Source organism: Aulonocara stuartgranti (genome assembly GCF_965226115.1).
Source record: "Aulonocara stuartgranti genome assembly, chromosome: 7".
Lineage (NCBI taxonomy): Eukaryota > Metazoa > Chordata > Actinopteri > Cichliformes > Cichlidae > Aulonocara > Aulonocara stuartgranti.
Genome location: NC_138945.1, coordinates 15,242,159 through 15,313,220, shown reverse-complemented (window position 1 = coordinate 15,313,220; position 71,062 = coordinate 15,242,159). Strand labels below are relative to the sequence as shown.

Genomic DNA, 71,062 nt, shown 5'->3' with positions numbered 1-71,062 from the left:
GCTCACCTCAGCTATGGTGATGGGGCTCTGTGTGGGTTGAGTCAGCTCTGATGTGTTTGTGGGTTGGTCTGCCTCAATAACTTTAGCGATATGTTGAATAGTACCCAGGGCTGTTCTCTTCGGTAGAATTATTTCGTGTTTGGAGTGGTTAGAGATGGGGACCTTAACAAATGGCCTTTGAGGGTTGTTGATCTCAAGGAGCCCTTCCCCAACACTCAGGTGTCTCAAGGCAGTGTTCTCGTCGGGTTCGTACAGCACCAGGGGGTCACAAATGTCAAAACTTTGGGGTACTCTGCACCACACTTGGACTGCTTTTCCAGCAGGAATGGTCACATTGCTCTTCCCAATTCTCACTGTGGCTGGGTCACATTCTGCTCTTTGTGGTACTTGTATGAAGTTTACCATAGCCATCACTTGCTCTTCGTCTGTACCAAAAGCTTTGCGTAGGAGACTATACAATAAAGCACTGGCCTCTCGGTCTGACTCTTGTGTTTGGATAATGGCGCCAAGCACGTTCGCTCCCAGGAGGGGCTGAGGGAGTGACAGCTTACTGACAAGGAAAAGGGCTTGCACAGTAAGATTGGGATCTTCGTGACCAGCAAGAGTGACTGTAAGTTCAACCCACCCATCATAAGGAACTGCTTGTCCGTTAACCGCATAAACTTCAAGTCCATCATTTAACAGCTCTTGGAGGGGTCGCACCTGATAGTTAGGAACAAACCGCTGAACCCACTGTCTGTCCACTAAACTCACTTGTGAGCCAGAATCAAATAACACTGTCACTGGATAGCCACCAATCAAACACTTGAGGAGGCTTTTCTTTCCAACTAGGGGGACTTTACAGCTGTTTGGTGTTAAACTTTGGCAAGAGGTTACCTGTTGCTTTCTCTGGTCTCGCTTTGGCTGCCTTCTTTTTAGCTTACTGCGACGTCTTGCACACTCAGTAGTAAGCTGTGCAGAGGAAGACCTTACTGGCTGGGACTGTGACTGTTCTGATATCAAAAGTTTTTAAGGTAGACTGTTTTCTTGGATTTGGTAAATGTTTAAATATGCAATTGTAACTCTCTGGTGCCACCTTAAAACCTGTAGTCTGTAATAGGACATGATGTCGTTGGTAAACAGGAAGTAAGTCTGTGAATTAAGGAGAAGGCATGTGCAGCATGGTGGCCTTAGCCAGATAAATCCAGTGGCATCCACATACATCCTATGCCTTTGGTAGCATTGTGGGTATGTATAGACTTGTTTTATATTTTATGTGCATGTATAGACCACTTTCTTTCAAGTAAGTTCATTTTTTTGTAAGTTTAATGATAAAACCAATCTTATGCAGTTTAAGCTAGCAATCGCTTATGGAGCTAGTTAAAGGGGAATGACAAACGTATTGGAGGCATTCATTATAGTAAGACTTGTTAAAATCATAATTTGATGTTTGTATTTGACTTAAAAAGGGAAGTAATTCATATGAACATTGCATGTTGACATATTAAAAAACTGGGTTAATATATTTTCATCGTTATATATGTACATGGTGAATAAGTACAGTGATTATGCCTTGTACTGTTTGTTACAGTTTCACCTTTCCCTGTGTCAATAAACCTGTGAACCGGGAATCGTGTCATCAGAGTCTTGATGTGGGGAAGGAGTTTAGCTGACTGCCCAACCATAGCAGAGGCAGTACAGTGACTCTGCGCCGGCCTCTGGCTGTCCCTCGACAGAGACCGATTCCTGTTTCCCTGAGTTTTGGTCCGCTTTAAACATCCCACCGCTCGGTGTCCTGACTCGCAGCATACAAAGCAATGACTACAGTCCTGCAAGTTCTGTTCAGTACACTTTGGACAAAGGAACGCTTTCTTTTGAGGAGGTCTGTTGGGGTTGGCTGGGGTTTGGAAAAGCGGGTTGGGAGGTGGTTGTGGGGACAGCTGGCAAGGCTTTGCCTCCTGTTGTTTAATTAGGCTGGCGACCATGTTAGTTAGAGTCTCTACTTGGGCGGCAAGTTGTTTGATTGTTGGTGAGGATTGTTCTTTGGCTATCTTGTCGTTTGCTTCGATCCCAGCACTTTGGGCTTGTGCACTCTTTTGGCGGGCGACTTGGCCTAACCTTCGCTGGTGTTCATTTTCATCACTGATAATCTTTGTGACCTCACTAAGAATCTCTTCGTCAGTGACATTGTTGTTTGAGGTGAGAGGTCTTAGTCTTTGTCGCAAGTCTGCGTACTTAGCCCCCAGGCTTTGATAGATTGTGTGGAGGAAAACTTCCTGGACAGTTCTTGGGTCATAGGAGATCTCAGTGTTGGCCTGCTTCGACTGAAAAATAAGCTTCTGTTTAAGTCCAATCATGCGATACAGAAACTGCTGGGGCGTCTCTTTTTCACTTTGTCTAGCACACATTAACTCCTGGAGCATTTCAGTTGTCGCTTTTTCTCCGAGATGAGACCTCAGAAAGCCCTGAAGTTCATGGAGAGACAGGTCATCTTTGAGCATTAACATGTCCCGGAAAGTGCCAGGCTTCACAATTCTCAACACACCTCGAACAATTTCAGCCTCCACAAATCCTTCTTTAACTCCTTCATTAATCTGCTTGGTGAGACTGTTGTAGCTGATTTCGGAACTGTTGTCTCCAATCTGTCCTCCAAACACTTTGAATTCTCTGCGTGGCAAGTACGAAAGGTCTCTTACAGTAACTGGCTGCTTAGGGCTAATCTGTATGATTGGTTGTGGTTGCAAATTGCTCTGCTGGCGTGCTACAGCAGGTGACTGGGACCTTACAGTTCCACATAGTCTTAGCCTCTCACCCAGTATCTCATACGCTTTCCTCAACTCCTCTAACTGTTGTGTTTCTGCGTTTGCATAGGGGTTTGGTGATATATCTGGTGGATCTTCCGGCGGTTGTGGGTCTAGCACGGTATTAGATGGTTGTGGACTGGGCATGGCATGTACTTCATTCTCACCAGCTGTTTGCACGGCAGGATTACTTCCCTGGATGACCAGATTAATCAAATCATTCAGCGTCAACAAATGACTCATGCCCTCATCTTCAAGTTGCAATAGTGTATTTGACTGCATGTAGGAGGTGATATAGTCCATACAACCTTCTTTATCATCCTGACTGAGCTATGTAGTGTCTTTGTTTTCTGATGCGAGGCTCTTAGCGAGTTCGAAGAGGTCTTGACCTTGGAGTGAAAACAAGCATCTCCTGATATTCCAGGCGAGTTCCTTTCTCTCGGTCGACATGTTGTATGTATTTCTGATTATCCTTCAGCTCGATAGTGACCAGGATGCGTCACACTCCCCTCACTGCAGTACGGTTCCACGTCGAGGCAAAGGTCCCCTTTTCACCTCACTACCTGGACACCTACTCGCTGGCTTGGCTGGAGTAACGGCCTTGTCACGATTGTGTCGTGGTTCTGGTATCACTGGATCTGCCCTCGACGACTGTAGAGGAGAGATCCCGGACGAGCCCCCACAGTTTGTTACGGGTCCCAGATGTGAAGACCACAATAACAAAAAGAATACAAATCTGTAAAAATAAAGGTAGAGTCTCAGAGAAAGAATCACAGGAGCACTTGTGTCTTTTCCCGAATTGCATCTGAGAGGACAGGAAGTTGGTCCACTCTAGGCAACCGCGGGCGAACGACTACAGTGTCAACAGTTCCGCTTATTATTTCTCACTTTTACTCTCCTCAATTGTTATGGACTACACGTAATGAATGTAAAATAATAATTGTCTTAATTGCTGACATATGTTTTTCTTAAAAATAATAAAATTTACCAAAATGTGGTAGCACATTTGTGTTCACCACATAGACCTTACAAGAATACATACAGAGAAAAACCCAACAATCATATGATCCCCTATGAGCAAGCACTTTGGCGAGAGAGGGAAAAACTCCCTTTTAACAGGAAGAAACCTCTGACAGAACCAGGCTCAGGGAGGGGTGGGGCCATCTGCTGTGACAGGTTGGGGTGAGAGAAGGAAGACAGGATAAAAAACATGCTGTGGAAGAGAGACACAATGTAGCCATTTGATGCCCAGCACTGTCTGTATCAATTCCAACTGTATTAATTCATGGAAAAATTTGATCACATGCTAAAATGAAACTATTTAAAGTGCTTTGCGGGGTCCCTGGGTTCACTGGATTCAGGAAAGAATTCTTACCCCGAAGCACTGTTGCTCATCTTCAAACTTTCGTAGTTTTTTATATACAACCATCAGGGTCATACATCTGGATAAAATATGGCATACACGTTTCAAAAGCTCCACAGATTGAAATGAATGTTGGACACAATGAGTGTTGGACACAGTTTTAGTAGATATCCTCAAATGGAAATGGGGAAAAACTACAAAAAAATAAATCTAAACAGTCTCAGCTACTGAAGAACTTTTGGCTTTTTGATTGGGATGATGTAATAATGCTTCTCTAAATTTTGTAAAGTACCCTCTCATCAAACCTCTCTACATAAACAGTGTTTATAAAGTTGTTTATAAGTTGCTGTGAATTGATATGGCCAAGTTGACACTGATCAGATAAGCCAGCCTGCTAGATCAATTAAGTGGAGAAACACTCAAACTGATACCACTGCACAGTTTTCATAGGAGCATCCCACATTCTCAACTCTGCTGCTCAACCCACAAATGTGGTGCCATTTAAGGATAAATAAACAGGTTTTCCAACGGTATAAGGTTTATTGCCAAGAAGCCTCGTTACACAAAAAAATAATCAACCAAATTATTTTCTTTATGATTATTGTGAGAGATTATACAAAAGTATTGGGACCCCTATACAATACACTTACATGAGCTTTTATCACATCATTCTTAATCCACACATATTAATATGGAGTTGTTCTTGCATTGCATTTGCTTCCATAAGATCCTGGAGTGTGTTGTTGGAATTTTTTTGGGCTCTGTGTGAGCCGGTCAAAACTTATCCAACCATTTTTTTATGGACCTTGCTTTGTGAATTGGAACACATTCATGCTGGGACGGAAAAGGGTTTTCCCAAAAACTGTTACGGCAAAGTTGGAAGCATAGAATTGTCTAAAATGTCCTGGGAAGCTGACACATAAGATTTTCCTTTATTACCAACCTCAGGGAACAAAAAAAAACAACAAAAAACAACCCCATGGTGTTATCCCTCCTCCACCAAACTTTATTCTTTGCATGCAGTCAGACAGGTAACATTCTCCTTGCAGATCCAGTCAGTACCAGTGATACCACTTACAGTTGAAAATTGACCTCTAGGAGGCAAGAATTTCACAAACTGACTTTTTCAACCATGGTAAACAGCTTGATACTGTTACAGTATCAAACTTGGATGCAGTGTGCCCAATTCTTTTTATAAATATTTGCAAAAGTAGACTACAGATTGTATAAACATGTGGCAATGTCAATACCCTGTATACCTGAATTCGTTGTTTTCTTACAGGGTGATGAGCGCCACTAGGCGATGTTAAAAATCTTGAAAAGTGCAGTTTTTACAACAGACTCCTTTACGAACAAATCTTATAGCCACCCTGATACAGTTTATTTAATGCAACACCCGAGTAGAAGGTAGACCTCTGTTTACCAATATCTCTCTGTGTGAATGTCCCGTGGCAATCTCATTAATTGCGTAATGGATATAAAAGATCGAACCATAAATCTTCCCTCACTTAATTCCAGGAGTCTTTCCAAAAACAACAAAGCCCCAGGATCCCCCGGATGACCCTCAGAGTCAGGAAATTGTTGAACAACACAACTTGATCCAGCAACACCAATAAATGCAGTCCATTCCTGGAAGCTGCAGGAGCCCTCATGGATCTTAGTGAAAGACTGCTATTTTGGAAAGAGCAATATTCTAAACACGATAACATAACTTGTGTTTATGGAGACAAATCTCCATAAACACGAGTTATGTTATCCTGTTGTATTTCTACGTGCGAGAGACTGACTTTCGTGTCTTTTTCTCTTACCCAGCACACAGGCTCCATCTGGTTAAAAAAATACTCAGTGTTCAGAGGAAACCATAGACTCGCTGTAAAAGTGGGGTGCTTTTTTAAAAAAGTTATTATGCCACAGTGTGCCATTGTTAACCCAGTACTATGCAACAGCAATTCCTGACACACCACAGTGGTTCATTGTGCAGAGAGTGCACAAGAAGTGTGACTGTATCCTGTCTTTTTAATCATGTATTGATAAGACCCCAGGGAGTGACCCAATTTCAATCCCAACAAGCTTTTAGTCATTGTGGGACATGGTAATGTGCAAAAACATGTATGTTCCCTTTCTCAGAATTAAGTGAATTATTAAAGCCAAACAATCTGGATCTTCTGTGTTTGGGTTACTTTAGCTGCGGTCCAGTCCTCGAGGAACTCAGTCATCTTGTTTGACAGTGAACACAGAGGAAAGACAGGCTGTGATTTAACACAACTGATTATCCCATACTGAGAGGGGGAGATGGATGGAGTGGGGTGGACTGGGGGAGGTGGCTGTTACTACTCCGTGCAGCAGAAGCTCACAATGTTAGAGTCTGTAAATGTTCCTGAAACTAAAATGACCTAACGTGGCAGGATTGTTAGAATATCTCAAGAGCATTATAAACAGAACGGCAGAAACTACCTGGGTTTATGGCCTGTTCTGAAGAAGGTGATGGTGACAAAAAGCAAAAAAGAACAAAAATAAAATGTAGTTACACAGAAGCCCTGTTATAAAAAGGATTTGTTAGTAATTATCTGGTACCAGCTACCATTTGGCAGGGTTTTTTATTTCCTGAAAAATGTCATTACCACAATGTCATTTTATTGAGAACTTTTCACATTTAGCTGCTAGAATGCTTTACGTTCACCTACCACTGCTTGTTAATCCAAATATCTAATTCATTAAGACATGAAGACGTCATCAAGAAAACCTGCTGATGCTCAAACTGAGCATCAGGATGAGAAGGAAAGGTGATTTACGTGACTTTGAACAGGGTTTGGTGGCTGGGCTGGTCTGGGTAGATCAGTAACTGCTGATCTGCTGGATTTTCCCACATATCTCTAGGTTTGACAGAAAATGGACAGGAAAAAAAGAAGAGTGACTGTTTTCTGAGTGCCAGAGATCAGAGAACAGTGAAGCAAACTGCTTCAGTACGGCCATTGTGATAGTAATGCAAGAGTAAGTCAAATAACCACTCGATACAACCAAGGAATGTAGAAGACCATCTCTGAGTGCACAACATGTTCAAACCTTGCAACAGACCACACTGGGTATCACTCCTGTTTGCTAAGAAAAGGAAACAGACTACTCAGAACACTGATCAGATCAGAAAGTTAGACAATGGAAGACTGTAAACTCTTAACCTGGTCTGATGAGTCTCAATTTCTTCTGCGACATTCAGATGGTAGAATAACAAACAGCATGCTACCTGCCTTGTATCGATGGTTTGGGTATGGGAGATGTTTTCTTGGCACACTTTGAACATCATGTCAGTAAGCTGCATGGTAACACACCATGTCACAAAACTTCACAAAAAGTCTTTGGAAGAGGAGGTGAAGAGGAGGTGAAGAGGAGATTCACGTCATGGATGTGCATCCTAAAAATCTGCAGCAACTGCAGAAAGTGTGTTTTACTGTCATGTCAGTATCGATCAAAACATCTTCGATGTTTCCAGCACCTTACTAAATTGATGCCATGGAAAATTAAGGTGTACCTAATGAAGCGTCCATTGAATTTATGTGTAGATTATTTTTCTTAATGATCTTTAAATCCACAGATCATCTTCACAAAGAACATACAATGTGCTGTGTACAAGGTTTCTATTTTTTTGTTTTTGTTTTTTGCAACCAATTAAAGGTGATTTCCTACAGGGCAGAGATGTCTTGATTTCTCATTTTACATTGTGGGCCACATACAGCACACTTTGATTTTGAGTGGGCTCGACCAGTGAAACCGGTCAGACTGAAACAACTGCTTCAGCAAACATTTGTGAAAGAGTGGGTCACTCTCAGGAGCTCAGGGAATTCCAGCGTAGTACCATGATAGGAAGCCACCTGTGGAGTAAGTCTCTTTGTGAAATTTCCTCATTACTAAATATTATTTTGGCAGTTGTATTATAAAAAAAAGTGGAAGGGGTTGAAAATGACTGCAATTCAGTCATGAAGCAATAGCCCACCTAAAATCACAGAGCGGGGTCAGCAGATGCTGAGATGTTGTCGACATCTGCAGCATCTATCGCTACAGAGCTCCAAACTTCATGTGGACTTCAGATTAGTTGAAGAACAGTGCGTAGAGATTGTCATGGAATGGGTTTCCATGACCGAGCAGCTGCATCCAAGCCCTACATCCCCAAGCACAATCCAGTGGTTTAAAGCACACCACTATTGGACTCTGGAGCAGTGAAGACGAAGAAGATCACGCTTCGCCTGATTATCCGATGGCTGAGTCTGGGTTTTGTGGTTGCCAGGAGAACCATACTTGTCTGACTGCATTGTGCCATGCGTAAAGTTTGGTTGGGGGGGTTTCAGGAGATGGATTCTGCCCCTTAGTAAAAAGAACAAAGTAAAAGGAGACATTTTGGACAATGTCACGCTCCTACCTTTGTCTGAACAGCTTGGGGATGGGCCCCTTCCTGTTCCAACATGACTGTGAACCAGTGTACAAGGCAAGGTCCATAAAAGCATGTATGAGTGAGTTTGGTGTGGAAAAACTGGACTGGCCTGCGCATAGGCCTGACCTCAGCCCAACAGAACGCTTTTTGGATGAATCAGAGGAGCTTTCTTTTCCAACATCACTGTCTGACCTCACGAATGTGCTTTTTTGAATGCTCAAAAATTCCCACAAACTCACTAAACCTTGTGGAAAGTCTTCCAAGAAGAGTTGAAGCTGTTAGAGCTGCAAAGGCTGGGCCGACGTCATATTAAGCCCCATGGATTAAGTATGTGATGTCACTCAAGTTCATATGCTTGTGAAGGCAGATGAAGGAATACTTTTGGCAATATAGTGAATGAGAATGAAGAAATGTGTCAGCTTGACTGTTTTGGGCTTAAATATGCAATAAGTATTTAAAACTACATAGAAAATTCTGGAAGCTCATTACTCAGAGTGTGTGTAATTATAAAATAGAAACATAGTTCATCATAGACTTAACTTGTTCATGGTTTTTAACAGTAGAACTGTTGAAAAAATGATATGGCTATCTGTTACTGTACTACTTTGTTGTAGTAGTTAAACAGTTTTTTTAATGAACAAATAATAAACAACAAACAGTTAAAAGTCAAAATGTCCTCATGCCCTTTGTCACATTATGCAAAGCTGTTCGGATGGCCAGATTGGCATCTTTGCTGGGCCAATTTTGGCCCCCAGGCCTTATATTTGACACCCCTGATGTTTTTTTGTCTTGCTTATGTTGCTGATCATATTGCACACACATTACCATTTGACTTGGTTTGTGTCTGACTTGCTGGACGTCTCCAGCACATTAATGTGAGGACAATAATAGCACTTTTAGCCCATTCCAGTCTGTTTTCAGTTGAACGCAGTTGTTCCTGGCAGCTCCACTGTGTCCTTTGCTCTAACCGCATTGCTTTGAAATATGTCTTTCAAAAGTATGAATGCTAAATAAACAGAAGAACTGCAGGTGTTTCTTATAATCCCCATTAGACCGACTGCCAACAGACATCAGAGTCCAGGCATACCTATATGATGACTATTACGGAAATGTGTCTTCTTCTCAGTGTCGCAATGACTTCAACCATGACAGTTCAAGTAAATGTTCAAATTTTAAAGGGCAAACAATACAGGTCAAAAGGAATAGACTATTTTTTTCCCATAGGTTTGTCACTATTAGTTTCAGAAGAGGAATCCACAAGGGCGGCATATAAATTGCTACTAGTGCAAATGGTTGTCTGTCTCTCTGTGTTAGCGCTGTAACTGGGACTATTGAGGCTTTGTTGTTATTTGCACTGTTGGCCTCATATTACAAATGGTAAATGGCCTGTATTTATATAGCGCTTTACTAGTCCCTAAGGACCCCAAAGCGCTTTACATATCCAGTCATCCACCCATTCACGCACACATTCATACACTGGTGATGGCAAGCTACATTGTAGCCACAGCTGCCCTGGGGTGCACTGACAGAGGCGAGGCTGCCGGACACTGGCGCCACCGGGCCCTCTGACCACCACCAGTAGGCAACGGGTGAAGTGTCTTGCCCAAGGACACAACGACCGAGACTGTCCAAGCCGGGGCTCGAACCGGCAACCTTCCGATTACAAGGCGACCTCCCAACTCTTGAGCCACGACCGCCCCACAAAGGCAAAGAAGGTGACGTATATGACACAAAGCTTACCTTCTGTGCATCATCGAGGGAAATGTTGGGATCCACTTCCACATAAAACCAACCATACTACCAAACAAGCTGCCGAAGCTGAAATAAACAAAGGAGTGCCAAGTATTGCACATGATGTCAACTGAGCAGCTTTTTACATTCAATAGTTTCATTAATTATTTAACCCTTGAAAGCTGCCTAGGAGTAACTTTTGAAGCTCTTTTCTAAACTGAGCGCTTTGTGCCATATTTCAGGTCTGCTTATGGAACAAAATAACTTTTTTAATGGTTGCCAAACCACGTATTTCCTGATATGTATTGAAGTGTAAAAACTCGTCATTAACACACAGGCAAGGGCATTAAATGTTGTGCTTATCGTAGAAAAGTTAAGGTCATCAATAAGCCGCTATGATAGCTTCCATTTCAAGCATTCATTTTAAAAGCACTACATTAAAATTATATTTGTAGAACTGATGCATTTTTTTAAATTTAAAAATGTGAAAAAATGTCTCAAATGATCAAAACCTCCCAACATGTTTTCTGAGTGTTTCTTGGCTAAAAGTAACACAGTCCACTGAATGCATTGTTTTTAAAGTTAAAACAAATGAAATAAGTAATTATATAATTGCTTATTAGGAATTCAAATAAACTTTTGTATTGAATATATTGAATTTAAGAAGAATAGATTCTCTGCAAAGACTCACCTCTTAGACTCCACCTGTCATAGTCTTGAATTGTTATTCAGCAAGGGAGAACTGCTGTTAGTGGCAGCTCAAGTCAATCAAACTTTATTTATATAGTACCAAATCACAACAACAATCACCTCAAAGCACTTTGTGAATCCAAACTGGGAGCTGGCTCAACAGAAATGGGGCCTGAAACCTGAAGGCTCTGCCTCCAGTAGTAGCCTTAGTAATAATAGAAGTACTAGTAGTTATAAAGTAGAAAACACTAGGAACCACAAGTAAGCAGTCTGAAAGCACAGTGCTCCATTTGGGTCATATGGTACTATGAGGTCTTTAAAATAAGAATGGGCCTGATTATTTAACATGATCATGGATTTAACATGAAGCCAATGAAAACAAGCCAATGTGGGGGAAACATTACACTTTCCTACTGGCCTCACTAACTCCATAATTTAAACCAGAGATGCATCAGAAAATGGCTAGATTAACAGGTACATCAACTTATGCCTCAATGTGGCTCCAAAATGAGTCTTTTGCATGCAGATCATTTAAATAACTCAAATCAGAGGCAATATTTCAACTTCATTTGTATTTTGCGGTAACACCAAGTACTGCAACTGATCTTTTCATCTGAGTCATTTTGGTTCCTCCCTAACTATAGTTCACACTTAGCACAGTAGACTCAAGGAGAGCATGAGCGCTGTGGAATCCACCCTTTGCTGCATGTCTCCATCAATTACAGGCAAAAGCACAAAACACCTAACCGTATGTTTAGGCAAGAGAGAGAGAGCGCAGAATGATCAAAGGGACAAACATCAGTTCAGGCAAAGTAGTTAATTATATACCTTTTGGCTCATTTAAGTACTTCAGCTTAGCGTCACACTTTAATTTAGGCTAATATTTGCTGACATTTTTTCCCGCTGTTTGCCTGATTAAGTTACCATTACATAACTGGGTGGCCTGGCTACTCACTTTGCAAGGCATTTTAGTGAGGCTGGAGTCCAGCTTCTTTTAGGATGCAGTGGAAACTGATGGCAAAATTTGTCGCCTAAAGTATAGTCCTTGAAGAACGGACCTCTTGCAGACAAAAAGGGGTCTCTGATTCACTTAAATTTACTTTCAAAAGCAAGATTTTCTCACAGCTTCTACAGTGCAAACTTTTCAAACCAAAACCTAAGAGCTCATCTTTTAGATCAGGCCTCAAAACGAATATGAGAAATATGGTGCTCTCTACCCAACTTTTTTATATTTTCATGGACTTCTGTTGTACTTTCCTGCACTTGACCTGTAGTATCTTTTGATAATTTCCTTCCAGTTTTATTAATGTTCTTTTTTTTTGTTTTTGTTTTGCTTACTTCAGTTCCTGCATTTGGGTCCTCATTTGAATTAAATATAACACAGAGTCCTCCATGCCCCCACCATTTTTCTGACTACTCACTGTACCACTCTGTCACAGGCTGAAATACCAAAAACCTTTATTTTTTCAAGAGCTTTTTGTTTCAAAGATGAATTAATTCCAGTTTTGTTTGGAATTAACTGAGTTTCTTTGTCTCAGACAGTCTTTAATTAGCTTTCATGTTATAGATCAAGTGTGTGACCAGTTATTTTATCCAGTCAACATCCATGAAAATGACTGATGGAACACACAAAGAGAAGAAATGTGGACAATGCAAGTCAATAAAACTCTATACACAAAGTTTAATACTAACAGTCATTCCAACAATCGAGCCTGTGACCCCTCACAGGGGATCAGTGCATTCCATGAAACCAAATAACATATTTGTTACTCTGATTGTTTAGTCTGAAGCATGCTGCTGGCATCAGTGTTTAATGTCTGACCAAAGAAGCGTTCCAAAGTGGTGAGGTGTTTGAGCTTTTAATGTACTGCTTGATCTTGTGTTGTCTGGCTTTACCTTTAAACTGGATGATCTGTCTTGTCTGTTTTATTCAAGCCAAGTCTGAAACAGAACATGCGGATATCCATGTTTTAATTTAGGATAGTATTGTTATTTTAAAGATACAGGTTAGGTTCAGGTTCATCCCCATTTCTTTTTGACTTATGATGGTTTGTGAATTTCTGGGGAATTAAACTGCTGTAAACTAACTGGAGCAAGCTACAGCTGCTTTCGTTTAGCTTAGAAACACCTGTCGGTTAAAGGTCTCTGTTGCAACACTGCACTTATAAGCTAGGTTATTTTTCACTCATCATAAATTTCTGCACCATAAATTTCTGCACAAACCCATGTGACTTTTTCATGGTATTCGGCAACAGCATGAACAGCTGACATACTTTTTAAAAAACGCTGCATCTCTGTGACCCCAAAACATGTTACAACAAAAATTTCAGCCCGATCGTGTCACCCACCAGTAACAGAGCAATACAGTGTACGTATCTCAGTGCAAAGAGGATTTCTGTGACTTATACATCAGGGAAACCAAACCAAACTCTTGGTAAGAGAATGGCACAACACAGAAGAGCTACTTCAGGCCAGTACTCCACCATCTATTTACATCTACAAACCAGTGGCCACTCCTTCAGTGATGAGGATGTGCACATCCAGGACAGGAAGGACTGCTGGTTTACAAAAACCTAATTTCCAGCCTGTAACTGAGCACTGAAGATGGCTAACCTCTTAGACCTCAGACAGTCTCATCACACCAGGATTTCCAGGAACAGACCATGCTGTCCTCAAAGCTGAAAGACCTGAAATAAATTGCTAAAATTTGGTTTGGGTGCAGAGATTAAGATGCCAGATAGATAATCTGTGAGTATGGGAAATGAGTTTGGTAAAGGAAAACCCCAATGAAGAGGTAGGTTTCATATATCCAAATGTGGTTTATTTGAAGGAAAAATATAAGGCCATAAAATAAAAGATAAAAGCCGAGGAAAAATAATGAGAAGAAAAGATTTTACTAAAATGGAAAATCACCTGAAGACATTGTATGTGTAGAAATATGACACAACGCAGGGACAGAAAGAAATCTAAAGAAAAGGCTCAGAAGGACGAAGCAGATAAATCTTCTCAGAGAAACAATTGTCTGCGTCCTTCTTTAGAGCCTCAGTGTGTCACCACCGCCATCACCATCATACAATAATGGTGGCGCCACCAGACTCTTCCAGTGACTCATTAATGACCGCAGTCCACCATGGCCACCTCCACCATTTCTCCACTAGCCCACCACAACAGACAGCGACACGAAGAGCCTCCAACTACCCGTGGTTGAAATGGAGGACGCCCAGAGACAGCCCCCATTCATCTTTCAAACCTGATCAGAAGGAAGCAGTGACTCATTTGGCACACCCGAGAGAAGTTTGCAGGAGAGTTGGAGGTTTTCTGCTAAAATATTTAGCCCCACTATGGGAGAATTACAACACCTGCTCATGCACTAATTAGGAGCTGGCAAATGAGCAAAAATATCATACACGAGACATCTGCAGACATCATCATCCTGTACAAAAAGCCAGACAGGATACCTACTCTTATTACTAAAGCTAGTGTCCATTCTTACAGTTTCACCTTAGAGTAGAAGGAGAAGCGGGAGGAAAAGCAGATTTTATATGTCAACAATTCCTTGATTTTCCATCTGTGTTCCTGTCACCCACTGAGAAGTAAGGACAACTTATATCACAGGTTCACATACTGAGGAGATATTTCCACACTGTGTTATGTTAGCAGTCCCAACTCTACATGTGGCTACATCCTGGTTGTTTCACCATCAGAATGCTTGTGCAACTACACAACCACAAAATGTAATTACATTTAAAATAAAGGTGCAAAATGTTGAAACTTTTGGCAGCACGGTGGCACGGTGGTCACAGCAAGAAGGTCCTGAGTTCAATTCCACCATCAGGCCGGGGTCTTTCTGTGTGGAGTTTGCATGTTCTCCCCGTGTTTGCGTGGGTTCCCTCCAGGTACTCTGGCTTCCTCCCACCGTCCAAAGACATGCAGCTTGTGGGGATAGGTTAATTGGATAATCCAAATTACCACTAGGTGTGAATGTGCGAGTGAAAGTGAGTGCGAATGGTTGTCTGTCCCTGTGTGTTGGCCCTGTGACAGACTGACGACCTGTCACGGCGGGGTGCGCCGATGTGTGTGGAAACAGGACCCAAAAGCAGATGACGACGAGGAGTAGTAAGGTTTTAACAGAAAGGTGAGGCTTTATTAGATGACGGCAGAAGTAAACCAGGAAACCAAAGTAAACTGACAAGACACTAAGAAACTAAATACTAAAACGGTACTGAGACCAAAACCTAAACTATGACTGTGGTGGAAAATAACAAGCAAAGACCATGACTAAGACTAATAATACATAACAGACAAAAACCGAAACTAAGACTGAGGTCAAATAAACAGAACCAGGCTAGAACTAGGGCAGAATAAACAGACGACCCGACAATGGCATGCAGAAAACAAAGGGCTTAAATACAGGTGATCAGGGGAAGTGGAGACACATGGGGGAACAGCTGACTGACATAAACCTAATGACAGGACCAGGAGAGGAAAGCTAAATACAATGAACAAAGAACACATGACACTGTCAGAATAAAAACAGGAAATACTAAAACTAAACATGACAACACAACTTAACAGACCTAATACGTGATGAATAAATACAAAACCCCAAAACACAGAAAACCCAGGAACAATAACTGCCTAAACTAAAGGCAAATAGGAAATAACACAAACTAATAACATATTAAAAAATACAAAGAAAACTCAGAGTGCTGGGTCGGAGACCCAGCCTGTGACACGACCTGTCCAGGGTGTACCCTGCCTCTCACCCTATGACAGCTGGGATAGGCTCCAGCACCCCCCGCGACCCAGAAAAGGATAAGCGGAAGCGAATGGATGGAAAATGTTGAAACTATTTCAACAAAACCAGGAAATTAAATTATTCATGAGAGCAGTAATAGTTTCAATCAGACGTCAGATTTAAATGAACCAGCAATATGTTGTCAAAACCACAAACGCTTTTTGTGGGACCATCATTGCTGTCTCACCATAAACTGTATATAAAAGATGGACGTGGCAAATGCGAACTCATCTGATTGTGAATTCCCTTCCTGAAACCTCAGCTTCAGGATTTTGGTTATCACCATCTTTGTGTTTTGAAACCAGACCAGACATGAGGAGCTGTCATTACTGAGAAAAAACAATAATACTGTGGCTCATATTTGACAATTAACAACGCCTTAAAGGATACAATCATTAAATTATTGTCATGTTTTTCTCAGAAAAAAACACTTGAAATCCATAGACTTGTGCAAAAAGTCATAAACATATGCAGAATACAAACACAGTTTTGTAACTCTCCGTGTTGTAGCTATTTATCGTCACCAGGGGTTAAAAATATGTGGTACAACCTGTCTTTGGGCTACTCTAGTTTGTGCTGTTGTTCTGCTGCAAATACAAAGTGAGTTTTTAAAAATGATGGTTTTGGAGCCCTTCACACTGAAGAGTTGTGTAAGCAACCAATCAATGCAGAGTATCACTGCAAAGTCAAAATAAATGAACACACAACAGATAAACAGGTTGGATAGTAGCAGTCAAAGAAACAACAACTTTTAAAGGCCCTAAATCTGCCTATATATAGTAGTAGGAGGATATTTATACAAACAGAAAACAGATGACTTAGATTGACAAGGTGAACCAATAGGAATTGAGGATTCCATCAAATCTAAAAGGGACAAAACTGAGACATTTATATTACAGTGAAGGTGGCAGAAGCTAATTTTGCTAATTACTGCTGCTTCTAATGACTATACTAATGTCCTTGCGCTAATGGCCTACCCCCAAACTCACAGAGCATCGCAACACTGGAACTGCTGCACAAAAGCATGAATGATTGTTCTTTAAATTTCTGGCCATATTGCACAGTGAGCACAAACACCTCATATCTACTGTCAAGCATGTTGGAGGAGGGATGAAGCCATGGGCTTGTTTTAGGATACTTTGTAGTTACTGAGCAGGCCATGAACGTTTTTAACAGGCTTCTTTGCCATCCAAATAAAAACTAATTCCATATCACAGATGAAAATCCTAAACATAGCTAATTTGTTTTGTTGGAAAAACAAACCGACCGCTTTATATATATCACATAATGAATTATAATCACAGATTTATGTATGTGTTAAAATAAACAGATCTATATGCAGTGGGTTAAATTGCATTGGAGTTTGTAATATGATTTTAAAAAGACTGCAGAAAGTTTTTTTTACTTTCTGTGCTCAAGGTGTGAAGAAATAACTGAATGACTGTCCCCATCTTCACACACAGCCACATCCTGTCAAAGTAACCACTCTGCGTCAATTTACTTCCTTGACACCGTGTGACTCAGAGCTCATCAACCGCTTCAGATCACATTGATGACATAAGTAATATAACAAAAATAGATTTGTTCTCTTTTGCACGAAAGGTTACGCAAAAGGCACTCAGCTTTGCACAATGTACCGTGTGGGTCAAACTGTCCTGTGTACATAATTTACACCTAATGAAAATGTCCCAGGTGTTTACCTAAAGCAATGAAAGGCTTTATTCAAAGATAAGAGTCAGATCTAAATTACCCTGCCTGTTATAGTGCAATGATTGCTGCTAAGACTCTTATTCTTAAGGAGAGTGAAGAGCTCACATAGAGAAATTAACTGAAAGTCATATACTGCCCTCTAGTGAGCAGAGATCCACGTAACTTCTAGTACATTCAGGAACTTGCTTTTGGAGCAAGACATGATGAGTTTGCATTTAGGAAAACAATAATAATAAAAATTATTTTAAGATTAATTTAATAAATAATAATAAAAAATGACTCTGTTATTTCTGAGTGTGAATGAGGTTCTAGTTCTAGATGCATTGAGTTTTTCCTTTCCACTCACCTTTCTCACTCACTATGTGCTAGTAGACCTCTCTGCATTGAATCATATCTGTTATTAACCTCTGTCTCTCGTCCACAGCATGTCTTTATCCTGTCTTCCTTCTCTCACCCCAACCGGTTGCAGCAGATGTCTCCGCCCCTCCCTGAGCCTGGTTCTGCCGGAGGTTTCTTCCTGTTAAAAGGGAGTTTTTCCTTCCCACTGATGATTGTTGAGTTTTTCTCTGTATCTATGAAGCGCCTTGAGGCGACTTTTGTTGCGATTTGGCGCTATATAAATAAAATTGAATTGAACTGAATTGAATAGTGAACCACTATAACTTTACTTTATACTGGTATCTCATCTGTTCACTCAGTAACAATGTTATCTGCTTATTTACTCTCAGGGATGAAGGAACTATTTCAGTACATGAAAGGTATGATTATCAGTATTTATTTAAATAGACGTATTTGATCTTAAATTTCATTTAAAACTAAGTTTGTTTGATCATCTACTATAGCTTACATTGCATTACCATCCTTCGCAAGTTATGCACCACACTTTCCATACTGTTATACTGTTAAATACTTTTAAAGATACAGTAAAGATACAGTTAGTTGGCTGTCTAACAGAACACTTCTTCTGAGCTGAAAAATGAAGCCAGTGTTCCTCTAGTGGCCACTTGAGGCTGGCTCCCAAAGGGATCTGACTCATTTAACTTAAATAGTTGTTATAAAATCTGTTATGCTGCTGAGTCGTTGGCCCAGGGTTTTGTGTTTGTCATTATGTTTATTATTATTATTATTATCTGATTTGATATTAATTTCTTCATGTATGTAGGTTTCATTCTCAGGGTCTCCAGTCCTAAGGTTTATTTCCTGTGTCGTCCCCGGTGATTTGTTCATGTCCCTGAGTTTGTATTATGAATTTCCTGTTTTACTTTGAAGGTCTGTGTCTGTTATCACTGTGTTCAGCTTGTGAATAAGGATCAGCTGTGCTTCCCTCCTGTGTGTCATTGCCTGATTACCTTGTGTGTGTGTGTGTGTGTGTGTGTGTGTGTGTGTGTGTGTATAGTGGGTTTTATTATGATTTCAGGTTTGCGCTTTAGTTTTCCCAGTTTAGGTTTCTTCAGTAGCTTCTCGTGTCTCATTGCCTGTTTTTTGTCACTCTGCCACTTGTAAATAAACTCTCACTCATATCATTAGTCGTTGCCTGCATTTTGGGTCCTTTCCTCCGACACCACACGCATCGCCCCGGCAGCCTTGACAAAATCATTCCAAAATGCAACAACAACGTGCAAAATCCAATTTAAAAAATAATGAACAAATATTCTGATAGAGTAGATTCTAAATATCAGCCTAAGAAAGTCTGCATAGCACAGGGAATAAAGGAACCAGCTTCCTTTAGTTGGAGACTAGGATAAACATGCGAAAGTGACTCAGCTCATCATGTAGCACAGGTTGTAACAACATAGTGAATGAAAGTCTGTTTAGGATTAATATGTTCACATGGAAGTGTGACTGTCCCTCTCTATTGAACTTGCAAAGCCAAACCGTTATCACAACATTTCTTCAGAAAACCCTTTAAAGCAAGTCTTTCTGTTGCAGATGAGATGGAAGCCCCAGTGCTTAACTGTAATTCAACAAGATAAAAATAAGCTGAAGAGAATTCGGATGAGAGTTTCTCTTTTTCGAAATCATTTCTCTTTTATTAAGTTAACAGCAGTTTTCAGCTTGAAACAGCAGTGCTTAGTGGCATCAGACAACCACTCCACACAGAGTGATCTCTACTGACGTGCAAATCCCCCTCCAGCGAGTCATAGTTGCTGTGTCTTTTACAGCTACTTGGTGTCCACTAGGCCTCACCTCTGTTAATTGTAGTCAATGAGCTCTCCTCTGTGTTTGCGCTGTCGGTGCCTTTTGGAGCATTGCGATCGGATTATCTAATGTAATGGGCTGCAGTGTTATAAGGACTTTCCAGTAGATTGTGCTTTAGTTCTGGTGTGTGAAAAGCTAGCATTTGATTAGCCTGTTGCTTCTCACTAACAAGGCGAGTCTCAGTGTTCCACCCATAGCACTTTATCTAGAATATCTATCCCTAAAAAATGGCAAGGCTGATTATCAAAATGCTAACTGAAGATTCAAAATGCTCTTTTTTCTATACTTTCTATTAAAGATGCACTTTAAAAAATCAACACAGGCTGAAACCACCACGCTTTATTACATACTGCATGTCCTTTTTTCAGCATAATACATCAATTATCAACATCAGAATATATATGGCTCTGATTTCAAGGTACATAAATCGCTCAACAAAATACCCTGTCTGGACAAACAAACGATAGAAAGTGCACAAAAAAAGTTGGTTCAAGTCAACTGCATCACAAGACAGAACGGCTGTTGTGTGTTTTTTGAAAAGGAAAACCAACTTAATTAAAGCTTACATTCAGAAACCTCATCTGAGGACATTTTAAATGGGACAGTATTAATCAGCTCCTCTGGTGCTTACAGAAGTAATGACGCCTCATATTAAAATCTCACACACGCATCTTCATAGAAAAATTAAATAGAAACATATTTGGCACCATATTTTAGCATAGAACATAAAATTCAACTTGCAGTACAACAGTGTTCATACATGGAGGTAATATTTGAGTTTGGCACATTACGAGAACACTTTAAAAAGTCCATGTAATCCTATTTTATTACATGCTCAGCCTTCACTGAAAGGTTTCTAAGATAAGAGTATAAACTCACTGTATGGAACAAGAATTCCTCAGCAATAAAATGATCTTTCTAAAAGCCCACAGAGCCAGTAATCCTCACAGATAGCTACTGACTTGTGATTTTCATGTTACTGATAAAATAGCATATGATTTATGACAAGGAAAGCACCATATTTCCTCGGAGAATTGGGTTGCGGTTCTTCGGCGCCAGAATGGGTAATGAAAACAAATGAGTCGAGCGTGACCTCTGTATAGCCTAACAGACATGATCATATATTGCACTCTAGAAAGAATCACAAGTCACAAAGGGGTTGTCCTGGCCTGTTCAAACCATCAAACAAAAAGTTGGTATATAGATATAGAATTAATAAGGTATTCAGTAATACTATGTTTATTATAACCTCTTGTGTATATTAACATTGATATATAGATTATTTCAACATTATGATATGAAAGATACATATTTATACATTGCTATGAATATAGGCAGCTGCTTCTGTTGAACGGAAGCGGCGCCAGATATAACATAATAACTATTCTACGTATTTTCATCCAAACAAATACAAATAAATGCATTCACACGTGGCCCACGAGGAAAGCCGCTGTGAAACTCCATAGTGAGTATGAATCGAAGCCTCCCATGCACAGAGAGGTTTCAATACAGGTCGAGACTGGTTTCCAAACAGGCCAGCGTGAACCTTAAAACCTCAGGATGCGTGCCGAAAAAGTGCATCCCAGTTTAACCAGAGTTTTTGTTCGATGTGTGGTGCTGTGGGGAAAATGGGTGAAAGAGCACGAAAAGGGAAAACGAAAAATTCGGGGGCTGCGCTGAACATCAATCTGCAACAATACAACAATACAATCTCTTGTCTCCATCCTCTCTACCTCCACACACATAGCTCATTTATATTTGCAGCGATATATATATATATATATATATATATATATATATATATATATATATATATATATATATATATATATATATATATATATATATATATATATACACACATATATATATTTTCACATGAGTATTCTATCATATAGCAGCAGAAACACATACGCACTGTATACTGTAAGGACAGAAAACAAGGAACATACTATTCCTTCATTTCGTGGAATCTGCGTTGACCTCAGTCTGTGGTGGGGCACGGTACTATGTGTTGAGATGTGAGCTAGTGAGCATATCCTTGGGAAAAACTCCAGCGATGTATGTTTGTCAGAGACAAAACCACATGTAAGTTTTACACCTCAGGCTTGACTGGCAAGCTGCCCTGACTCCTTGGTAACTCCACTGTATCTTCCACAGATGTACCAAACCACCAATCAGAACCACGACCCCCTTATTAGGAACAAATACGCAACACTGACTTTACATGTAAATAGCCTGGCTTCATAGACATGCAGGCAATGTCCACCATCACAGATGGATAAATCACTAACAAGTTTAATATCAAATGATGAAACTTTGTGAAGCTCAGTTGAAGAAAAAACCAAAACAACCCCCCCCTCCCAAAAAAAGAGCATTTTTATACTTTATACTTAAAACTCCAGCAGCATGCATTTTGTTTAAAAGAAATGAAGAACTAAAAAGAAATGCCTGTAATCTTATTCATAACATAACTCCACGTTTGTCTATGCAAATTTACTCCACACTGGAACTGAGACGCTCACAATATCCACAATCTTTAAGAGGAAGCAAAATCTGCATCAAGCCACGCTCTAACTCTATTATAATTCTACCGCCAGCTTCACCAGAGTGATCACATAAAACACATCTACAGCCCTGCTCTAACACACTCTGCATGTTCTGCAACATCCCCCAGCCTTCGAAAGCAGGGGACGAAAAACAAAGATGCAGTTCTACCTTTTCACTCCCCTCTGCTTCTGCTCAACACCACTCTGACTACATCGCACTGCTGCCTGCTTCCTCTAACTGAAAACTCGCCTGCAGAACTGAAACGGCACTTTATCACCGTGGATGGTGATGCTGTGATGTCAAGAAAGTAAGTTTTGCACCCAAATGTACAGCAATGACGGAGGTGAGGGTTCTCACACAGAGACCACCAAGGTATAAGAATGCCTGCATCGTCTGGTCTGAGCAGCTACATGCAGCAGACTGTCGCAAGCATGTCTGTCTCCCCAAAGCTGCGGGGGACAGCAAGGTGCCCAAATGGCGCCCTGAAAGGGACCGCGACTGAGCCAAAATGAAGCCTTTAATGGTCAAAGAGCTGCCTGGTTGCCAAACTGTAACACCCAATGGAGGTCGTCTAGAGGCCGGTGAGGTCCACAATCGCCTTGATGAAGATGGTGTCGTCACGAATGTAAGTGTTCTTGCCATCGAGCTTAGAGAGCGGGCAGAAGAGTGGACAGCCGCTGGCGATGTTCATCTCGCTCACGGGTCTCTGGAAGGAGGAGGAAGTGACATCAGGTCGAAAGGCATCGATGATGTGCTCTCTGTTGCTCTGGTCCAGCAGCATCAGCGTAACCTGGAAGTCAAATAAGTAAGAGATTACTGTTGGGATAAAATAGGCAAGTTTCAGCAGAACAAACCTCATTGTGGTCCTTAAAGAAATAAGAACAACAAAAACAGTAGACTGGTCAACAACCAGAAGGGGATACTTGAATGCCTGCTTGTTTCTTAATCTTTTACCTTCTGGTTGAAGGGCCATTTAAGCAGGGCATCACTCAGCCCCCTCATCACCACAAAGAACAAGGACAAGTGGCTGCCACGCCCTGTCCCATCTCCATTAAGATAGATCCGTAGGCACATCTTATAGCCGTACTTGCTGGTATAGAAGGCTGGAAGAGAACAAGAAAGAGAACTAATTATTCGCACAAGACAACAACAGTTTCAACAATTTAGTAATAACTTTTTCAACGATTTTAATTTTGCAGGCATCTATTGCTGCTCTTCTCAAACCAGTTCACTGATCATGCTCCTGGTATTCTAGGCTGATGATTTTGGATCAACACCGTGATAATGCGCAGTGTTACCGGGCGAGAACATGGCAGGGGCTCGGCCTGCGATGGCATCTTGTCTCTTTTTGGCAAAATCTGAAATCCTCCAGATAAAGACGCCGTCAAAGGTGGTGGCGGACATTTCTCTCAGCCGTCCCTCCATCTCTGCGACCGTCAGGTCCTTCAGCCCCACAGTCCGCTCTAGCTGTCGCACCTGGAAAACAAACACATATTCATTAAATTGGATATTTTCCAGCAGTGACTGAACAGCAGCTGAGAGAATAACCAACTAAAAGTGCAGTAGTTTTGGTTGGTTTCACAAACATGCTCAGACATTACAAATGACTAATTCATATTAGCATCAATTCAAGGTGATCAACATCACTCTGCCTTTAAGGAAGAAACTACAAATATTTTGAAAAGACTGAGTTTGTTCAAAGTATCACTTTGAAGCATCTCCAAGCCTTTTCCTGTGTTTTCTAGGATTTTATAAATTGGCAGGCAACAAGTTTTCTCAAAGTAGCAGCCTTTACACACCGGAAGTGTAAAATCTGTGCAGGTATTTTGTGTGTGCTAAAAGTATTTTTTAGACTCGCCTATCCTTAAATCAGCCATTCACACCTTTTTTTGTATGCAAATAAACAGATTCAACCACAACCTAAGATCTCTCCAGGATTCTGGATTACATCGATACGGAAGAAAAAGTAATGGTGAATCTAAAAATGAACGGTCCATTGTTGTGTGTTCAGATTTGACTGAGTTAAAACTCAGAGAACAAGGAATGCTGCAGTCATGGCTCGAGCTTACCTTGTTGCTCAGAGCCTCGATCTTATCCTGGTCCAGTTTATGCTGACGGTTGCTGGCTTCCATGGTGGTGGCGAACCTCTCCACCTCTCTGTTCAGGACGCACACCACATTTTCAAACGTGCCAGCTTTGACTTCCAGTTCCGTGCACCTGCGCCCGAGCTCGGCCACCTTGGTTTTCTCACTGTGAAGCTGGAGCTCCAGCGCTGCGCCCACGGAGCTGGGCAGAGGCGTGAAGGATGTGGACACAGAGAGAGTGGGAGGCAGAGTGGGAGGTGGAGGTAGAGGAACTGAAGCAGGTGGACCAGGAGGTCCAGAGCTGGAAGATGATGAGGATGCGGCGGCGGCGGCTCCCTGCACGGGAGGCCCAGAGGAGGTGGTGCTGAGCTGGGAGACTCTGGCCTCGAGTTCCTTGAGGGATTGTTGGAGTTCCACCAGTTTGTGTCCGGCTACTTCCAGTCCCTGGGGCTGTAGGCCCTCCATGCTAACTTTCATGCCCATAATGTAATGCAGCAGAAGATTGAGGTGCTCATAGGCATATGCGCGCTCATGGTCATGAATCTTTTCCTTCTCCACCTGCAAAAGTGCAACAGAAACCAGAAACAATATATGAATGCACAGAGTAATTACTGAAGTAAAGGAGAACGGTAAATCTAACATAGTCTTAACTCATTTGATTCATTCATTCACATGATTCATTTCCACCAATGTATTGTAAACTCCTGTTTTTATTTTTTTAATTCAAAACATCTCTGACTAAGAATATATAATAGTCTACTGTCTACTATTAGCCGTTTGCTAGCTTGTCCCGTTGAGTATTAGCAGCATTTTTTTAAACTTCCACTGTGTTTTGTGTGTTTTTGTGGCGGTTTTCTATTTGCTGGTGTTTTCCTAAGTTGCAGTGACCTCTCAAGGCCACGATAGTTTTTCCAATAACAATTTCAATCCCAAACATTACAATGAATAACACTGCTAACCAAACTGGCTAACTAGCACTTGTGTTTTTAAAGAACTAAGCAGGATGGTCATCCTTAATGCTCAAACTTTCAAAACAATAGTCCACAAACCAAATTGTGACATCACAGTGGCTCTGTTCATCTTTTATATACAGTCACTGGAAAAAAGATACCTCCTCACTCCTCCTCATCTTGGTTCAGATGATGTTTTCTCTCCTATAGTCTCGAATCTGACTGTGTGCTCAAATACTGAATTTGTTATTGAGAAAACAATCGGGCTACTTACAGACATATCGCATCCCACCACATGAAATCGACATGGAGTTCTGAATTTGCTGCAGAATTTGATATGGTCCACATACTGGGAAACAAAAGAAATAAAATAGTCAATTTCTCACAATCGATATAAATGATTTTCCATCTGCTGTGTATTAACAGCGAGTGATGAATCAGTTGTGTCTTTTTCTTCTTATATTTGTTACTTTGTATCTTGTGACATTTTACATATTGCATCTTCAAATTTGTTTGATTAGTCTGAATATCTTCAGTTTCTTTTTTATTAAACATAAGTAAACATGACAAAGTACATTCATTATTTTCAGAAGCTCAGTTGCATACTCCCTGCCATCACATTTGATTAGTGAAAAAGAGAATGTACAGCAGCTACATGGCCTATGGTCAGTTTTACACCATAAAAGTTTTACAACCTTTTCTGCACGTTGGTCTCAGATTTACCTTTTCTCTGGGTATTTTCTTCTTGGCACAGCCTTCACAGATCATCGGGTACTTGGGGCAGATCTCATCATGAGCCTGAAAAAAACGAAAAGGCAGCAGCGTTTCTTTTAATGCCACACAAATAGCTGCTCTGATCTGCCGCACAGGCCCCGACGAGCATCTTTGGTCTAAATAAATCATTTCCAACCTTGATATTCTTAAAGTGGAACGGCTCCTTGCAGTACTTGCAGTTGAGCGTCCTCTCAGGGCACTCTCGCTCATTATGGCGCTCCTGTTCATTGAAGCGGATTCGTTCTTTGCAGGAGGGGCAGGGGATGATCATGAACTCGCACTTCCCCTCGTGGTTCATCTGTGGAAAGTGGGAGCTTATGCTGAGGTGCTGTGGCAGAATGGTAACCTCTGTTACCTGGGAGGCTTATTTGTCTACGTACAGAACAGCGCTGTAGCTTTAACAATGTTAGATGTTTAGAGTCTTATCCTTCACGCAACACTAGCATTCTGTAACAGGACAATGAGTCCAAAGGTAAAAACCACAGCTATAAAGAACCATCTTCAGCCACAAGAAGGAGAACAACAGCTGCAGATGTTACGGCCCCCAGAGACCAAAGAAAAACATGCAAACACAATTTCCCACAAAGAAACTGGTAGATATAAAGACAGGAAATGTGGCAGCAATATGTTTACATAATGTATGCATTTGTCTAAAGGCAGCTGCTGGACATGTGATACGGAGGAGACTAGATTTAAGTTGTTTAACTTGATTGTGCTTTTTCAAATCTAAACAACAAGCTGTACAAGTTTTATTTGCACCGTGGCCATTATTCCCATTGAACTTCATCCACAGCTGCGAGGTAGTCTACTGGAACCTGCCTGCAACACCCAAACAAACCAGAAATTTGGTGTCCCTGTATTGATGCAATGTCACAATTTGTGATACTATGCTTTATCGATTTTTCCTCCCACTTCTTGAAAGCAGTAGAAATATCTGCTCTGTTTGCACATTCCCACGTTATCCAAATGCCTCCTTTACACCGTTTCATAAATGCACCAGCCTCATTTCCACCTCCCACAGGCTGCTGTAGAAACTCTGTTAAACATCTGTTTGCAATCCAGATTATGGTTGCTCAAGAAGAGCGCCAAGGCTGCTTTGTCTCATGCACACAGTACTCTCCATGCAAGGCGGGGCTAGCGAGCGTTTCAAAGTGACAAAGACAAAACATTAGGCTACCTGGTTACTGAAAAACAAGTGAAGGAAAAAAAGCCGCCTCACCTCGTACTCCTTTATACTTCCTTTCCAAGTGCAGCTTTCATTGATACAAACAGCTGGCAGATTTTCAACTTCCCTTCGAACCGCATTGTCTGGAAAAGCCTGAAAAAAAACGAGAGAAAATAAAAAGGGATCTGCTGTTGAGCTGCATCTGTGAAACGCACGTCCAGCTGCTGTGTTCATCAGTGTCAGAAAAGCTGCACATTCAACACATGCACGCAGTTACTTTACTGTAAGTTTACATATGATTTAATTTGGTGACGATTATATTATCTAAGCATTAGCTGAAACTCATAATCACCAGCATCATCACGCTGCTGTTACTACTGCACAGACTGCACATGATGTAAACGGGGCAACACGCAGAGCTCACGTCAGACATATTTTAACTTCAGAAGCTTGTTTTCTGCTCTTTTTCTTTTAATCTTTCACCAATTCAAATCAAGGTGATTCGTTTCATTTTTTAAAAAGTAATCGAAAAAAGAGTACTCACACATCCTTGTTTTAAAATCGAGGTAGGGTCCTCAAAAATATCCTCTTTGATGCAAGCATTGCATTTCTGAGGTCCATTACTGCAATTAAACAACAACATAGCCAATAATTTATGCTACTGACATATGCTATGACAACTTAAATTATGAGTTAAAGATTTAGCTGCTGATTTATATGCACTTTAAAGATATTAATAATATTAGCAGCTCCCGATCATGTTTGTGCTTTTGGTGCATTTTTTAATGTACTTTATCAGAACAGTAATAGAGTCAGTTCATGGTTATTTATGCTAACATTCTGTCCACTGGGCTCATGAGTAAAAATCTAGCATTTTATGCCATGTTAGGCAGGATTCTGTCCTACAGCCGACCCATCCAGTCTATGGAAGAACACTGCAAATCGAGCTCGTTAGCTTCAGCTGATTACTTTCAGCTCCACGCCCTCATCCAAATATGATCAAGTCTCTGTCATCGAAGATATTTTACAGAGATGCATCAATGGTGTCAAAGCAAAGAGATCCACTCAAAAAATACTGAACCGCTGACAATGTGGTTTTACAGCTTTTGACAAAGAATAAGCAACACACAAAGAATCAGTGACACATCAGTCTCCCACTTCAGTGGGACACTAATAACACTAATCCAGTGTAAGCACTAATTTATTACCAGTTGAGCGCTAATTACTGCTGGAATTAAATAGTGCTGGATTAGAATCATTTAAGTAGTAATTAACTTTTTCATTTCTCTTAGCCCGATAGAAGCTCTAAAAGCAGCTCCCTGAAACTGAACAAAGGAGAATGAGCAACATTACTATATATTAAATGATTAAAGTTTTTTTTTTTTTTAATCTAAATATTTACAATCACTTCCAAAGCACTTATTTTAGCCTTTGGCCATTCCACTCCTCACCTCACAGTCCTGTTAAAGCAGTAGGAACAGAAGCGATGTCCACACTGGGCTTGGAAAGGCCGTCTGAGGATATTGTGGCAGCAGTTGCACAGGTGTTTGTCCTCCAGCTTGTTGCCCAGGATCTTCTTGGGGAAGCCGGGCTTATTGCTCTCCATGGATGAAGGAGGGGACGGTTCCTGTGTGGCCATGGTGTCTGTTCACACGTCACACCTAGGAAACAAGCGAAATGTCAAGCCTGGGAGGTGCAACAGTTTCACTTTCAGAGTCCATTTGGATTGTCATTGTTTTTTTTATCACACCCAAAAGGGAACCAATACTCTACATCTTTAAAACCAAGTTTCAATATTCATATGGCCATTAAAAGTCCAGGATTGCATTTTCTGGTTGGTATTTAACCCATGCCTTCATATTCACATTCATTATCCTTTTGATTAGCCACAAATTTAAAACCACCTGACAGGCCAAGTGACTAATAGAAGTTTTCTCATTGGAATACAATGGCATTTACATGGATGTTACTTTGTTACCTTTATACTGTGGGTGCTGTTGTTACTTTTAAGTAATAAAAGTGTCTTTCAGGGCAGCACAGTGGTTAGCACCATCACCTCATAAGGTCCTCTCTCTGTGTGGGTTCAGTGTGTTCAGTCAGTGGTGTACTGCCAAAGTCCAAATACAGGGTTAACCGGTGATCCTAAATCAGCAGTAAATGTAAGTGATTGTCTGCGTTCCCCCTGTGACAGACGGGCAACCTGTCCAGGGTGTATCCTACTTCTTGCTATATGATGGCTGAGGTAGACTTAAGCCCAACCAATCCAGCGGATGGATAAATAGGGGAATGAACAGGTGGACGGATGGAAACATTGTTTTATTTTTATTCCAAGCACAATAAGATATATATAAAATCTTAGGATTTTAACTCATTGACCTAAACGTTTGGTGGACGCATGGACTAGAATTACTGTAACCAAAAAATCTGAAGAGTTTTATGATGTGAGTGTATTTCAGTGGCTTTGCTATTAAACAATACAAATATAACTTTAATGCTGTACTTTTGAATTCAGATAAACTAATTAATACAGTGTTAACTATGGCTTACTGATGTTTGCACGGCTATTAAAGCTATTTAAAATGAAGGAAGCATTGCTGTTTGATCTATAAAATGTCAAAAATAGTGAAAATCGTTTTAGACTGTCCTGAAGTCCAAGGCAATGAAATTTAAAATAGCTTGCTCAACAATAGAAAAGCAATCCAGCACGGCAAATAAAAGCTGGCAGCTTGAAAACTATTGCAGAGACCCAGTATAATGTTTGGGACCCCTGGGTTTCTGGGGCTCTGGAGCAGCTGTGATCCAGAGCTGGCTGGCCTTCTTCTTGACATGACTACATGATGCTCATGTGTGTGGCAGAGCATCACAGGCCAGCTGGAAGGCCCACACCCTTTGTTTACATTTCCACTCCGCATCCACGGCTCCTTGCTGCTCACTTGGAACAAAGTGGCGAGGATCGTGTCTCTCTCTCTAGTCCAGCAAACACGCGCTCAGCTCAGCCTGCCCAGTAACGATGCTGACAAATGGCACATCCATTGTCTCTGCTCTCCTTCCCCGTCGCTGTTGCTAAGCTATCAGCATCCGTTAGTCAGAAGTAGTACCCAGCATACCGCCACGCCCCTTTGAAATCTCAGGCTTGCTGCCTGCAAGAGACCATTTACTGGAAAAGCCTTTTTCCCCCTTTGGCGAATGCTGTTGCAATCAGCAGAGTTTGGACTCACCAGCGATTTATTCTAAGCTGTCATCGCGTGCAGAGGCTGGGAGATCACCTTTCCTGGTCGCAGGTTGACGCTCGCGCTCTGTGCCGATATTATATGTGGTTTTGCAGCCGGCTGGAGGTGTTTTCTTGAACCTTAGCCACATAATATAGATGTGGACCCCAAGCGCGATGGCTGTTATTGTCCAATATCGCCATTGCACTTTCAGATTGGGCGTTACGTCATGCGAGGGGCTGAACGCGGGTTGAGAGGCAGACGAGATGTAGAGGCGTCCGAGTCATTGGTCCACAATCCAGAGGAGGCGGGCTGCTCTGCTGCCGGAGACTGTAATGTAATGGGCCCGTTTACACTGGCCGCAAACAGTGACGTCGGTACCATTTATTCCAGAGCTGAGGGCGCGAGTACTCCCTGCAGTATTCTCCTGAACGGCAGGTGTCGCTGTTTAGACACACCCGCCACAACAGCGCTGGTGTGCGTGTTTGCTCATATGACTGTTGTGTTTTTTCTCTTTATGTATTATTGTAGTCTACCTTATCATATAAAGCGCGTTGAGGCGCCTGTTGTCGTGATTTGACGCTGTATAAATAAAATTCAATTGAAATAGGAGGTGAAATCCGCAGTGGCGTGTCTAGAAAATTTTTGTTGGGGGGGCCAGGTAGGGGCACAGATTTGGAGAAGGGTGGCAGATGTAATTGGCAGATAATGTTAAAAACAATTCTACCAACCGTTCACCATAATTCAATAACCCTGTAAACCTAATAACCGTAACCTTATTAGAATGAGATTTTAACCACTACGGTGCAAAGTGTTTAGATACTGTGTTGATTAAGTACAAGAGATACAATCAGTCAGTGTTTATTCAGCATTCAAGGACATCAATATTTGCATAGTATTTTTACTGACATGTAGTGCACATGTGTTTTGGGCAAAAACATTTTTGAATATTAAAATACGAACATTTTTAACATACAATTGGCAAATTAGCCAATTCCAATGCAAAACCAATGCCTCTTAAAAAAAAAAAAGAAGATAATCTTCTCACAAACTGGTGTTTGATTTTGAAACAGGAAAAAAGTGGAGAAACAACTGAAAAGACTAACATTTGAATAAAACCTGAAAGCAAGTAAATACTTTATATGCTGCCTTACTTTGGTAATATTGAGAACAACACTGGCTGATGATGAAATGCAGTCAGCTGGCATGGTGACACTGCCAGTATTAACCTGCAGGGCTGGACTGGGACAAAAAATTGGGCATTTTCACTACAGATTGGCCCACCAGGTATTAAAGCCATAAAGCCTTTGAATGAAAACAAATGCTGTTGTGACAGTGATGTACAGTCTTTTTGGTATATGTATGATTTCTATACATTTTACGTCAGATAAAAACTTTCTTCGCAAGATTCAGATAATTATTTAATAAAAGCTAGATATTTTAAATGAGAATAAAAAAGAAAAGTATTTCTTTATGCCCTCCTCTCCCTGTTAATGCCCTACCTGGCCCCCTGGCAACACTTTGCTAGACCCGCCCCTGCACAGTTACCAGCTGTCAGCTACATAAAAAAGGATCCTGGTGTTATTTATCTCTCAGAAACAGTTCATAACTTCAACTCATTCCTGTCACCTAAAAGGTAAACCTGTTTCTCCATCACCTGTTCAGCTCTGATGATTCAGTAAGGACATCTCCTGGTTTCATCTTCATGTTTCCCTCTCACCACATATCCAAACCGACATCATGACCAGCAGCTTTACAGCTTTACAGCTGTGGCTCCAGCAAACATTCTAACTAAATAAATTCTAACAACAGCTGATCAAGCTTAAACGTGCTGCTGCTGTTTAGCGCGACATCTGCTGGTTTCCTCTTTCTGGCGCAAAGTGGGTGATAAACAAACAAGAGAGACGATCAGCTGATCATTGATCAGTTTCATGATTGAAGTAGCAACAGGAGAGAGAGGAGAGATAATGAGAGGAGAAGAGGCAGCTGTGCAGCGTAAAGACAGAATAACTCCAGTTTTGTGTCTTTTTCCATCCTAGCTGAAGTCCGGGACAAACTGCGTCTCTTCTCAGCTCAATACCAAACCCGTAATATTTTCTATGAATGAGGGACCATTCCATTTTTTAAGGAGCTGTTGGCAACTCTACTAACTAACCTTATGAATAAAATAAAGTTCACTATCAGTAACATCATAGCAACCGAACATCTGTATAAACTTGTCATGCTAGCTCACACAGTATGAGGTATTGTAACTGACTGTAAAAAGTCAGCAACATGAAAATAAACTCCACCTAAACTTGGTTTATATCTGACCCAGATAGACTGCAGGTCATAACTTCTTACCTGAAGTTCAGTTCACCTGACACTCGGACTGGTGGCCGCCTCGGGGCTCTCCTCCTGCTTCCCCTTCCCTCATCCACCTGCTGGCCTCTGTGGAAGCCCCGCCATAGCCACCACCAAACAACTGAGTTATTTTTACACATCGACCTGCATCTTATAACTCATAACTCTTATGTTAAGTGGGGGAACTTGCACAATCGGTGGCTAACTAAATACTTTTTTGCCCCACTGTACACTCACTGGCCAAATTTTTGTTAGATACACCTGTTGAGCTGCTCATTAGGTCAAATACCTAATCAGCCTATCACATAGCAGCAGCTCAGTGCATTTAGGCATGTATACATTAATAAGATGACCTGCTGAAGGTCAAAGGGGATTTAAATGACTTTGAACATGCATTGTTGTTTGTGTCGGACAGGCTTGTCTGAGTATTTCAGAAACTGTACAACCATCTAACCGGTTTATAGAAAATGGTCTGAAATGGAGGAAATCTCCTGTGAGCAGCACTTCTCTGGGAAAAAATCACTTGTTGGTGCCAAAGATCAAAAGCGGAATGAGCAGATTACTTACAGCTGTAAGGAAAGCAACATGAACTCAAATACCCACTTACTTCAACCAAGTTATCAAGAAGAGCGCCGCTGAAAGCACAATACGTTGAACCTCGAAGCTGATGGCCTAGTGTCACCTGCTGGATAGAGGTGAAAACACAAAGCAAACAATGTCTCTTTCATCTGTTTCACAGCATGCACGGGAACTGGAAACTCGCCGAAGGGAGGCAGAGGAGAGAGAGCGGAGGAAGCAGAGGGAGGTGCAGCTGGAACTGGAAAGACAGCTGAAAGAGGCTGTGATGGTAAAAAAAAAAAGTTTTCCACTTGACACCAATTATGTACAGAGTCTTTTCTCCTTGACTTTGATCTTTGAGAACTCCAGCAAAATGTTGACTGTCATTATAAAATTCACACCTAGTCTTTAATGATTTGGAAAAATGGTTATGACAGTCCAGGAAAAGGTAATTCAGGAATAGGTCAGTTTATACCGCTCTGTTGGTGCATCTGTTTATGTAGCTGTGTGTGTGTGTGTGCATAGATAAAAGACAGCATGCAGGCTGAGATGCAGGTGAAGGAAAAGGAGGCTGAACAACAGAAGAAGAGGATCAGGGAGCTGGAGCTGACACAGCAGCAGCTGGAAGTTGCCCTTAATATGGAGATCCAGGCTCGGCTGGAGGAGGAGAGGGCCAGACTGGAGCTTGAGCGGTAACAATGGATTTCTAACTCTTATTATGGCCCTTTATTATTTTATTTGTGATGGAGATCTGAGATATCCATGAGAAGTATTAACATTTTCAGTTGCTTCTTCCCTTTTTCCCCTCCTTCAGGTTGCTGCAGGCTGAAGATGAAAAGAGGAAACATTTCCAGCTCCTCCAGGAGCAGCAACGTACAATGCAAAACCTCAGCCCCATACAGGAGCTGTCAGATGGCAGTCCCGATGAGGACACCCCCTCAGCCCTCAACTCTGCCTCTCAGGAGCTCCAGGATCTGCAGGCATCTCGCCAAAGAAGTCACCAGCGTCTGGAGGTGAACAAGTTTGTTTTGACTGGCTTTGTGAGCAGCATCTTATTTAGTGCTCTTCTAAAACAACACTGATGAAGATGCCTGCATGATTTTTGTTTCCAGGAGGTTCAGGAGAGGCTGAGGAATGCCAGTCAACAGGTACGGCACTGGAACATCCAGCTGAACCGACTGATGACCCCCATTACTCCTGCAGGTGCGGTATTCACTTTGCCTCTTTGCAGCACAGACTTCTGGAACAGAGTGTTAGTATAGTTAATAACAGTGTAGACCAGGGGTGTCAAACTCAAATACACAGTGGGCCAAAATTCAAAACTGGATCAAAGTCGCGGGCTAACTTTAATATTTATTGAAATATATTTATTCCTCCAGATATAAGAATGAATCTTTTCTTATGGACTCAAACACATTTTGCTGAAAAACTGAATATGGAACAAGCAAAGCTTAATACTAAACAATATATATATTAGCTGTATAATACCAGTAGGCCAGCTCTAATAGTAATTTGGTATGGCTTCGCGGGCCAAATGTAATTAGGTTGCGGGCCAAATTTGGCCAGAGTTTGACACCTATGGTGTAGACCATATAATCTGTCAGATAATTGCATTAAAATGCTATAAAAGGCACCTACCCCCAAACATGTCAAGAGATTCATTCAGTGACTTGAATGAAAGAATCTGACTCACCTCAAGTTAATTAAAATTAAAAATAAATCTTATTATGATTTAAACACGGAAATCTTAAAACGAAAAATAACCGCATGCACAGTTGTTACAGGCTGCAAACATGTTTTATACTGCTTTGAAGTCTGGGACAGCATCATAAGAGGCATAACTGATCTCACCATAGTCCCATGAAGACTCAAGATGAGTGTTTTCACGACTGCCATCTTGGTGTTTTGAAATCAGGCATGATGAATGAAGGGAAGAACTGTCTGTTAAGGTTCTCAGTCGTTCAGGTCATCGTAGTCTAAGGAGCTTGGAAAGAAAAGCATCTGGACTTCTTTAAGTTTCTTGAAGAGCATTTCACCTCTCATTCAAGAAGCTTCTTCAGTTCTCTGAAGAAATTCTGAACTGAAGAAGCTTCTCAGATGAGAAGTGAAACATCTTCAAGAAACTTAAAGAAGTCCAGATGCTTTTCTTTCCAAGCTCCTTAGACTGTAGTTAAACTTCACACACTGGACTTGTCAGTCACACATCCTTCGCCAGTAGGCATTCCCAGAATGATCTTTCCCCTTCTGACGCTTAGAATGACCAAATATGTGCAAAATGGACAATTCCACATGCCACCATGTCAGTCTTTTATTAAATATGACATGAAACAAATGACTGAGCCATTAAATTTGTCACAAAGGTGTTCACCTAATTCCAGGCAAATGGAATAGACTTCTATGGGACCATAAGTCTTTTTGCACTTTGACATTTGTTTTACTTTTCAGATCTGTAACCTATAACTTTTATACTGTATGTGTTTTGACCATAGGAGTCTACAGGGACTTACTTACTTTTAGCACGTTTAGCAGTTGATGTTGGCTTCTTTTTTCAGTACTGGAGCTTCCTGCTCATTGAAGACTTTTCTAAAAGGAAATGCTTAATCCAAAATGGCGTTTTAAGGGCTTGGATTAATGTCAATTTCAGCAAATATTCTTTCTTATGTTAAAAGAACATGGATCTCTGTCAGTGATAACTTCTGACTTTATAACTCAAATTTTAAGAGAGAGCTTCACTGCTAAGCTCTCATCTGTGTGGGTGTCACGGTTCGCTTGAGGACTCACACGCAGGACTCAGAGGCACAGTCTGTATTTATTACAGTTCCACCAGGTGTATATACAAACAGTGCAGGGGATAGTGCTATATACAAAGCGGTGACAGGGAAAAGGCTCTGGGGAAATCCAGGTAGGGAAAAGACACTTGCTCCTCTTCTGACTCTCTCTCCAAACACCGCTCGGGGGATGCAGAGTCGGGTCCAGGGGATCTATGTACAGAAGGAAACACACGTTAGAGGTTTTGCACAGGGAAGCAAAAGAGAACTTGCTCAGAGCTGGGCTGCACTGACGCGAGTTACACACAACGATCCAGTGATGAGTAGAAGCCACTCCCTGGCTTAAATGCTGGCTGCACTGATGAGGCCCAGGTGTTTCCTCCTCAGAGGGGCGTGGGCCGAGGGCGTGAACCCACCATGAGTTCCGCCCTGGCGAGAGAGAGAGAGAGAACACTACTAGTCAGTGGCCTGCTGATCCCCTGGCCGTGACAGTGGGGTTCAAATCCCTTATTCAGATTAAGATTTTATGTGACATTACATTGGCAAAAATTAAATTTACTTGAATAATGTGAGTATTGGAGTAAGTACTTGAGTAGTTTTTGAATAACTTTAATTTTGTAATGTGCATATTTTATGAATAATGATGTTTCAACACTTTAATCTACTGAATAAGTAAGAATTAGACTTAATAATCTTTTTACTTTAAAAAGGGAAATTGTGTACAATCTTTTATTCTCCAAAATGCACATAATAAAAATGTTTTGGGGAATGTATATGCTTTTTAAAAACCAATTGCTTCTTACTTGATGCATGCTATAACTTTCAGCAAAACTGAACTAAAATTTGTTAACAAGCTTACCAAATAAGAAATGTTTTGTGAATTTTCTTTGGAGAGCGACTGGAAAGCCGGCTGTTATCAAAGCCCACATGCCCTAAAAAGGAGGACGCGCTGGCCAGTAATGAGTTCATCACTAAGTTTAAGATAAGAGTTGATCAGAATAGAGGCGATGATGAAAGTCTGGAGCATCAGTTGGAGGCTGCCAACCTGTCTGATGAATCGTTCGAGGCCCAGACAGAAGTCAACGGACAAATATGATCACAGACATTTTAAAAACGCGAGTTGAGAGTTAAGGGGGAAAAATATTGTAATAAGTATATATTTGAATTGCACACTAAGATATAAAGTGATGGCAGCGAGCACAGTGTTGCAGGATTTAATTAAAAACACATCTGACTAAGACCAACTGAAATTTAGAGTTGTGTATAATAAAGTTTATTCATGATTAATAAAACAAATCTGTAATAATTTTCTTTCTCTTTTGTCCATCTGAATCTCGCTACAGCTTAAATAAAAGAAAAGAATGTGTTTTGAATATATTAAACTATTCTCTCTTTTTCTTTCTTTCTTTTTTTCTTGGTGGGTTTTCTTTTGCAATCAAACGCAACATTATACAATTATATAGTATTGTAAGAAATATCCTTTAACTTAATTTAGTATTTGTTTTTTCATTTTTGTTTTTATTGTTTCCCCTTCAGTTTTGTGCTTATAACATGTTCTAATCTGACATATTATGCAGTAAATTATTTTTGCAATAACTTAACAGGCCATTGTGGGAGCCAACATTCACTTATCAAAGACATATTTGTATATTCTGTGGGCTGCTTTATGGTTGTGTCATTTAGAAACATAAGCCACAACAGACTTCCACTGGAGAGTACTTAAAAATGTATTTTTATGTAAAGATCTTTTAATAACTACTATATTAAGAGAGAACCTATTGTTACATGGATTAATTGTACAAACTGTAGAGAAATAAGTTTAAGCGTGCAACTTTTTATTCATTTTTAACTGTATTAATGTTTTTATGTTAATACAGCCGCCTCATATCTGTTTCCTCAGTGTTTTTTAAACCATGTACTCCATCTATGAGTAAGAACATGAATAAATTCCTTTCCAAATTTGTAGTTCTTTTTTCCAACACACAGATGCAGGTATTCTTTTGCACCAAGGCGTTAAAGAAATGCTAAGAAAAAATGAAAATACTACGTTGCAACCTGTGTGTGTGTGTGTTTATATATCTGTATCTATATAGATATAGATATATATGTGTATTCGTACCCTTTTTTCATCATCTAGTTTCCTGTGCCAGATCTTCTACTGATCCACTGAGGCAGACATGTAAAAAACATGAACTAAAGCATATTTCTGTATATAAACAGGACTTTAAATCTTTATCAACAGCTACTTTAGAGGAAATTCTTCAATAAACTGCAACCAAAGGCTCAACTCAGAGGACAAAACCCAACCTGTTATAAATAGTGTGACACCAAACTTTCTCTTGTGTAAAGTTACAAATAGGAGTAATTATCCACAGAAGCTTTTATACATAATGAAGTTATAATTCGTCCTGTAGAAATTGTACATTTAAGCTATATAGTTCCCTCTGTGATAACTCTGCTATGAATGCCTCTTATTAACTTTTATGCTTTTACAACCCACTATGAGCAAACACTCAGCAACAGTGGGAAGGAAGAACTCCCTTCTTGAAGGAAAAAACCTCTGGTAGAACCTGGAAATCTGTCTAAACTAGTTGGGGGTTAGAGCAACAGATGCAAGTCTTCAGATCATTTGCAGTGTGACTGTCTTTGTGCACACTTTAACCCGATTCAGTTTTCTTATTTGTCAAAATTCACCATGGGTAAAAAAAACAAAACAAAACAAAATAGTAATGAAGGAGAATCCTCAGCAAAGATGAATTAAACAAGTTTTATTTTGATCCAATTTTACTTTAAGTAAAACACATCTTTATTTGATGACTTTAATGTCATCAAATAAAGACAGTTTTGATGGAGCTCCTGACCCAGCCCAAGCTCTCTATGAAGACGAGGAAAAACTCCCCAGGGGGCCAGATCGATGGGAAGAAACCTCGGGAAAGCCCATTCAAAGAGAGATCCCCTTTCCTGGGATGGCTGGGGGGGTTACAGGAAGTCCGAAAAAGCTAATTTTTTATTTATTTATTTTTTAAGATTGACCCATTCCTGTCCAACAGAAAAAAGAAAGGAGGTTACCACAATGTATCACACTTATATGATAAGGTGTGAATTGTGTGTTTGTGTGTGTTATCTTAGCCAGGGGTGAAGCTGGAGCTCCTCCAGTGTTGGGCGCTTCTCCGGGGCTATAGTTAAACATGCCTCCAAGAAATTCTGGCATTCTTGAAAGAAAGAAAAGATCCAAAAGATGAAGATGATAGTTCTAGTGATCCAAGGCATCAGTGAATCTGGAAGTGTGAAGTTTTCTTACCTGTGGACAGACGCTTTTTGATGCTCAGTTTCTTTGCGAGGAACCTCTCGGTACTAAAGTGCCGTGCATGAAGCGCTTCATACAACACCACTCCCATTTGCCACACCGTGGTGGGTCCACACCTGTAGCAGCTCCTCCTGTACCACTCGGGAGGGGTGTGAAGAGGAGTGCCTAACAAACAGACACAATTACAATTTCTTCTAAAACAAAAGACACAAATTGTTACATCTGTGAAAAGCAGGAGCAGAATATGTTACCATAGAAGACGCGATACAGAGATCGCTGTTTAACAAAGCAGCTCAGTCCAAAGTCAATGATGCGAACTCGAGGCACATCGGAGCCGGTCTCAATCAGAATGTTTTCTCCCTTGATGTCCCGATGAAAGATGTGTTTATCCTCAAGTTCCTTTACAGCATCAACTAGTTGCTTCAGAATGACCTGGAAAAGATGAAAAACACAATAATGAGTTAATGCTTTTCTGCCTTGATTGAATGCTGTACAGTCTAAGGCTCTCCCAGTCAACCTACCTTGGCCTTGTCCTCTGGTAAAGTTCTTCCATTTTCTGCTTTGTATTTTTGCAGGTCCACAGCGGGGACAGGTCTCTCCAGCACCAGGATCAGCTCTTTGCCAAGGTCGAACCACTCCAGCAAGGACACAGGTGCTGATATTCCCACTGACCCTTCTGCTTCACCTGCAAGTTTAACCATAATGGCCACTTCCACCGAGAGCATCTTCCCGCTTTCATCCTGAAATATTACAACAAAGTGGATGATGAGGAACGCCGCATTCAATCCAGTAATGTAAAACTAATTCAAGTGTTGGACGCTTACCGCCACTTTGCAGTAGACTTTATTTTTGGGAATGTGTTTGATGGCAACCTAGAAGACACAGAGCATTGGTGAGCATTTCCTCAGTATGACATAATGAAAGGTGGAAACACAGCAGACGTCTCAGTTTACGATATTATCCATTATCTGCGTTACTGCCTGTCTTACTACCATCATCTGAACACTTACTGGAAAACGATCTTCTATCCGGTAGCCAGAAAACACTGCTCCGCAGCCTCCTTCTCCGAGCTGGTGCTCCTCCACATATCTGGCTTGGAATTCACCTGAACAGACAAAACAGCAAATCTTGTTTTATCACAGCTGTGACACAAATTACTCTCCTCTGTAGCCTAAATGTTCCTTTTGCCCTTCCCCTGAATATAAAACCCAAGCTGCTTGCTACTTACGTTTTTGGTCTGCCACTGATTTTTTGTCCTGGTCCACATTCCTTTTTTTTTTCTTGGGTGACTCTCTGTCGTCTCCCGTGGCCTTTCTTTTGCCATTTTTTGCGCACTCCTGTTTGTTGTTCAAGTCTGGAGATGTGGAAAACACCAAAAGCATATCAGCTCACTGGATGATAGACACAAACACTAAACACCAATATCTTAAACCTAGCAACCACACTTAATCTACCCCCTTATTCAACTAATTAGCCTACCTTTACCAGAGTCCAACGAGGAGGATGCTTGCTCCTTGTCACCGCTCATATGGTCAAGAAGTTTAGCCCTCTTTGCTTTCTTTGTTGTGTCCTCTTCATCTTGCACAACCTTGCGCTTCACTCCTTTGACCACATCTGAGCTGGTGGAAGGACCAGCCTGCTCAGCGACCCTCCTCCTTTTCATTGGGGTCTTCTTTTCAGGACTGGCCTTTCTTTTAGCAGTCCTGCTCTTACGATCTATAAACGACAACAACACAGTGGTGAAAAAGAGTCCCCGACATCAAGACTGGAAGCAGTTTGATGGCAAAGAATTTGAAATTGCTTTTGCTTAAATGATCACAAGTTTAATCTTGGGATGAAAAAAAAAACTGATCAGTGCGAGTTGATACTAGGTTTACTAAGTCTTAGATCTTGATGGCACTTGTTGGTCTGTTTTTACTGTTGAGTCCAAGAATAAACTTATTACATTATTTTACCAAAAGACCGGTAACCTTTCTTTGATTAGACATCTTGTATTAAAGCTATTTTCAATTAAACATATGATTCAATTGCTCCAAAAATGATTCACACAGTGTCAACATTTCTAGGATTTGGATTTTACCAGGATTTGATTTTATTATTTTACTTACCTTGATCTCCTGAATCTTTCTTATCGGCTGGAGTGGCAATTTTTCTTGTTTCCTTTTTCATTGTAATTTCGGAGACCCTTTAAAATCGAAAATGTAAACTGTAATGAGCTAAGATTGAGTTAATATTCCTTCAAATGTGCACCCTTCAAATGCTTGACTTTTCTAACTGAATTCTGTAAGTGAGCTTTATAAGTAAACTCTGGAAACTACGGCAACACAACATAGAATCTTGCCTTTCAGTGACTTCACTGACTGCCAGTAGTTCAAAGTAGTTTACAGAAAAACACTGGCAGACAAAGCCATAATATTTCATATAATTCAATCATTTCATATCAATTAAACAGTTTCTTTCATTATCTTTCATCATTTGTATAAAGACCTCATCTATGGATGACAGTATGAAGATTTGTGGTTGACCACACACATTATAATAAACACAGTGTCAGCTACATTGTCATCTGATTTAAAGTATTTATTATGTACATTTAACTGTCATGGTAGTGAGTCTGTGACCCAGTGTTTTGTGTTTGTTCATTTATATTCATTGATTATTCTTATGTATGTTTTTGGTTCTCTTTATTGTTTTCTTCTTGTGTTATATTCTTAGGCTTTAGGTTTCTGTTACTTTGCCTTGCCCCTGTGTCCCACGTGTCATGTCTAGTCACTCTTGTTTCCATGTTCCCCAATTTCTCCCCAGTCAGTCATGTCTCTGTGTCAACTCTGTGTCTTTGTAAAAGTCTCTTGTTTGCTGTTTTACTTTGATAGTCATGTGTGCTGTGTTAGTGTTTTCATGTCTGTGAAGGTTCTCAGTCATCTAGGTCATCGTAGTCTAAGGAGTTTGGAAAGAAAGCGTCTGGACTTGAAGTTGCTTGAAGATGTTTCACCTTCTCGGATGAAAAGAACTTAAACTTTGCTTGAACGTCTTCAAGCAACTTAAAGAAGTCCAGACGTTTTCTTTCTAAGCTCCTTAGACTATGTTAGTGTTTTCAGTTTTCCTTCCCCATGGTCTTGTTGTTTGTGATTTCTCGCAGCTGTGCTCTCATCCTGTGTCTTATTCCCTCATTTATCCCTCTGTGTATTTAAGCCCATTGTTTTCCTCTGTTTGCTGTTGGGTTATCTGTGTATCATCCATGACAATTAAATGAAATAGCAAATGCAACTACAATTTCAATGAGATTCATTCCTGGCATTCTACTGCGGTGGCTGAAAGTAGACACCAAGCATTATCACTGTAACTGATGTAAATATTGGACTTGGAGGGGATTCGTCTGATAGACTGATGCAAACATTACTGTGAGGAAATTTTTGAATCTCCCAATTTTCTTTTTTTCTGAAAGAAAGAAAGTTGGTTACTGTATCACATTTGTATGGCAAGATGTGAATTCAGTATGCGTGTGTGTTTGTGTCAGAGAGGAGTTTATCTGAGCCAGGGGTAAAGCAGGAGGTCCTCCAGCATTGGGCACTTCTCCAGGACTTTGTTAAAACTTGTTTTCAAGACGTCTGAAATGAAAGAAGGACAAGAGATATCGAGATGATAATTCCAGTGATCCAAGCGATCACATTGATTTTCTGCAAAATTTTCTTTTTGAGAGTCATTCGGCTGGGCAGGGGGTATAACACATCTGCAATGCAGCAACATCTGCTCTCTGGGCCTGTGTGAGAGTGTTATCTCAATGGCGGGAATGAGGATGTTGGAATTTGGCATCTCAGGCACCAACTCATCTCTTTCCTTAACCGGGCTCACCAGAGATTGGTTTCAGCCTCTCTCCATGCTTTAAGGAGGTTGAGTTGATAAATCTGACTGGCCCCTCCCCTGTCTGACCCTATCTCTTCATAGTCAACACCAATGTTCTCACCGTGTGACCATGAACGGTCCTTACCACTTGGCAAGTAATTTCGAGCTAGAAGAAGGGAGTAAGACAAGCACTTTATGTCCCTGTGAAAATACAACTACATTTTATCAAATATCACTAAGCAGTCCTTACCTTTAAATACAGCCTGGTTTCTTTCTCTTTCTTTCTATATCTCTGAGTGAAGTTAGCTCTCATTCTTTCTCTTCCTGTGAAATACAGCAAGTAGAGTTTTAGATAGCAACACACTGTGACACAGTTAGTGTTTGTTGAGGTGATAGAAATGCTGCATTTGAAATTACCTGACACAACATTTTACTCCCTTTTATGTTCACTCCTTTTTTTCTGAAGTACCGCAAATTATGGGCACGTGGGGTTGTTCTGGTGTTGTGCTAAAAATAAATAAATCAAAACTACAGTACATGGTTTGTTCTTTCATCTCTTTTTATGCGACATCCTCTACTGATTAAAACGCGACTGCCTTTCACTGTTTAGGCTCAAATCTCATTGTTTGAAGGCCTGCAGTGACGTGAAATATTAACTTCCCCCAAATGCGTTAAACCCAAAGTAACGAGTTTGTTTTGAAAATATACGGAGTGGAAACTACAGATATTTGTAGTTTTGCACGTCTTTCTTCCTCCACCAGAGGCCATAGGCGCTGTCGATCTTGTATGTCCTCCTGCAGCAACATCTCTGTGAAGCTGATGCCTTCTTGCTTGCAGGTTGAAGAATCTTTGGTGCGCCTCCACAATTCTTCTTTAATTCGCCTCTGTGTGAATAGAATAATGATGTTTCTGTTTCTGCCATCAACTTGTTTCCCTAAGCGGTGGACAATATCAACAGCCTCTTCTAAGTTCAAGTCAGGGGCAATCTTCTGAAGCGTTTGCAAAACCTTCACTCTAATGTTTTCGTCTTTGTCTTCCTTCACCCCTTTCAGTTTTAGGCACCACCTCATTCGGTAGCGCTCTTGTTCTCTCACTCTTCTTTTCAAGTCTTCGTTTTCTTTAAGCAGCAGTTCATTCGCATTTGCCAGTTTAACAACTTTCAGTTTGCAATCAGCTATCTCTGCAGCGTTAAACTCTACAGCCTTAGCCAAGCTGGCAACCATAGCTGCACTTTGTCTGTTTTGTTCCTTGATATCCTCCAGTTGTGCTTCAAATTTTTTGTCAAGTCCCATAATGGCTTCAAAAATAGTTTTATTGGAGATATCATCTTCCTTCGCTGAAGATTTTGTTCTTTTCTCCTCTGGCGGTTGTTTTCGTCTCCCTGTGAGGTGTCATGCCGAGCAGATATCAGAATTGAGTTCAAGCAAAGTTGACTCTTTTGGTGATTACAGTTTGTCCAGGCGGGCTGTGCGTCTTATTTCATCTGCAGACACGTCGTTGGATGAGGAACAGCTCATGTTGGCATCAGTGGCAGTCAGGATGGCGGCATCTTCCAGAGGGAAGGTCAGGTCGCTGGTCTCTCTGAGCAGGACGCTGTCCACCAACAAGCCCGGTTCCACGGCTGGAGATTACCCTCCTCCGGCTGAAGCCCCCGCTTTTCCCCCGAACAGCGAGCCAGCAGCGGCGCCTCAGCGGAGACCCAAAAGCAGCGGCTGCTCCGTGCTCCTCTTCCCCAGTCAGGGCAGCCAGTTTGTGGGCATGGGCAGAGGACTTTTGAAATACCCCAACATTAAAGAAATGTTCACCACCCCGTCAGGGTTGTTGCCTCTCACCTCTTCTCTTCACTCTATATATTGAACCCCTGGCACAGGCCATCCGACAAAGTGAGGAGGTGAGAGGAATAAGTATTAAAGGGGAAGACCACATCATCAGCTTATTTGCAGATGATATCATACTCTACCTAGAAAATCCAAACCAAACTTTAATTCCAATGTTTAATGTAATTAATATCTTTGCTGAACATTCGGGGTACAAAATTAATGTGACCAAAACTCAGATACTGGCTTTCAACTATTTGCCATCTGAAGAGGTTAAAAATAAGTTTAGACTGAACTGGACTGCAAAACAAATGAAATACTTGGGTGTAACCGTGACTAAACAATTGAGTGACCTTTTTAAAACAAATTATGATAGGCTGACCACTCAGATTAAACACGATCTAAACCGATGGTCAACTCTTACACTAGACTTTAGTGCAAGAATCACAACAATAAAAATGAGTGTCCTCCCACGGTTATTGTACCTTTTCCAATCTCTGCCAGTTAAGATCCCAGTGGAAAAATTCAAGGACTGGGATAGGCTCATCTCTAGATTTGTATGGAATGGTAAAAGGCCTAGAATAAAATACACAACATTACAACTATCTAGGAAGCAGGGTGGTGTGGGACTCCCTAATCTAAAAGATTACTATCATGCGGCCCAAACCAGACCGGCGATAAAGTGGTGTGATCAGAACTTTAATGCTAAATGGAAAGATATTGAAATAAAAGTACGGGATGTCCCAGTCCAGACTTTTCTTGGAAATGAGCAACTTAAGAAAACCTTACAGCATTTCCTTGATCCTATAACATCCCACACTCTAGAGATATGGTTTGGCCTAGTTAAACAAAGTAAGTTGGAAAGGGAGGTTAAGATGTTAAACTGGGCTGCCTATGTTGTTGGTGATATACTGAGTGCTCACGACCCAGGATTCAGGAAGTGGGAACAAAAAGGAATAACAGCGATTTGTACAGTAATGAAAGATGGCCATTTGATGAGTTTTCAAGATTTAAAAGATCGGTATAGTCTAGAGAAAACCAATTTTTACCGGTACCTGCAACTCAGAGACTACTTTTCAAAGGAAATACGAAGTTCGCGTACGTCTTATGGCATCCTGAATTGTATAATTAAATCATACAGGGGCCTCCAATTCAAGGAGATTTCTGTACTATATAAAAATCTAAGAGAGAACACGGCAACATCAACTGAATACATAAAAAAGAAATGGGAGCAGGAAATAAAAACTGATATCTCAACTGAGGAATGGTTAGGTATGTGTGAAACCCAGAACACAACGACTAACTCAAGATGCTGGAGAGAATTTGGGTGGAAACACCTTACTCGATTCTTTATTACACCAAAAATCAAAAGTAAACAGACTCAAGACAGTTTGCCATGCTGGAGAAGATGTGGTAACATGGAAGCACATCATACGCACGTGTTTTGGGAGTGCCTGAAACTGCATAATTTTTGGAAGAACGTGAGTCTTGTAATAGGCAATATCTTGGGCTACCAATTACCACACAATTTTAAAACTGTATATCTTGGGAATATTAGAGAGTATGTTCTGTACGACGACTTGTATTTGACAAAAATCCTATTGATAGCTGCAAAGAAAGCTATAACAAGAAACTGGTACAAACTGGCTCCGCCTTCATCACAAGACTGGTTAAATATTGTTGGAGAAATCTATGCAATGGAAAAAATGACTTACATTCTCAGATTAAAGGAAGATATTTTCGTTGCTAAGTGGGAGAAGTGGACATTGTATGGCACCAAGGAAAATTAATGAACGAACAAAACATTTAAGGTCTATGACTCTGTATATCTATTGATGCATGCCTGTATAAAAGTACATATATAAGCTGGAGTATGTATGCTGCTGAGCAAAGGCAGGCATGCATACGGTAGTTGATTAGAATTGGCACCCACACCTTCTGTTCGCTTTAGTTCTGTTTTGTTTTGACTGTGTGCTTGCATGGTTATTTCTCCTGTAATGCAAAACATGTCTATGTTTAAACTGTAACAAAACTATCAATAAAAATTACAGTGTCAAAAAAAAAAAAAAAGAAATGTTCACCATAGCCCAGAAGATCCTGGGTTACGACCTGCTGTCTCTGTGTCTGGAGGGCCCCGAGGACGAGCTGCAGAAAACCCCAAAGTAAGTGCCAGATAAATGTCTGGAAAAGGACAATAACTGCAGGTCCTGCCTTCTTAAATGTGGCCATTTTATCTTTTTTTTAAAAAAAAAAATACTGCTACAGTAATATTAATTTATATTTAAAATGTGCGCACATTATGTATGAAGGTGTGGATGAATGATGCTTGTTGTAAGAAAGCATTTTGAGTGCCCAGTAGAAGAGCATCTTTCAAATGCAAAGTTTCTCATTTCAACTTTAATTACTGCACATGATTAAGGCGATAAGAGTAAATAAGGCTTCCAACAGTGGTTATTTCTTATTATCATATCTTATTTTTATTGGTTTTATCAGTAGATTGTTGTTTCACTCCCACCAAAAACATCACCGTAAATAATCTTCTGATTCTGAATGACCATTTAAAAAAATAAACAAATTGTTCTGAGTTAATTTCAGTTACGGATGTATCAGTGACGTAAATGATATATCGGTCATAATCGGGAGGCTGTTACATTTTTTTTTTTTTTTACTTGTTTTGACTTGTCTTTTCTGGGGCGATGAACTTTGCAGAAGGTAGAAAGATTTCTTTTTTGGGGTCTTTTTGTGCATTTGTACAGTGGCGTGTCTAGAAAATTTTTGTTGGGGGGGCCAGGTAGGGGCACAGATTTGGAGAAGGGTGGCAGATGTAATTGGCAGATAATGTTAAAAACAATTCTACCAACCGTTAACCATAATTCAATAACCCTGTAAACCTAATAACCGTAACCTTATTAGAATGAGATTTTAACCACTACGGTGCAAAGTGTTTAGATACTGTGTTGATTAAGTACAAGAGATACAATCAGTCAGTGTTTATTCAGCATTCAAGGACATCAATATTTGCATAGTATTTTTACTGACATGTAGTGCACATATGTTTTGGGCAAAAACATTTTTGAATATTAAAATACGAACATTTTTAACATACAATTGGCAAATTAGCCAATTCCAATGCAAAACCAATGCCTGTTAAAAAAAAGAAAGAAGATAATCTTCTCACAAACTGGTGTTTGATTTTGAAACAGGAAAAAAGTGGAGAAACAACTGAAAAGACTAACATTTGAATAAAACCTGAAAGCAAGTAAATACTTTATATGCTGCCTTACTTTGGTAATATTGAGAACAACACTGGCTGATGATGAAATGCAGTCAGCTGGCATGGTGACACTGCCAGTATTAACCTGCAGGGCTGGACTGGGACAAAAAATTGGGCATTTTCACTACAGATTGGCCCACCAGGTATTAAAGCCATAAAGCCTTTGAATGAAAACAAATGCTGTTGTGACAGTGATGTACAGTCTTTTTGGTATATGTATGATTTCTATACATTTTACGTCAGATAAAAACTTTCTTCGCAAGATTCAGATAATTATTTAATAAAAGCTAGATATTTTAAATGAGAATAAAAAAGAAAAGTATTTCTTTATGCCCTCCTCTCCCTGTTAATGCCCTACCTGGCCCCCTGGCAACACTTTGCTAGACCCGCCCCTGCACAGTTACCAGCTGTCAGCTACATAAAAAAAGGATCCTGGTGTTATTTATCTCTCAGAAACAGTTCATAACTTCAACTCATTCATGTCACCTAAAAGGTAAACCTGTTTCTCCATCACCTGTTCAGCTCTGATGATTCAGTAAGGACATCTCCTGGTTTCATCTTCATGTTTCCCTCTCACCACATATCCAAACCGACATCATGACCAGCAGCTTTACAGCTTTACAGCTGTGGCTCCAGCAAACATTCTAACTAAATAAATTCTAACAACAGCTGATCAAGCTTAAACGTGCTGCTGCTGTTTAGCGCGACATCTGCTGGTTTCCTCTTTCTGGCGCAAAGTGGGTGATAAACAAACAAGAGAGACGATCAGCTGATCATTGATCAGTTTCATGATTGAAGTAGCAACAGGAGAGAGAGGAGAGATAATGAGAGGAGAAGAGGCAGCTGTGCAGCGTAAAGACAGAATAACTCCAGTTTTGTGTCTTTTTCCATCCTAGCTGAAGTCCGGGACAAACTGCGTCTCTTCTCAGCTCAATACCAAACCCGTAATATTTTCTCTGAATGAGGGACCATTCCATTTTTAAGGAGCTGTTGGCAACTCTACTAACTAACCTTATGAATAAAATAAAGTTCACTATCAGTAACATCATAGCAACCGAACAGCTGTATAAACTTGTCATGCTAGCTCACGCAGTATGAGGTATTGTAACTGACTGTAAAAAGTCAGCACAACGAAAATAAACTCCACCTAAACTTGGTTTATATCTGACCCAGATAGACTGCAGGTCATAACTTCTTACCTGAAGTTCAGTTCACCTGACACTCGGACTGGTGGCCGCCTCGGGTCTCTCCTCCTGCCTCCCCTTCCCTCATCCACCTGCTGGCCTCTGTGGAAGCCCCGCCATAGCCACCACCAAACCACTGAGTTATTTTTACACATCGACCTGCATCTTATAACTCATAACTCTTATGTTAGCTGCCCTCAGTAGCATACTGTCTGAAATATTCGATGGTTGCAAAAATTCTTTAAGTGTTATTTTTTTCCTTGGTATTCTAATTTCACCGAAGTTTACTAAACTCAACAAACTTAATATTACTTACCGGGACATTTATTCTGTCCTCATTTTCTTTCACCGAAAAATTGTTTCCTGCAGTGTTGTCCTTCGTGCTTGGCTCTCCTACCTTTGCTAACGTGATGCGCATAGCGCAGAAGCCGATGCTGCATTCACTTACACTCGGATATCTGAGCTTCAATTCAATTCAATTCAATTCAATTTTATTTATATAGCGCCAAATCACAACAAAAGTCGCCTCAAGGCGCTTCATAGATACAGAGAAAAACCCAACAATCATATGACCCCCTATGAGCAAGCACTTTGGCGACAGTGGGAAGGAAAAACTCCCTTTTAACAGGAAGAAACCTCCGGCAGAACCAGGCTCAGGGAGGGGCGGCCATCTGCTGCGACCGGTTGGGGTGAGAGAAGGAAGACAGGATAAAGACATGCTGTGGAAGAGAGACAGAGGTTAATAACAGATATGATTCAATGCAGAGAGGTCTATTAATACATAGTGAGTGAGAAAGGTGACTGGAAAGGAAAAACTCAATGCATCATGGGAATCCCCCGGCAGCCTACATCTATTGCAGCATAACAAAGGGAGGATTCAGGGTCACCTGGTCCAGCCCTAACTATATGCTTTAGAAAAAAGGAAAGTTTTAAGCCTAATCTTAAAAGTAGAGATAGTGTCTGTCTCCCGAATCCAAACTGGAAGCTGGTTCCACAGAAGAGGGGCCTGAAAACTGAAGGCTCTCCCTCCCATTCTACTTTTAAATACTCTAGGAACAACAAGTAGGCCTGCAGAGCGAGAGCGGAGCGCTCTAATAGGGTGATATGGTACTACAAGGTCATTAAGATAAGATGGGGCCTGATTATTTAAGACCTTGAAGAAGAAGAAGGTTATTTGCTACTTCAGTACGAATTTTGTTCATTTTCACAGAGTAAAAAACAAAAACAAAACAAAAACCTACAGCTTCACCGTGAAAACATAATCGTACATTTGATATTTGATTGAATTTTATTGTTTTACCTTTGGGGTGGCACCTGGGGTGGCCAGTCTGGTTGGGGGGGTGGCCTGTGCCCCCCCAGGCCACCCCGCTGGACACGCCATTGGAAATCCGGAAGCAAAAAAATCGCAAATTTTATAAGACAGTTTTTTTTCCTGACAACCAATTTTTTTCAGTCTGTTTCAACATATGTATTTCTATCATTTGTAAATTTCTGAGCATCTGTACTGATATATCATTAAATGTACTTTAAAAACCATTCACTGCGCTTTTCATGGCCTCATATTGGGCCCAATATGTAGTACAGTACAGTACAGTAGTTGAATGACTAAATACATGTATTAGTGTGATTAGCATGTTGAGCTGCTCAAGGTTTTTTTTTCTTTCTAGAAAGTACAATGCAAAGTAGGGAATGAAGTACAAATACTGAAAGTCACCCATTTTGTAACTGAATACTGCACTGTAAATACTCTTTTTAAAGTAATGTTTTGTTCATTTACATGATGACTTTTTCACATTTTACTTAACTGCAACTACACCCTCCATGTATTTATACACCACTTTGCATTTAATCATTAGTTATTAATATAACTCTGGCTCTCATCCAGAGAGCCCTCACACCCAACCAGTCACGACAGATGGTAGCCACCTCTGAGCCCGAGGTTTCTTCCTTTGAAATGGGAGTTTTCCCTTCCCACTGTTGCCAAGTGCTCACAGAGGGTCATCTGATTCTTGGGGTTTTATCTCTAATGTTGTAGGGTCTTTACCTTATAATATACCATGTCATGAGGTCACTGTTGTTGGGATTCGGTGCTATATAAATAAAACTGAATGGAACTGAATTTGTACTTTATTGTTGTAACTGAGTAAACTTACCTTAAGGACAATTTTAATTTCAATCACACAATAAAGATCCCTTAAATGTCACACATTTTAAAGAGGCATACAATAGGCCTATATATATAATTTTTGGTGAATTTGACCACATGTCCACTCTTACCTGTTTCTTTTTGCTCTCTCTTTGCTGTGTTCATCCTACTCTCTCCCTCTCTATCCACCTCTCTCAGTCTTTGTGCCGTCACCCAAAACTTAAACATAACAGTGAATAAAAGGCGTACACTGATCCATTTCAGTTTATAGCAATATTAAAGCTTAATGCAGGCTGCTGCTGGACAGGTAACATAATTTTGACTTGCTGTCACCTGGAATGTTAAAATGAACTGATAATCTCTAGTGATTTGGGGTAGCTAATGTTGGTGACACTATTTAGAGAACAAATAAAAATAAGGGGACACTTTATAAGTCACAGCAGCATCCTCATCATCGGAACAGTTTGAACTATGTTTCAGTTTTAAATGTCCATCACTTATTTCTCAACATAAAATTACAAATAATGTGGTATTATCAACGATTATGGTGCATAATGTTCTGAATTGAAATCAGAGAAAACTACACAAGGACAATGCTGAGCACCATTACTGAACTGTACTGAAGTGTGACTGAACAGCAGTTCACAAATGCAAGATAACATTCAATGCAAAGATTAAAAAAACAAGATCAATATGTTTTCTGAGGCCGAGCTTGTTTAAGATGGGAATTTTGGAGTAACACGTTGCCATCCAGATGACGTCTTTTTCAGGTAAGGTGTGGCTTATGTCAAGAAGCCAGTTCCAAATCACTTTCTCCATGTATTACTCCATGCCAAACTGGTCTACCTTTACCTGTCACCCAATAAAAACACTGTAGGGGAAAAATTACAACAAAAACAAACTCCCACTGCAGAATTTTAAAAAGCGCACACATTAGTCTTTTATTTGTGGTAAAGTGTTATTGTACACTGTAGTAAAGAGAGTTCTTCTTTCACTGCTGTGAGCAGGCCAGTCATCATGTTCTTGGGTTACATCGGTGCTGTTTGCATTCATTTGTCTGTGGCCTGCAGGCGCGTCACCTGGCTGAGTGATCAGCCTTATGTAACCTGGTGCTCCTAAGTAAAAAAGCTGTTAACGCCAGTTTCAAGAAACACTTCATGAAAAACCGTTTATTTTAGAGCTGTGATACAATCACAAAGGCACAAGCTGTGATCTGAAGGGTCACAACTAAAGTTAAACACAATTTTTTTTTGTTTTTCATACACACAAACAAAGTGAAAACAGAATGGGAACAGGGTAAATGCAGTACACGCTGCTAGGTTTGAGAAACTATACAATTGCATCTGAATGAAACAGCAGTTGGTTCGTATGAAAATTAAAAATTCCACACTTACAATAAAAAATATATTTTAAACTCTGATTTGCTCTTACTGTTGTGTGATTTCACAAAGCAAAGTGTATATTTATACATATCTGTTGACATCACACCATAAGAACAAGCTGAGTGTTGTACAATCTTTTGATGAGTGAGTCATAAGCATGATAAAAATATAACTTACTGACATTTTAATGCTGACAAAAACATTGACCTTGACATGAAATAGAACCTTTGGACCTGACAACTTATTAACAATCTTACTACTGTGAAATGTAACATGAAAGCTAAATAAATAAAACATAGTCACTTCGCTAACACTACCACTAGCAAACTAGCACACTGCTTCAGCACAGCTTTCTGTTAAAAAAAAGTGATCAAATAGTCCTGAGTGCAAAAGGGAAAGAAGTCATTATTGCACAATTTCACTTCACACAGTCTAAAGAATGCTTTGTGTATGAGCTGTCCATGCTTTGGCAAGAAAGTTATGACCAAATCTGATCACGGCTGATCTGCACAGCTCAAGCACGATCTCTTCTACACAGCACTCGCTCTTCTCTGTGGACACTACAACAGACCACAGTCTTCTTTTAAGTCTCCTCCAGGAGTTTCTGGAGGTTTTTCTGAATCTGTGGTGTGGAAAAAACAAACGCAAGTGAGGGATACTTTATAATTCACAATTATGTTAAACATGTTGATTAGCTTAGCTTAGCATAAAGACTGGGTCCTTGAAGGCAACAGCTGGCTTTGTACAACTGTGGTTAGATTTAAAATGTGACACCATCAATCATCATTTCATTCCCAGGAAAATATTTCTGAAGCCAAGACTTCTGAAATTTCTTTTTTCTAAAATGTGCATCTTAATAAAAGTCACCTTCACCTTAGTCTTACTGAATCTCTGTTTTTCTGTTTTTTGTACCTTTCTGTTTCTATCAGAATGAATGTAATGTAAATAAAAAAAATACTATAAACAAAAAAACCAAAATGTTGTGGTTTTACAAGGAGTCACATTTCTGGGTGTGATGTCATTAAAATGGGGGCAAAAAAGATGATCCTACACTCGCATCTTCAATCCAGCTGCGCCAGGTTACAAAGGTCAAGAGGTGCACACACGCGTACAAGGATTGTCACACGGTGAGCGCTTTGGCCCCAATAATTAAATCCATGTGCACAAATAAATATTTAAGTAGTAAATAAATATAGTATAGTCGTTTTTGGGGTTTTTTGCACTTTATTATGACAGCGCCATAGTAAAGTGCATACTGCATCCAGGACAGAAACAATTGCATTATGCTGTTAACACAACTTCAGCTCTTTGCAGGCACCTGCACAGATAGCATGCTAATGCTAAGCTATCCAAGAACCCAGAGTGATGTTAGCTGAATGAATCCTGACCCCAGCCTAGCAGCCAGACTCTGAACTTCAACAGGTACTGTCTGATGACAGACTGATGAGCAGTCAGTCTGCAGCCTCCTGTTTGTGATCGCTTTAAAGCTTCTTCATGCTGGTTTTGATCTTTGCTTTGTGTTCATATCTAAGAGAAAGATCATATTTGTGTCCTTACTGATGGCGATGGTGGTGACTGTCAGGCAGGGTCAATGAGAATCAATAACTGATATTGAAAGTGGAATCAGTTAAATTCTTATCAATTCCCAGTCGTGCTTTCTTTCATTTACTACATTAGCATTTCTATGTCGTTTAGAAAAATGACTTCTTTCTCATTAGGGTTAAAAGTGTAGTTAAACTTCTGTACAGTAACAAAAAGAAGAGTTTCACTGGTTTGGCTCGCTTAAGATTAAAGTGGGCTGTATGTGGCCCACAATGTAAAATGAGTTTGCTATCCCTGGTCTGTCACCCTTATACATGTTTTTAGTATTTTCACCTGTTTCAGTATTAAAGGGAATCCTGACTTTGCGATCAGGAGAGAACAGCACAGTCAGTGTCAGTCAGAGTGACAGTAAAGCAAAGAAGGTACAATTTATTAGACTGGATTCCCTGGATTTGTTTTAGCATTACTGGTTTATGTTACATTTTTCTATCACACTGCTAAAAGTCTCCTGTCAACAGTGCATTGCGCAGTACTGACTGTCTGTGTTGATTGCATTTACAGCTGCTTGGAATGAGGCAAAGTGCACTAGCTGCAGAGGGACATCAATATTAAGATGATGTCAGATGAGGAGGACAGCACCTCTGAGGGCACATCCAGGCACAGCTGCTTACAGCTTTCCGGTGTGATTGGCTACTTTAAAATGCACTAGTTTGGCCAGAAGTTATAACCCGACCAATATATTGGCCCCGCAGCTATTTGCTGATATATCAGTATCAGCATTTGTAATGGCCAGTAAATACAAATTTAAAGAGTAAAGAAGCAACAGGAAAAAAAAAACCTGCAGCTACCTTAAAGCTGTTTGCACAGTTTGTCCACCAGGGGGCACTCTGCAACACAACAATAAACAGCTGATCCGAGCAGAATCGGCCAGAAGGTAAATGAGCGACTTGATAGCACAATAACGGAAGAATATTTTTAAACTGTATTGTCATATAATCTTAGAAATAACTCGTAAGTTACTTTAAATAAGAAATGCTATGAATATCTATTTTGTTTCGGATATCTGAGAAAATATCAGCCAATACTCCAGATTTCTTAATCACATAAATATCAGTATCAGTCTTAAAAATCCTATGTTGTTCAGGCTCTAATTATTGCTTTGCTGACTCTATTATAATGACAAATCAGCCAGATCTAGTTTGCAATATTTTAAGTTCAAATATTATATCTAACAATACAATTTTTATTAGCACCTATAACTGCTGTTTAGCTCACAAAATCTGACAAACCTTCTCCAGCTTGAACAGGTTGGTCGACAGTTCCCCGTAGATCTCAGCATTCACTTCATCCTGTGACCTTTGGCTCGCAGTGTTGCTGCATTAAGATTTACACCAAATTATTAACCAAATAATGAGAAAGTTGCGCTACCTAAGAAAAACCATGCATTTGGAAATGTGGTGAATATGTGTATTTCACAATCCTTAAAGTTTCTAAAGAAGTTTAAATCCTTACTTACTCACTGTACATATGTTCTCCTGTTGAAACCAAAGAGTTCAAACGTTGCTCGAGAGCCACAATCTTGAACGCCATGTAACAGGAGGACAAGACAAGAACGCCGACTCTGTTAAATACACAGAAACACAGTGAAACACGAGGATTCAAATCATAGCCAAAAAGAACAGTCACTAAGCCAAATGATTTAAATGATTTTGACATCCTAACAAGTGTCTGTCAGACTGCTCGGGCTTCTCAAATTCCACATAATGAGAGGCTGCTCACAGAAACAGATAGATGAGGAGGATGGCTTGTAATGACATCGGCTGTGAGGACTTGTCTTTTGGAGAAGCTCCCCGCGTTGGCTTGCTTGGGTCTACATGTGAAAGCAACAAAGGAAAAAAATGAGTATCTCTGGTAATGTTCATCAACAAGGCAAGGAACTATTTAGAAAGAAATAAAGAAATGTTACAAATACTTTATGATACAATGTCAAATTTCTAATTTCTGTGTTCTGCATCTGTTTCCACAAGACACGTGTGCCTCTAACTGTAGCATATACAACAGTATGAGTATGTCAGCTGTCTTTAAACTTGGTCTTTAAACTATTGGTTATCAAACAAAGAAGATATGACATGCTGACTGGTAAGCTGGGGTGTGATAGCGGCAGGCTGGGATATTGAGCTGTTCTCAGGCCTTCTTTTGTAGTTTGCAGATATAATGTACAAATATAATTCTTCTAATTTTGTCAAAATAGGTTTTTTAATAAAGGTCAGTGGCAAAAGCGTGGATTATCCTGATATCCAACTGAAACTTTTCCGTTTATCAACATTCAATAGCTCCTGCTAAACAGTGAAATCGAAGACTACAGAAGCATTAACAACAAAGCATCTTTTCTTTTTTAGAAAGCCATTATCAAAGTACCGCTCTTGAGGGCGGGTCCGTGCTTTTGGCTGGGAGTCTGGAGGTGAATATCTGCGTGGACTGAAACTTCTCCGCTCTTCGCTGTGTTCATAAATGTGCCTGGGAGGCCGCTGAAGTCTGCTCAAAGCAACAGAGAAAAACGCTGTGACTCCAGTGGCTGGCGACTTTGAATAAATGTTAAGAGGCTAACAAGCTCGCAAATGTGACAAGTCCTTTTAGTCTGTAAAATAGAAAAAAAAAAAAACTAATTGTGTCAGTGCTGATGGCTGTCATTGAGAATAAAATGGAGATTACGTTAATTATTTAATGAGATTTCTTTCTGTGAAAAGTGTCTTCACTATAATAAAAACAAAGTCCCAGAGGCTCACTTGGCTTGACTCCAGCTAAATACTAAAGGCTGTCTAAGCCACAGTGACACCTGACACCCCTTACAGAGACAAACAATGACTCTACAAACTGTGTACAGTAGATTAGAGCGAGTACACAGTAGCTATATAATTACACAGGAGGAAAGAAGATGGGTGACACACCAGCTAACTTGTCATAATCTGGAGTCTGAGACCCGGAGCTGCTGCTCTCCATCATTTCCTGCCGTCTCTGCTGCACAACTCCATCGAGGTCAGAGAAGTCTCTAGAAAAGTCCTGCAGCCCACATGAAACATGGGTCACCACATACAATGTAGGCGTTGTATCACATGAAAACAAGCTATGTGTATAGCTCTTTCTATCGCAACAGAAAATAACAAATAAACATCTCAGAAAAAGAACAGACCCCTTACTGACCAGAGGAAGTGACGATGGGCACTTGATTCTGAAGCTGTTTTCACAAGAGGAAGTCACGGGGCTGCCACAGGACTTATCCACCTGTAATGACAACAGACTTAGCTGGTATTGACTTATGAAACTGTCTGCAAACAGTTGCCTATTCAGACAGAATCCAGCAGCAGAATTCATTTGGTTGTCTGTTTCTATGCACACAACGTGCAGAAAAATGAAGTCACTCCCTCCGTTTTGGTTAGACGCTGCCTTTTCACTATTTGCTTTAGCAAAGTTTTCATCTGCATTAGCAAACAGTTGCCTATTTAAACACACGTGAGGAAAAAAAGCTAAGCTAGAGTTGTGTGTTTACAGGCATTTAGTGAACATATTTCTCTCTGTTTAGCTGACTAAATTAAAAATCACCCCCTTCCATTTGCTTGCAACTCCTGCATTGAGTACCTGGCTCTTTAGCAGCTAAATGCTAAACTGTCTCTGTTAGCTACTTGCTAACTAGTTGCTAACTTTTGAATTTTGATACTTTTCAGTACTGGGCCTTTGCTAGAGCCCAGTATTGGATTTAGACACAATTTAATATACACAGAGTTTACAGTGTAACAAGAGAGGAAGCCGGAACACACTAATGTTTAATATACTGCGTCCAAGATACAAAGTAACTTCCGGTAACTGCCCAGTCTTAAAGAAACACAGAAGAGAAAGAAAGTACAGACACTCTCTAAAAAATGTAGTTAATTTGATTTATTAAAGTGCAAAGAACATGACGTGTTTCAGCAGTAATGCCTGAATTATGGTTCAGCAGGAACTCTAACTGGAACGTTCCACATGACCTGACGAGCACATCTCGACAAATGTAACAACACCTCAGGTTTACGTAGCCTGCAATGACTCGAATGGTGTGGAAGGTTGTGGTGCAGGGTGAAGAGAAAATGCTCAGTGTTTTTGTAAAGTAATATATTCTAACTTACAATGGTTGTGTTGTAAATTAGGACGTAGATTTCCTGCAGAAGACTAAATGTAGCTAGCTAATGAATACCGCTAGAACAAGTTGCATAACCCGTATAGAAGATGCCATTTACCTCTAAATGAAGGCAGATTGACTTCAGGAGCTTGTAGGTGGCGTTTCGAGAGAGGAATGACACAAACACATGCTGGAAAAGAGAGATTTAGCATCACTTTCATTTTAATTCCATTTTACTTTTAGCATATACTGCAGAAGCGGCATTTGGTGACTGTGGAGATAAAAAATTCCCCTTTTAACAGGAAGTAAATGGTAAATGGCCTGTATTTGTAGAGCGCTTTACTTAGTCCCTAAGGACCCCAAAGCGCTTTACATTTTTCAATCATCCACACACTGGTGATGGCAAGCTACATTGTAGCCACAGCCACCCTGGGGCGCACTGACAGAGGCGAGGCTGCCGGACACTGGCGCCACCGGGCCCTCTGACCACCACCAGTAGGCAACGGGCAAAGTGTCTTGCCCAAGGACACAACAACCGAGGCTGTCGGAGCCGGGGCTCGAACCGGCAACCTTCCGATTACAAGACGAACTGCCGACTCTTGAGCCACGATCGCCCTATTGACTTCTAACAGAACAAGACTCAACTACAGCCCCCCATCTGCCAGGTAGCGGGTTGAGAGGAAAGTCGGGGAAAAGCTGACTGCATCAAATGCTTTCTTACCTGTTCACTCGGAGTTTCGATCACGAGGGCGTTTGGCACTAACAGCGCTGTTTTCGTTTTTTTGATAAGTGTCACGGACATCGCCGGGATTGAAATCTGTGAAGGACAAGACCTCATGTTCTTTAACAAACAAGCTAATCGCAAAGATTTCAGATAAATTCCTCACTAGAGTTAACAGTGACGTACCTTGGTATCTTTGCCAAAGACTTTGGAGTGGAAGCAGATCCAGTTATCAGAGACAAACAACTTGCCCTGATACAAAATATCTCTCTGGAGGGCACAAGTGTAACCTGTTGGTTACATTTTCACATTAATACTGTCACATTCCTTTGTTTTTTGCCTGAAAGCAAAAGGTGAAACTTACTTTGCTTGAGCTGCTCATCTTTGCTGACCTCCTTAAATAACTTATGGAACTGGGTGTTTGTTTTTGACAACTGAAAGGCAAAGTTTTAAATTAAGAAAATGGCAAATGTATATACATAAAAACAGTTTGGGGTTTGGTGGTATTTGTCAATGGATCAGTATGTGGGTTGTTTTTGTTGTTGTTGTTCTTTTACCTGGGTAGGCTGCCATTTCTTCCTTTCAAACTTTGTTTCTAAGTCACATGGACTTAGCACTGGCAAAAGCTGCTCCACAGGTTTCAGTCTGGCAAATGAAAGGTCAGTGTTTACAGTTAACTATCATGGCAACACCTGAGGAGGACGAGTAACAGTAACTGCAGAAGGAAAAGTACTGTCACAGATTTATAACTCAAACTATCACTAAACACTGTTATCAGGCAAAAAAAGTAAACCCCTCTAATTTGGCTCCGCAGCGTGTCATACGTGGTTAAGTAAAAGCTGCTTGAACAGCAGCAACATAATCAGTAAACAGCTCTCTGGTCGTGCAGGTATGTAGGAGGATGGGCGCAGCTGCAGAGCTGCAGTTAAAATGGAAAACTAGCACATTTTGAACTAAAAAAACAAGTCCAAAAAAATCCTTTCTTTTCACTTTAATTTAGTCCTTTTATGTTTGACATTAAAATGAACTTGTTATTAATTTATTACTTGTCATTAAAGGTTTATATAGTGCTTATAAACAATAAAAATATACACATTGTCCACCTGACGCCGAGTGGTTTCCTCCTGCTCTTGGACTGGTCAGACGCTGTCTCCAGACAGAGCTGGAGGTCCCCAGGTGACCTTCCGTGCTTCCGCTGCCTCCCTTCGCCTCCATTGTCCACCTCAGACCTGCAGACATGACACAGTTAAGTCGCTGCTCTCTGTTCTCCTGGGAGAAGCTGGCAAACTTGTGCCGTAGCGAACACCTCTCACGTAATCTTTAAACGTTCTCAAAAAGCAGCTGCCTCAGGTTTCCACTTGTCTCTCCCCGTGCTCGTATTACCCGGTGTTGCTGTAATGGTTTATATCACAGGAACAAAACATGTTGGGGCACCGAGATTCTGGAGATTCCCATTCAAACGCACAGAAACATCTCTTTGAGTTAAAGAGACGGGGCAGGCGTAAAATTGGCCTTCGGCGCTACAACATAACTTTTGCCATCTGGAATGCAAATTAACCCTATCTTGGCTGTATTTCGTGCCACGTACTCGCTAAATTCGTGCTTTTACAGAGCCAGCAGAGGCCTTTAATTCAAATCCACACTCTGAAGCAGGATGCAGATGCAAATAAGCCCAACGCTTAAACCCCCACCCCCATCAATCGCTTTCCCCCAACTTAAACTGAAAGGCAGCCTCGGGCCCTGGCTGCATCTTTCCCACACTCACGTCGAGCGGTTCCCTCGGGAGTCCTTGCAGGGAAGTTGTTCTGCTGAGAATAACGGGGTCAGAGGTCTGTCCGCCTGCTCGGTCATCAGTACCATATCTCATACTTCTGCCATCGGCTTCTGCTTTCGCTCTCGCGCCGCAGATAAGGGAGAAGCTTCAGGAAGGATTTAAAGTTTGGGACAATCGGTCTGTGGACCAAGAAGCCACACAGAGGAGGAGCCGGGAAGGGGGAGGGAGCAGCTGGGACCAACGTCAGGAGCAACAGGGAAAGAGCAAAGAGGACTCCTGCTGGGACAGGCTGTTATCTGCTTGTAATAAAATGCTCACGCACACTAAATGTTACGTCAAAGCTTTGCGTAAGCTTTAAGTGAAGGTTTCCAGGACTCCTCTGAAAGAGTGACTGTTTCCCTCACCAAATGTTTATACGCTTAAAACTCCAGAAATGTGATTGTACTTATGGTAGACCTCCAGCAGAGGGCAGCAGAGTGTAAACTGTGATAAATGTGTTTTCAAGTGAGATTACCTGAAACTATTCTCTCGGTTAACCGTTCACCAAAGATCGCCTGTGTGCCGAAAAATGATTCCCAGTGTTTCTATTTGTTTTCTATTTGTAATGCTTTTGCTTATACTGATAAATAGAGCAGGGGTGTCAAACTCATTTTACATCGTGAGCCACATAATGCACACTTTGATCTTAGGGGGGCAGACAAGTGAAACTCGTCTTTCTCTCAGTGCAGAGAAGTTTAACTGCACATTTAATCTCTCAGATATCCCAATATAAGAGGAAAAAGTTCAATTTATCAGTGGGCGTCATCTGAGTCTTTGGTTCTGGGTCCTGGGCCTTATGTTTGACATCCCCGATGCCCCTTGTTGTCCCTACATTATAATCAGGGCAGTCCTTTTTGGCTGCTTAAAATATCTTCAAAGAACTGTGCTGTTATATTTGTTGCAATTTCTCTTTAAAAGAGACATGTTTTAATGTCAGAGATACTTTTCAGCTTCATAATTATTTATGAAGCTGAAAGATTATATAAAAGTGAGTTTACCAAAAAAAAAAAAAATGAATGCAGTTTCTGTGACAGAAGTGTTCTTTCTAGCTTGGTGTACAGATTTTAGGCTAGAAAGTTACAACAATTTAAATACCAGTATTATTTATTTATTTTGGCAATTGTTGACAATAACATTTCTGGTTTGAGATGGGGAGGAGACACAAGTCCGGAGGGTTGTATTAGGAATAGGGGAAAAAGCCTGTACCATAGCAAATATGCGAATCCATCTGAAGTAGTGATCCCAGAGCAGCTGAAAGAAACAACAACAAAGAGAGACAATCCATGATCACATTGTAAGGATGCAAGTAAATAGGTAATGCAGAGAAAATTGTACATGTCATGTAACAGATATACTATAACAAACTTGAAAGTTTCCAGAAGATTTTACATTTAAAATATGTAATAGTTTCAAAAAATTGCAACTGAGTCTTCAGATCACATCCAGTTTGATTAGTATTGTGTATTATGCAATCAAGACTCTTTATTTGTGGAGTAAAAAACACACGTGCCTGTTGGTCTTTTTTACTTCTGCCGATCTCTTCTCAGTAATCATGGGTAGAACCATCCTTGTCTATGAACTTGGCCTCCTTTAGACTCCAACTTCAAACCTGTAAAGTTTTGTGACCTGTGTGAATGATCCTCAGCTTCCTGTTCTTAGCTGACAGCAGTGACACTTGGTGTGGTCTTCTGCTGCTGCTGCTGCAGTCCACCTGTTTCCAGGTACTATGTGCTGTGCATCCAGAAATGCTCTTCTGCGTACTGATTGTAACAATATCTGAGTTGCTGTTGCCTTCCTGTCAGCTAGAATCAGACTGGCTATTGTTCTCAACATATTATATCTCTGAGAAAATTGTCACCCTCTGGATATTTTTTCTTTTCTTTTCTTTTGGACCATTTTATGTAAACCCTGGAGATGGTTTTATGGGAAAATCCCAGCACATCAGCAGTTTTTAAAATAATCAACCCAGCTCATCTGGCATCTGAAGTCACTTAAATCACCTGTGATTAAATCACCTGTGATTCTGTGAAGTGGCCTTTGAGTGTGTGTGGTGTGTGGAGGATATTTTTTGGTACACTTTGGACCCTCTGAGCATTATTTAAACACCACAGCTCACATGAGATATTTTTCCTGGCCACGTCTATCCTCCTGTCCTTCTAGCATCTCAAACTGATTTTTTAAAAACCTGACATTGAGTTCACAGTGGCTCCCACAATCACCTGGTCTCAGCTGATTGTGGGGGCCTTTGGGATTTGGTGGAATGGGATGTTTGCGTCATGGATGCGCGCAGCCAACAACCATAGCTTACAGTGCAGTGAATTACATTGTACTGAATTAACTAAAACAATCCCTGGTTTGATTTAGGAGGCAACACAACTCCCAGTGTAAATCTGCAAAATCTATAATTCAGAGTTATCTCCTGTGGTAATGCTTTATGGCAAAGGTGCAGCTCAAAGTAGCCTATGTTTGGATGTCACTACAGTGGATACACCCAAGAAGATTGAATTTTCATTGTACTGTTAACCTAATTTTGCTATAAACTATGCTAGTTGAGTTCAGATAATTGCAGTCTTTATCACTAAAACAGAAGAAAGTGTCACTGTGCTGCATGTAATTTATTGTGAAATTGAATGAAACGCCCTTTTCTACCTCCAGGGGTCGCTGTTGCTGTATTTAAAGTCAGTGCAGGAACAGAAGACTTGTCAGAGTTCATTAAGTATCCAGGAGACAATGGCACGGCCAGCAGTGCAATGCAAGCTAGCAGCTAGTAGGTTTGCCATTAATCATGGCTGACAAAGAATTGGGGGTTAAAGGAAGGAAAGCTGCCAGAGTGACTTTACGCTGAATGAGCGCTGGAAAACAGCAATCCTGTGTGTTTGGTTCTCTCTCTCTCTCTTTTTTTTATTATAAATACTGGAATTCAATAACTAACAGCCAAAACTATGTTCAGTTTCGCTGTTTTGGCTGATAATAATGCATGCAACAATGCAAGTGTGAATACATAATATGAAGAATAACCATTTGTCCAGACTTAAAGGAGCTGTACGATTTAGTGAAATATTTGTCCTTCTTTGTTCCTTGAACAAATTAAAACAAATTACTCGTACAATAAAGACACACTTGTTCCTGATTCAGGAATCTGTATAAAAATGTAAATCTACTTCAATTTTAAAATTCTACTTCAATTTTATTTTCAAAATACTACTTTATTTTGTTGTATTCACAGTCTACTATATGCTGTTTTATTGCAGGAGTTCCCAAAATAAGGCCTTAGCCCTTGCAGAGAATCAGATTTACTGTGAGATCATACATGGTGGTTAGAAAATCTCATTACAGACTTATTAATTATTGTTTTTTAAGTCTCTGTACTTTTGACATTGAATGAAGTGGAACTGACACCAGTTGTGAAATACTGGGTAAAAAGGAGTTTAATCTTTAATATTTAGTATTTAATTTTATAAATGCATCATGTGCTATTTAATGGTAAATGCATATGAAAATTTACAATTAAATAAATTAATATTAATATGAAATTGAATTCTTAGTATAACTGGAAATGCATGACAGTTTGGTTGAAGGTCCCACTAAAATGAATATGTATAAAGCAGCAGAGGATTTTTCAAGGTACGTTAGCAAGTTCTAGATACTGACAAAGCTAATGCCGTTAGCAAAATTACCATTCCAGGCAGCTAATTGCTGTGTTCACTGTACTTCAGGCAACTTTAAAAGAGAGTTGCTGCTGTACACGTCAAGTAAAAGAAGTGGAGCCGTGTTTTGAAATCTTTGTTTCCCTCCCGTGTTTATGCTAAGCAAAGCTAAGCTAGTGCTTGCCTCGCTCTAGCTAAATAATGTTTACAGGACAAGAGAGCAGAGGTGGGACCAAGTCATTGTTTTGCAAGTCTCAAGTAAGTCTCAAGTCTTTATCCTCAAGTCTCAAGTCAAGTCTCAAGTAATGTCAGGCAAGTCAGAGTCGAGTCTCAAGTCACTGGTGTAAAAGTCCGAGTCAAGTCACAAGTCTGAAACTTTGAATTTCAAGTCCTTTCGAGTCTTTAAAAAAAAAAAACAACGAAAAAAGAATGTTGCAGTTATGCTAAATGTAAATATTAGACCATGTAATTTTAAAATCTGTGTTTTTCTCAACACATGACAAAATAGTGAACTTAGAAAATATACACAAATTGTGAAATTGCACCTCTTTAAAATGCAGCTCAATTAAACCTAGCTCCAAGAATAATTTTCACCGACAGTTCTGAGATAAGCTGCATGTTATTCTTGGATGCGGTTGTAGGACCAGCTTTAAAACCGCATGACAAAAATATCATACACATTAAAAAAAACTGTATCACCAACGTAGCCTGGACAACATTTGCTAGTTAAATGAAGTCAGCTATCTCATCGTAGCATATTTATATGCATATTTATAATCATACGGTTCTTGGAGTGAGTGCATACACTCATGAAGTTTAGTAACTTCAGGTCACTGCAACAAGCCCAGGTACAGTTTACCGACGGATGGGTGCAGGACCTTGAAATGCACCGTGTAGAAAGTAAAGACCATCGTACGTATCATAAGTTTACCAGTCTCACAAATTGTCGTCATAAATACACATTCGTTAACCGTTTATTAATAGGACCTTTGAGCTCAACGGTAATTAATCAGTAGTGGAAATAATTTCTGGTACGCCTTACAGAAATGTAGCAGTGACAATAATATTGTATGCTGTAATCGCACTGGGCAATTAGTGATACAAAACAACTGTTTTATCCTGTGAATAAAAGTATGTGTTTTTGTCAATGTACCATAATAACAGAAGCGAAACGCAATATTGTGTCAGGACAATTCACTATTTATGCACAATAAATAAAGGAGCATAGCGCGACCATTTCTGTTCAGCGCCAGACTTGCTTGTAACCTATATCACCAGTTATGTTATGAAAGTGACGTATTAACTACAACAGCAGACTGACCTTTGTGTAAATGCTTGGAGCAGACTAACCTGTGAGCTGGAGTGTTCTGGGACGTTATATTTGACCTTTGAATGGCTGCAATCCAGTCGCGTCTTTGTTACTTCGGAAACATGGCTCGAACAATTTCTCTTCAACGTCGTAATCCGATAACAACCGATCTCTTTACCCGTCGGCTTCCCGTGGCTGTCATGCGACCGGCTATTGCAGTTAATAATACAACGGCTTCTTGTGTTTCTTTTTATCGCTGTATAACTGATTTTAATTGAAAGCCTGCGTGCGCTAGTACCGCTTGCCACGAGTTCCCAGAATCCTTTGCGGTTCTACCCGTGAATGACGTCACATTTTCAATCTCTATATAATATGCATGTTAAATTTTGTATTTGGGGTAAAATATCAAGTCTTTTCAAGTAAACCGGTTCAAGTCCAATTCAAGTCCCAAGTCATTGGTGTAAAAGTCCAAGTCAAGTCACAAGTCTTAGAACATTTTTTCAAGTCAAGTCTAAAGTCATAAAATTAATGACTCGAGTCTGACTCGAGTCCAAGTCATGTGACTCGAGTCCACACCTCTGCAAGAGAGCATTACCAATCTCCTCACGTAATACTCAGCAACTAAGTGCGTGAACACATTTTCATTATTTTAAAGCCCAATCAAAAAGGGTGATAATTAGATGAAGTCGAACTTAGCCAGTATGTGTTCATGTGTGTGAGAAAGAGTGCTGCTCTCTGCTGCTGTTGCCTTCTAAGAAACATCTTCTGTAGGCAGAAGCCTTTTCAGTGCCTGTCATATGTTCCACCACAGAAAGACAGAGAACAAGGAAAGCACAGAGAAAGGAGGCTGCTGTGTGTGTGAGAGAGAGAGAGTGCAAAAATGGTACTTGTGACGGGGGAAGATTGAAGTCCTGTTAAGTGCTCTGCTTGAAAGCATGTCTGGCCTCATTAGCTGTCAGTTGTAACAATACTGAACTGGCAGTGAAGACAGGTTGGAGTCTAGTGGTCATAAATCACTCCTCGACAGCTGCCTGACAAGCTGGGAACCAGTACACAGGCACGGGCACCCTCTCAGCTTCGACACTACACAGGCACACACTAATCTAAAAAAATCATTGCTCTCACCCTGAAATTACATAGAGACTGCAACAGTGGTATGCAGTGTTTTGTAAGCGGTAAATTGCTCTCATTTTGAGTCTGCCTCCATATACGCACGTGCACTCATACGTAACCCCTCATCTCCTGTGCCTGTCTGTCGCTGGCTATGCCCATTAGCTAAACGTGCAGTGGCTGCAGTGACTTCTGCGGGGCAGCGGGGGTGTTAAGAGCAAGGCCTGTGGGTCATTAATCACGGCCCCTGACATGCAGAGCAAGAGGCCAAGGCTCCCCTATGCATACAGCTGCTGGGCCACACTCATTGCAAAGGCGATGTGTTGACCCTCGTACGCCCCCGCTGCCAGCGCCTGTGGCTCTCATCTGTCCAACTCCCTCACTGTTTGTGTCAGTCATTGGTGCTGTCAGACACCACCTCCTCTTGATCAACAGCAGCACTTCTGGTGCTGTTTCCTTTCATGCTCACAGTTTTTTATTGATAACTTTACCCTGATTAGACTGTTAATACAGTCAGTCTGATATCTGGAATATTTTTAGCCAATGGCTAGCGGATGCGTATTTAATTATTGGATCCTTCCATATTTCAGGTCTGAATTTCTTGCTATTTTCATTATCAGTAGGAAACTTTTAGCCATTTAACAGCTGATGAACGCAACTTGGAGCAGGATTATTTATGCTTAAGTTCCACATTCCCATCATTGTATGTGATCAGTTAGCCAGCAGAGACTCCTTCAAGTCAAATACATCAAATATTCAAACACACAAAAATGTGAAAAACCTAATGTACCATCTCATTCTCACTCCCATCCGCTGACATGATGTCACCCAGATTCACAGCTGCTTGAATAATGATAAAAGACAGTCAGGCTGCGAGACACTGAAACACTGTTTCATCATTCACAGCTACTAAATCAGCGAGTCCAGGCACAAGACATCTGTTGAAAGCTGATTCCTTATCAGCCTTCCAGCGCGATTTGCCGAACATCTGGAGTTTCTGAGGACTTTGGCATGTGTGCACTGGAAAACTCACAAAGAAGGCTAATTTTCTAGAATGTGTTGACACTTACAACTTCAGGCCAGGTGATCTATTGCAGCATAACATGAACTTTGAATGAATGTGGTGCACATGATGGAAACCAGAAGACAGCATCTTTAGATTGCTTTTCATTAGAAATCGACATTTGAAATTGCAGGAAACGTTTTTCTTTATAACCAATATTGAGGAAAGAAATCATTTTGGAAGCTGACCGTTTGCTAAGCCCTGCTGGTCTACACATGTCCTGCTTTAAACTCACAATTTGTGCATGCAATTTGTGATCATGCTGGCAAGGTTTTTCTTGAAATTTTGTTAAATATTTCAAACAATGGGTCCTTGATTTCAGCTTAGAATAAACAACAGCAGGCTTCCGTGGAAATGGCTTTCATAATCCTAGCTAGCTTTGTGGAAAATGTGTAAATAGAGAAGCAGCTCATATGTAGGAATGGGTACAAAAACCTGGTATTAAACAGTCCCCAGGGATAAATTGTATATGGATGGAAATATCAACAAGTAGTGGTGCAGGCTTAAAATAGCTTGATGGTGTTGAGAATTGAATGCTCAAAAGTGCAGTTGCAGTTTGCTGTCAGTGCTCGTTGTCACAAATGCAAGGGGTGTTTTGCTTCAGCTTTTGACTGCCTGACCCTTCTCCAGGTATGTACCCCAGAGTGCACTTATTATTTTATCCTAAATATCCTAAATGCAGGTAGCTACTAGCAAGGTAACTGTTAAGGACGCGTGCATTCCTTGCTAATGGTATTAGCTTAGCTTTCATCTGGCATAAAATTAGCAAATATTAATTAGTGAATGTGCCGTTTGAGATAAATGTATTGGTTTTCTAACATAAGCCTACAACATGTTCATTTGTGGCTAGCCACGCATGCTAATAAAAGGCGCTAATATGAGCGCAATAAAAAGAAGTATTCCTTCATACTTCATGTGGAAAGGTAGCATATGACTGTGCATTTACATACGAATGATCTGCTAAATCAGTGAATGTTTAAAAGCAACTTGATGTTCAGTGTGTCCCAAACTGAGCAGCATTTGTTTGGGTAATGGAGTTATAAACATGACATTTTATGCAAATTCTTGTGCACGTTTGCAAATCTGCTTTTTATTTGCAGATTATGTGACGTGCATTTCTCATCCCTCTTGGAATACTAGTAGCAATCACTACAGGAATGACAAAACGTGTGACACATTCTTTTCCCTGTATCTATTTCAGTATTTCGCCTTTTTTTCACTTCAACACACCACATTGCTGGACGCACACATCATTTCTGTTGTAACATAGTGGCAAAGATCAGGTCTGCTGGTTAGACTAAACAACAGCATTTGAGTGGAATTTGCTCTCGATCATTAATCATCCTGACAGCTTGAAAAACAACGTTTCCTCCTTAATGACTGTATTTGAGTAATCACGTCTGCTTATTTCCATGAAGCTTCTCTCTCTCTCTCTTTCTCAATCAGATAGCTCTCTCTGCCTTGCTTTATGTTGCCGTCCACATGTGTGTATTTTGGAGCCTTTTCTTTGACCTCCCAAAGTCTCCGGTGTGGCGTCTGCTATGGGTCACACTAGCCAATTATGGCGTGTTGTGTTCGTGAAGAGGGTAAAAACCACGAGGAATGAGAGAATGTGGCTGTGAGGATCCAGATGCGGAAGGCAGAGGATCGTGTCCCCCTCTCTCCATGTGCCAAAACCACCGGCAGCCGCTGCTGGCCTCCAGGCCTCCACTGGTCACTGCCAAAGCACGTTTCTCTGTTAAGCACTGGGTTTATGATGCATGAGAGCTGACAACTGATCTAGGAGCCCTTACAGCTCAGCCAGATAAAAACCAGCTGGGGCCATGCACATTAGCAGAGAAGCCATAATTGCATTTGCCCTCTTGTACACCACTAAACTCATTCTGTTGACTTAAAAAAAAAGCCATAAGGCAAGAGAGGTCTCAGTAATTCTTTTTTTCAGAAATAAAAATACCTGCTCCAGTGCAGGCAGATTTATTGTTGGATGTGGGTAATTTAACATACGAGTAGTAGTGTAGTGGATGGGGTGACAGAGCTTTTATTCTTTCTTCTTTAAGCAAGAAAAGTGTATTTTCAACATTTCTCCCAGCCCGTGGGTGGATGTAAGTGATGGGTTTATGGTGGTTTAGAAACATCAGTACAGCATGGCTGACATCTGTGTCCGCTTTATTTTTGGACTGCTTGAAAAGCCCTCATAGTCGGATGATGGATGAAGTGATAAAGTTGGAGAGAAGACAAAATGAAAGCAGAGGAGTCCATTTCTGGGAAACAGTGTGTGATCTGTAACTCAGAGACGAGTCAGAAAAGAAGCATCGGGGCAGATGTTTGTAATTTGTGACTACGCCTAATGATTTTAATGCAGGAAATTTCACAGCGTCTGACATCAAAGGAGAAGACACAACAAAAAATTCTGGAGATCAATCGATCGATTAAAAAAAAATCTGCATTTTTAAAATCTAATTTCTCCCAGTGTTTCATCTGCACCGGTTTGGGCTGATAGAGAGGTTAGAGGCTTGTCATGTAATGAAGGGGCAGCTCCACAGTCTGTCACCATTAATCATCAGGGCTGTCAGGCTGCTCCAAGGACTCACTTATATCAACCAGAATAATACCAGAAGGCTTTTTATACATTACAGCGAAATGTGTTCGCAACACT

General features: G+C 40.6%; 4 protein-coding genes across 5 annotated transcripts; 1 reads left to right on the top strand and 3 right to left on the bottom strand.

Moving 5' to 3' along the window:
* Positions 1-20,018: 20,018 nt before the first annotated feature.
* Positions 20,019-30,858, bottom strand: LOC309711295 (TNF receptor-associated factor 2-like). Its single transcript, XM_082541523.1, has 11 exons — positions 30,436-30,858; positions 28,669-28,878; positions 27,762-27,840; positions 27,272-27,370; positions 26,189-26,350; positions 26,002-26,076; positions 25,553-25,627; positions 24,314-24,886; positions 23,543-23,720; positions 23,199-23,347; positions 20,019-23,034 (listed from the first exon to the last, which is right to left on the bottom strand). The coding sequence occupies exons 2-11, from the start codon at positions 28,854-28,856 to the stop codon at positions 22,816-22,818; spliced, it is 1,797 nt and encodes a 598-aa protein (XP_082397649.1). The 5' UTR covers positions 28,857-28,878; positions 30,436-30,858; the 3' UTR covers positions 20,019-22,815.
* A 2,611-nt stretch (positions 30,859-33,469) lies between these two features.
* On the top strand, positions 33,470-37,344 carry LOC309711301 (uncharacterized protein). Of its 2 annotated transcripts, none has more exons than XM_082541531.1 (5): positions 33,470-33,616; positions 33,853-34,019; positions 34,142-34,340; positions 34,440-34,530; positions 36,989-37,344. In XM_082541531.1, exons 1-5 carry the CDS (start codon positions 33,485-33,487, stop codon positions 37,189-37,191), a joined length of 792 nt encoding a protein of 263 aa, XP_082397657.1. In that variant the 5' UTR covers positions 33,470-33,484; the 3' UTR covers positions 37,192-37,344. The 2 variants fall into 2 exon arrangements, with proteins under 2 accessions (XP_082397657.1, XP_082397658.1); XM_082541532.1 differs by having other exon boundaries at positions 34,440-34,475; positions 36,989-37,195.
* Positions 37,345-38,843: 1,499 nt separating this feature from the next.
* On the bottom strand, positions 38,844-49,939 carry LOC309711298 (serine/threonine-protein kinase pim-1-like). The gene is made up of 12 exons (XM_082541528.1): positions 49,837-49,939; positions 49,536-49,622; positions 43,496-43,569; positions 41,511-43,010; positions 40,882-41,118; positions 40,631-40,756; positions 40,413-40,507; positions 40,227-40,274; positions 39,924-40,142; positions 39,654-39,834; positions 39,397-39,567; positions 38,844-39,307 (listed from the first exon to the last, which is right to left on the bottom strand). Exons 4-12 carry the CDS (start codon positions 41,569-41,571, stop codon positions 39,216-39,218), a joined length of 1,230 nt encoding a protein of 409 aa, XP_082397654.1. The 5' UTR covers positions 41,572-43,010; positions 43,496-43,569; positions 49,536-49,622; positions 49,837-49,939; the 3' UTR covers positions 38,844-39,215.
* A 2,881-nt stretch (positions 49,940-52,820) lies between these two features.
* Positions 52,821-61,648, bottom strand: LOC309711297 (GRAM domain-containing protein 2B-like). The gene is made up of 14 exons (XM_082541527.1): positions 61,230-61,648; positions 60,568-60,693; positions 60,022-60,109; positions 59,829-59,898; positions 59,651-59,754; positions 59,465-59,560; positions 58,862-58,933; positions 57,792-57,872; positions 57,539-57,650; positions 57,009-57,125; positions 56,370-56,460; positions 56,107-56,211; positions 55,880-55,964; positions 52,821-53,670 (listed from the first exon to the last, which is right to left on the bottom strand). The coding sequence occupies exons 1-14, from the start codon at positions 61,322-61,324 to the stop codon at positions 53,632-53,634; spliced, it is 1,281 nt and encodes a 426-aa protein (XP_082397653.1). The 5' UTR covers positions 61,325-61,648; the 3' UTR covers positions 52,821-53,631.
* Positions 61,649-71,062: the final 9,414 nt, after the last annotated feature.

Bases quoted from the DNA above. Each gene is read 5' to 3' on its own strand.
- LOC309711295 (XM_082541523.1), bottom strand. From the start codon at position 28,856: ATGGCCACACAGGAACCGTCCCCTCCTTCATCCATGGAGAGCAATAAG. The intron at 27,841-28,668 runs GTGAGGAGTGGA...GTTTAATTGCAG, and splicing joins TGCTTTAACAGGACTGTGAG to TAATGGACCTCAGAAATGCA. The intron at 27,371-27,761 runs GTGAGTACTCTT...GTTTTTTTTCAG, and splicing joins CGATTTTAAAACAAGGATGT to GCTTTTCCAGACAATGCGGT.
- LOC309711301 (XM_082541531.1), top strand. From the start codon at position 33,485: ATGTCTCTTTCATCTGTTTCACAGCATGCACGGGAACTGGAAACTCGC. The intron at 33,617-33,852 runs GTAAAAAAAAAA...GTGTGTGCATAG, and splicing joins AGCTGAAAGAGGCTGTGATG to ATAAAAGACAGCATGCAGGC. The intron at 34,531-36,988 runs GTGCGGTATTCA...TTTTCTTTGGAG, and splicing joins GACCCCCATTACTCCTGCAG to AGCGACTGGAAAGCCGGCTG.
- LOC309711298 (XM_082541528.1), bottom strand. From the start codon at position 41,571: ATGAAAAAGGAAACAAGAAAAATTGCCACTCCAGCCGATAAGAAAGAT. The intron at 41,119-41,510 runs GTAAGTAAAATA...TGTCGTTTATAG, and splicing joins GAAAGATTCAGGAGATCAAG to ATCGTAAGAGCAGGACTGCT. The intron at 40,757-40,881 runs GTAGGCTAATTA...CCACATCTCCAG, and splicing joins CTCGTTGGACTCTGGTAAAG to ACTTGAACAACAAACAGGAG.
- LOC309711297 (XM_082541527.1), bottom strand. From the start codon at position 61,324: ATGGTACTGATGACCGAGCAGGCGGACAGACCTCTGACCCCGTTATTC. The intron at 60,694-61,229 runs GTGAGTGTGGGA...TCATGTCTGCAG, and splicing joins TCCCGAGGGAACCGCTCGAC to GTCTGAGGTGGACAATGGAG. The intron at 57,651-57,791 runs GTCAGTAAGGGG...TGTGGGCTGCAG, and splicing joins GCCCATCGTCACTTCCTCTG to GACTTTTCTAGAGACTTCTC.